The following is a 54,948-nucleotide window of genomic DNA, read 5'->3' on the forward strand; positions in this document are numbered from 1 at the left end:
CAGCATCCAGATAGACTTGAGATAATACCTAGTTAAGCTTTCTCGTCCGTCCGTCCACCTTATCTTTTTGCCTTTAATCTACAGATCGCAAATTTGATGAAATTTGATACCCTCATGAATGACAATATTAAGCGAAGTTGTGTACGACATTTAGTGTTGGGTCGTGGTCCGCTATAGTGTTTTCACTTGTACGCCGGTTCGGAAAATTTTTTTTACGTTTTTTAGATGGCTTCCTAGTCTCTATGTATATTTCAATCTGACCTCGTATTGCACTAACGGTGCGCTGGTCTTAAGGAGCGAAATGCTTAGTCGTTTGCAATGCAAACTCAACGACTGTTAGGAATGGGGAGCTAGCTACATTCCTTATATCCTATTTTTGATTTCGCACAATTCAAGAATAAGTGCCACATTTAAGCAGTGTACATCGACAATTTATGCACACAACCACGAGCGTGCGGCTGTCCGTACGCACACAAACACCCATATATATACATACATACATACATACGCTAAGATCAGTTACTTTAATTTTCATTTCACTAGGTTATGTTTTGTAGTTTTGCAAACCGAGTAACGAATGTATAATGATTTTAACGATACTCCCCCATGTACTTATGTACATACAACACAAAATAATAATAATGTTTGTAATTTCGTTTGATGTACGTATAATAAAACCGATTAATAAATGTTGTTAGAAATTTTGCCGTATAACAAAAAACAAAGAAACCAAAAAAAAAAACACCAAAAACACATACAAAAAAATTCCCACCCTAGCCCTATTTAGATCTTTTCAAGAAATACCCATAACAGTCATAGATAATTTGTTACCCTTAAATATCGAACATATAAAATATAAATACATATATACCTTTACATGCATACATACTTACATACATACGTATAAATATTACTTAGAATGAAAAAACAAAAAATATTAAATAAAAAAAAAAAAAAAAATTAATAAATAAAAAATAAAGTCCTGTCAAGTCATTTAAAATAAAAATTTTTAGTAGTCTCGTTAAATAAATTTTCAGTTAATTTATTTTATTTGTTGTGGTATAAATACATAGTCATAGTTATAGTCATTCATTTTAATAACTAATTTTGGTAGTGTGTACATGTAAAAGTGCATATTTAGTGAATTTTTATAAAACAATTTTTAATTTTCTTTACGCTTTATACCTATCACCAATAGCCCATAGCGAAGAGAAAAATCGACTCATTTTGTTCTCTCTCTCTCTCTCTGTCTCTCTTTCTCATTAAAGAAAGATCAATCGCTATTATAAAGTGCATAGTAGTTCACAAGTAATGGATTAATTGAGTAATATTGAATCGCTTTAGCCAAGTCCGTTCACTTGTCCTTTTCCTAACTAATTTCCTATTTTTAAAGAAAAACAAAACATGGCCCGTTTATTTTAAAAAAAGGGGTGAATCATCTGTCAGCAAATATGTCTGAGCGTAACAAAAATTGAAGGCGATCCTTGCCTAACATTGCTTGCGAGTATATCCGGTATAACAAGAAAAAGGGAACACTGAAAACACTCCTCACTGAGCTCATCTTCAATAACATGATTTCCTTACCGACTACATGGCATAAACTGAATCAACCAAAAAGGCAGTAGTATACCGCAAGCAACCTTGTTTACCTTTCGCAATCAATCTTTTATGTCATAAAAAAATGTGAACCAAATGTCTGCACCTAACGTATAAACGATTCGCGCTAAAATTAAACTCGAAAAAGGCGTTTCCCATTATTTAATCGGCGGCTTTTATACGTTCAAACAAAAAAAATTTTTCTTCTCGACCATAACCTCAAAAGAAGCGAACCAATATTGAGCTCACCTTGAAAGAGATTTTGGCAGGAGCGCGAAACAATTTAAGCCTAACGTTTTCTAGAAAGAGATTCGAACCTGTTCTATTACTTAATGTTAGACTTTAGTCAAAAAGAAAAACTTTCTCAAACATAACCTCAAAAGAAGCGAACTAGAATTGAGCCCATTTAGAAAGAAGGAAAAATAACCTCAAGCTCACCTCGAAAGAGATTCCCCATTATTTAATGGGAGGCTTTAATATGCTGAACCAAAAAAAAAACAAACTTGATTTTAGAACATAACCCCAAAAAACCTGAAATTGCACTCGATAGAGATTCGGCAACGGCTCCACAGATTTTAATTCTAACGTCTTCCACTATTTAATAGGAGACTTCAAAAAGTGAACTCATTTTAAACGAAGAGCAAAACGAATGTTCCATCGTAAGCTCAACCGAAGTGAACTAAATTTGGCACAAGATTCTACAGTAGGGATAGAGATTTCAAGTGTAAACTTTTTCATTATAAATTGAAAGGTTTCAAAAAGTTTACTCAATAAAAGAATACTTAAAACAAATGTTCGATCATAACCTCAAAATCAGACAAAATCAGCCTAAATTATGCTTATTTCTAAGGTGATCCTACAGTGGAAATAGTTTTTAAATCTAAGTAAAATATTCATAAGCATTTGCTTTAAAAATTATGTTCAAACGATTCTTCAATCCGTCGTTTACGCTTACGCGTTAACGAAAGAATGAAACCGATCAACTGCAATGGTGATGGGTATACAAAATTCGTTAAGCTTTGTTTTTTAATCGCTTCTGTTTTCATAATTTTCTTTTAATTTTTCCTAATAGACAGTAGTGGTAATGGCTGCACTTGATTAGTAAATCAAAATATTGTACAATGTTTTGATTATGTTTTATAAAATTCTTTAAAAAATTTTCATAAAATACCCGAATCAACAATTAATTAATAAAGAATGTATAGAGGATTTGAAGTAAACGGTGAGTACGTAAAACATAAAAGTGATGATCTGCATATATATATACATGTAACAAAAAACTATTTGATGATAGTTTAATCATACACTAAAAACCAAACAAATGAAAAGGGGGCCAAGGCCGATGATTAGATACCCTACAGTATTTCGCTAAAACATGAAAAGTTATACATTATTTTTGTGTGAATGCTTACTTTTCATGAAAGCGCTCACGTTGGTGGATACTCAGATATCAACGTGGTCTAGAAGGGCTTGCTTTCATGGGAGCTCCTATATACGGGAATTATAGCTCTATGCAATCCAAATTCATTGCGGTTGACACACTAAAGATAAATTTTCATATCGTTTCCTCTCTTCCCTTTGATTTGAGATTTATGTAAACATAACATCTATCGAGAAGCATTTCTGTGCCTCTTCCGCACACATTTGGAGAATCCAATAAAGTCTCTGCTCATCCTTCTACGGCGAGTAAACAAATTCCAATTCTTTGAGAACTAGCTCTACATGAGAAGCATTTAGAAACTAACGACAATGCGAAGAACCTGAGTGAAGATCATACAGATAATACTAGGCAATGAGATGCAGACTGCCAAGTCTAACAAAACAATAATAACTGGTGCAGAAAAGCGCTTCTTTTGGTTGGCGGGCAAGTCAAGAAGAACGTCGTGCACCAGATAATAACGATGATGATTGGCTCAATTTTTCACCATAGTACCAGATAAGTGATTTGGCAAATTATAAATTATGAGAAGATTCTTTTAAAGAAAATAAAAAAAGTAATTATTCTTGAGTATTTTAATTATGGTACATGTAAACCCAAAGGCAGTACTAAGGCTCTGGCTAAGTGACTTGTTATACCTGAACGTAGAATTTTAAGGTGCACTTAACTTAGCTATTAACTTATTTTTATAACAAATTTTTTTTTGTACTTACATCCTTATGTTTCTTTACATTGTCTGGAGCAAACAACAGGCTTTTAGGTTTTTCCAAAAATCCCGCTCCTGGCCCTGCAATTTAAAAAAGCACAGTTCAGAAAAACATTTTAGAAATTGATGCAAATTATATTCAGCTATAGCTGAATTGTCTCTTTTACTCAGTAAAACGAATTCCTTGTAAACTAAATAAAAATATCTTACTATTGCTGTTAAAGGAAACTTCAACAGCTATGCAGCTTAGGGAAATCAATTAATAACAACAATAAGAGAGTGAAGGCATTATAGTCTGCTACGGTCTGCCACTTTACTCCATATAACTATTCACATAACGGAGAAATGCTCGAAAAAGAGGCCCGGTCCGTCCGTCAGCCCACTAAATTCAATCATAAATGGACGGACAAGCTTCGAGATCACTTTCTGAATCGATTGGTAAAAAATACCTCAAGTCGTTGTATATGTTGTATACGTTCGTCCAAGCGGATACTACAAATAGTTTACTAGTTTTAAATACAACAATGGGAAGAAATTTGGTGTAAGCAAAGCTCGATAGAAACCCAAAATTAAAATCATTTTATATATAGTCTTACGATATCTTCTTTTTTTCTAACCCGATATGCTCTAAGGGCAAGTCCCCATACACATGTGGTCATGTTGGTGGTAATGGGGAGTTATACAGATAGAGAGTGCAGATATAATTCGAATAAACGTAAAGGCTTATGGTTGTTTGCCAATTATTTTAAAGTTAAGAAATTGTCGGAAAAGAATTGTCGGAGAAAAAATGCTCTCCATTAATATAATAATTTTGAAAGGTTATAATGGAATTGTTGGCTGATTTTGCATAAGGAATGCTGTTATGCCTTCTTCCTCTCCCTCTCTCTCTCTCTTCATCGTTACCTCTCTCTCTCTCTGTTACTTTCTCTTCTCACTTATCTCTCCCTCGTTCTCTATTTCTTTATCTATCCCCCTCCACCATTGCCTCTTTCTCCATCAACTTTCTTCTTCTCTCTACTTCACCGTCTCTCACTCTCTATCTATCTTTATCTTCCTCTCTCTCTCCATATATCTCCCTCTTTCTCTCTCTCCCTATCTTTCTCCCTTTTCCTTTCTCTCTATATCCTCCTCCTTCTCTCTGTACTACTCTGTGTCTCTCTTTCTATCTATCTCTATCCCCCTTCCCACGTTGTATCACATTTCTATAAAGCGACATGCAAGTAGATTACATAGTTATCAAAAACAGCAATTCTTTCAATTTTTCTTTTTTTTCTGTTTGTAAAGAAATTCTTCTAACTTTTTCTTTACCAAACCCATATATATATGTTGCCTAACGTATTAGGTTCACTGAGTGTGGGATTACTAAAGAATATGTTTTGCTATATATTTACGGATTTTTTATGGATGGCGGCGAGAGACTGTGACACGTGAAATGCTAAAATAAACGTTTTCAAGGAATTGATATAAAACTCTAGTGTACTTACTGAAACTTGATTTCGGTTGTGACCGCATCATTGGCTAAAAATTGATAAAAAGAAGTTTAGTTTATTTGTTAATAAAATTAATTTAAAAAAAAATGCTGTTTTCTGTTTAATACCTTAACAACAGTTCGCGTTTGGCGCAATAAAAAAGAGCCTTCTTTGTTGTTAAACCGGACAAGAGCGAAGCGAAAAGCCATGTTCACTAAAGAAACATAATTTAATTAAAATGAAAATTGAAAAAATAAAATATATAAGTTTCAATAATCATGTTATAGAAGAATAACTGATCGAACAATTTAAGAGAAGACCGTAGAATTTCATTATAACAACATTATAGTGGCCATCATATCAGCCATCAGCCTGTAGTTATTCATATAACGACTAAGCAGTTACAGGAAGGGTTCGTGTCCTTCGGCCAAAACGTGTACAGAGTTTCATTAAATTATCTAGCTCAGCTAATCGAGGAAATGACTTCACGAAATGGGTTTTGATCGTTATTGACAAACGTCAAATCCATTACAACTTTGCCATTCAACAAACAATTCGGAAAGAAAAGCTTTCCACATAATGTTTATGGCATTTTCTAACCAAAACGAACAGTTCCTTTGTAAACAAGTTGGCATTCGTCACAAAGATTATAATTTTACCGGTCGATATAAGTAATTTTCAAGCTATAATAAGATTCTCTTCAAAATTAGCCAATGAGTTTTTCAGTTTCCTTCTCTGTTAGCAGCTTTTTCCTTAAAATTAATCTAATGGCGTGGTTTGCAATAAAAAGAAGAGCTAATGTTTTGAGTAAAATCTTGATTAGCCTGATTCCAAATACAATTCTAACGAAACGATCTACAAACTTGTTGGGGGATATGATCGATTTAATTCCAAGCAATGGGTTCACAATCGACGATGCGTGTTATTATTGAACTATTGATCAATAGAAATAGAACTCCTAAATATTGAATTATTGACAAGCACAAGCTTTTATTGAGTGACTCTACCCACAATCAGGTCACTTAAAGTTTTCATGCTAGTTAGCACATGCGCTTGTAGAATTTATTGAAATATCTCAGGCAATGTACAAATTTCTTATTGAAATTTAAATATCTCGTGCAATGTGCAATTTTCTTAATGAAATTTAAATATCTCATGCAATGTGCAAATTTCTTATTGAAATTTAAATATCCCATCCAATATACAAATTTCGACAACGTGAAGTTATCAACATTGATAAACACCACTACAAGCTAATAAATATTGAATGGTTGACAAGCACAAGCTAATATTGAGCGACTGTATTCACACTTAGGTCATTTAAATTTTTATTCTGCAAAAGTTCAGAAGTGCTTAAGATTGAAGTTTAAATATCCCATGCAATATACAAACTACGGCAATCTGACAAACAAACAAACTGACAAAAGTTACCAATATTGATAAACACCATTACTGTTTATTGCAGATTGATAGGACTTATTTCCAAAACAAAAAAAATGTGGAAAAGTTTTACTCTCATTTTTTTTTGATAGCTAACACAGCGTTTTATTTATTACTTAGCAAAGGCGACAACCTTACAGAATAGAAAATTCATTGCTTTACGGTATAGGAAAAAATTCTCGTAAATATGATTGCCGTTATATATTAGGGATAAAATTACGTGCGTTCTTTAAAGGTCATTAATAAAAGGTAAGAAAAAAATTGATTTTTCACTAAGAAATACAAACATGTTGATGGCTGTGAGATGATGCCTCCAAAAATAAGATCGTTACCAAATTCTCATAAATTTTGCTCGAACAGTTTTCTTCATAAGCGATGATACGTTTTTTTTTGAATTTCTCAGTGCGTTTTTCACTTTTTTTAGACATCTGGCCATTTCGCTTACCTAGAAATTTAGACGATAGTCTTGAATTTTAGTTATTTTGTACAAATAAAAAAATTTATATACACAATTGATTTTTATTTTTACGACTAGATTTTACAATAATTTCTTATAATTGTGTCAAATATATCATCTATCGAAATGTATACTTGGTTTTCATTGAAAAATAGATTTAAAGCAAAATATCGGAAAACAGGTGAAAAACCCATAATCGCATCCGTAATACCACAATTAGAAGAAAAAAAACAACAGGCAGTGACAATTGGGAAAAAATGAATTAACGGCTATTCACACTTATATAGCTTGTATCGAAACCGATTGCTTAATCTATCCACCAATCCACCATCCTACCTTCGTATTAGAGTTTATAAAAATTTTCCCCTTTTCATCGAAGATTTTTCTATATAAGGGTAGAGACATTATGAAGAGGGGACTTTGTATTAGCAGTAAGCATTACGAAAGGTAAACCAATTAGACTACTTTCGTATTTGAATATATATCTTCGAGGGTCTACGATATTATCCTGTATATGAAATAAGAGACGCCTTGAAGAAGAGACTTGTTTTAATAATAGATATACCTAGATCTAGAGAGCAATGCGGAGAGTAAACCAATCAGACTACCTTCGTATTAGAATTTATAAAAATCTTTAAATTTTGTTCCTAAGTCTCTGTACGGGGTTAGAGACGTTTGGAATATGAGCCTACGTCTAGGGAGTCTAGAGAGCATTGCGGACGGCAAAGCAATCAGAATTTATATCTTCGAGGGTCTTTGATATTGAGCTCTATATGAAAGGAGAGATGTCTTGAATGACAGACTTTATATTAACAGTAAGTATACCTAGCTCTAGAGAGCATTACGGGGAGTAACCCTATCAGACTAATTTCTTCGAAGGTGTACGATATTGACCACTATATGAAGTAAGAGACGCCTTAAATAAACATACATAGGTGTAGGGGAATAAAGCAATTAATTTTTAGGATTTAAAAAAATCTTTCAAATTTCTTCAAAGCTCTGCGAAATTAATCCTTTTATGGGCGTTGTATTAATAGTAAATATATATTGGATCTGGAGAACATTGTACTGATGTAGTATAAATTACGCCGGGCACACGATCTCATTTCTGTCATCGCCTGTGATCTAATAGAAGAGAAAAAATGTGGATTTTTTTTAATCATAATTTGCAGAAAAGTTGGCAGAAAGTTATCCTCATCTGCTGATGTAATTTTTTTGCGCCTCAGGCCTTGATTGTCGGTATCGAGTGAACAAGATAGCTGGTGACTACGAATTCCTTGTAACGAGTAGATAGTTTAAGGTATGCGTTTTTCTTATTACCGGATGAACGGTATTTCCTCATTGTAAAAGAACGTTCGGACAACATATTCAACTTACTCAGTAAGTTTCTAAGAAAGCGTCTCTCAACTCTCCTAACTGGTCTCAAGACCAAATGTCCAAAGTTTCCGAACTAGAAGCTTGTTACTAAGAGAAAGAGATTACGGTTCAGGGCATTTCAGAATAAAAAAAGAAAGTTTTGATCATTTTTTTAATTAATTTATTTACGGCAAATAATTTTATTCATTAATCAAATACAAAGAGAAATCATTACATTGCTATGTGTATTTAGGTAGAGGTCTACAGCTGAAGAGAATCTGAAAAGATTTTTCTTTGTTTATGCTCGCATTTAGAATTTTACACAAAAGGGAAACTTTTTTTTGCGAATATAAGGTTTTTTTTTTTTTTGTTTTGAATATACACACAAACATGCACACACACGCACACATATATGTATATTTATATATGCGTATATATAAAGATAATTAAAATAAATGAATTCTAAAGTTTTAGTTTAGAATATTGATCGATCAATGAATCTGAATGAATCTCTCTTAGGTATGTATAGCTTAATATAAAACCATTTTTAAAAAGGAAGCTGACTCTTTCTTCCTTTCGTTTCTTTCTTGCTTTATTCATTTATTTATTTTTTTTTTTATCTCTTTAAACAGTTCTTCTTTGCAAGGATTCCAATAAATCTTTATTGGTTTTCTTTACATAATTCTCTTAGCGTCTACATAGCAGAATTTATCTCGGTAGAGAGCATATTTCACAAGAGGTTAGCTCGCTGCTGTTAATGAATGTACAATGATTGCAAGTCCAGGTCTCAGCTTCATTGTCTGATGTCTCCAAAGGAGCGGGTGCAGTTCCCCCGCCGGCAGCAGGACGCGCTTGAAATGAAGCAGGGGCAGTAACGCCTACATCAGCGGAGCTAACACCAACGGAAGGATAACTTGTCGTACCGCTGAAAAATGTTAAGAAACTTTAGATTTTCGATAAGTAATGGTGATTGAAGCGATTAAACTATTTGATCCCTTAAGATATTTTATGTATCTCGCTAAACTCCAAAGACAGTTAAGCAAATATACGGGGTGTGTTCAAAAAAAAAAGGTTGACCCGGGAAAGTCTTTATTTATTCATTAAAATTTCTTTTGTTTCCTTCAAACTGATCGCCCTTAGATATAATACAGTTCTGTCAGCCCTTTCTCGAGTCCTCTGATGTGGACTTCCCAGCATGGCCTTGAACTTTTTTAGCAGTCTTTATTAATCGTGGCAAAAATACGTTTTTTCATGGGGGCCAAGGTCGCAAGGGGGTTAAGTCCCGTAAACACGGTGATTGAGGCATGAGATTACGGTGTTGTTGTGATGGCTCTTTTGGTCAAACTATAGCAATTTCGGAACAAGCTTCATTTCGTCAGGCTTCATGCTCAAAGTATAGAAAAAAATTTGCCTGGCAACTTCTCTAATACTGATTCCAGGATCCTCCATAACAATTCCGTTCGCTACTTCAACGGATCCATCGGTGGGCTGTCCAAGAGAAAAAAGCGAAGGGTTTGCATCCCATGAAGTTTTGAAAAAATCACCTTCTTTTTGAACGCAGCTCGTGTGTTTGTCTAGAGTACATGTAAAGAACCAGGAATCGATTTGTGGTCCTCAGCATCGAATAAATTCGAATGTAATTCGAATACACTACGAAAGATTTTTCATTCAAAAGTAAGAAGAAGATGTACTTCCTCGGTAACCACAAACTCTCTACTCTTTACATCTAATTGATAATCCACAGCTGTCATCAAGTTTACTTAGTATCAAAAATCCTTAACCGATCCCAGATAGATACATTTATGCCTTTTACTAAAATTTATAAACATTTTTCCAAATCGTACAGACAGACATTTTGAATAAAATTTATTTTTAATTATGTTGCGTCAAACTTTCTAAGCCTGTTTGTCTATATATCAGATAGAATCAATTAGTTTAATTAGTTCACTAAACTTATAATAGAATGCTTACCCACTACCACTTGAACTGGCTTGTATTAAGGATTCCAGCACTTTCCATACTTCTTCCTTTTTGAAATTGTAAGCCATACTAGAATTTTTAGTGTGTACCGCTTCTAATAATGGCTTAATATGCTGACGCATGGGCAACATATCCATTCTGTATAAATATACAAGTAAATGAAAGTCGGACATCGCCTGTAAGTATTCATCGTTCTCCCATTGCGATAGATACGTGCTTAGGGCATTAAAATCTTGCAGATGACCGTCCAAATAACGATTCTCCACTGGAAATGGTTGACGTCTATCGTATTGAGTAAACGTGAATTGCTGTTGTAGGGGCGTTGTAGCGGGCACATCGACAAGTAGATATTCAACCGGCAATGGTCGAGCCATACGTTGCACTTCGTTACCGTATTGATCTTTTTCCTAGCATTTACAAATTTTTAAAATATGAAAATAAAAAGAAAACAAAAAAAATTTTTTTAATAAAAAAATTGCTGAAACAGTCGAGTGGCAAGTGTTATTATTATTATGGCGGAATGGTAAGTTGGAAAATGTTGTTCAAAAAGAAAAAAAAAAAAATAACTACACTAATTAGCTTAATATCTCGCTTTTTGTGTTCCGATCTCGATCACATTCAAAGGCGGTCCTTACACGTCGATGCATTAAATTTCATCAAAAAATCTCAAAAGTTACGACCTGCAGGTTGAACACATGAAACCAACATAGATAGACGGACAGACAAATTTAGGTCGGCTCAGAAAATGATTTTATGTATTATAAGCAAATTTTATAATTGATAACCGAATATTCGATTAACTCTATGACTTCACCGATTATCTGCCAGTTTTATCCATCTATATACAGACGTATTCTTCTTAAGATTCGCTCATGGAAATCCATTTTAAAAGTAGGCACACAATACAAGCTATAAGTACGCATTTGAAAATCGAAATTCGATCGGAAATTCGCAGCTTTCGGGGCGCTGCAAGATCTCAACCTACTTAAACGCTTGTAGTTAGAAGGTCTTTGAAGCCCGATTTTTTTTGGCATTTTTTTATTTTTATATCTTAAATCACTTGGGGTGCAAAGATACAGAAGAATTTGTGATAGACCCAACTTCTATTGCACCCATCGATTCAGAATCACTTTCTGAGTAAAGCCCGTCTGTCAGTCCATCCGTGTATTTTCTTGTGAAATTTTGTAGATGGGCCCAAGGACGAACAATATTGAAAATGTTTGGTATCGAATCCCTTTTCGAAACACTTCCCATAACACTTCCCATAAAATGCATTGTTTTGAAACGCTGAAGGTCAGAAAGAAGAAGAAGTAAAAGAGGGAAGGCAGCCGCCGGTAGCGGGTCTGTGTGCTCAATCGGTTCACTTCAATATGAAAGCGGATGCCATAGCATTTACGTCCGTGATAAGAGAAGTAGTAGTAGTAGTAGTATAGTAGGGTGTTCAAGGTTGGGTCGTGACCCACGACAATCTTCTTTTTCGTACTTTAAAACAAAAAAGAAAGAAATACTACATCACCTCTGCTCCCATGCACACTAGGTACGCGAACATTCACAATCACACCAACATTTACCATGAACTATGATCAACCACACGCTATAAATAATATTAAATTTTAGTTATGATGGCGAAGATATTGTAAAAAATTTACGATATTTCCAAGCTGCTAATCATACGACATTTTCAAGTTCTTTAAGATGAGTCTTCGTGTTCCGTCCTTTTCAACGTTAAAAGGTAAGTAAACAAGTGAAAGCGTAATTCAGCCTTGCATTACTCATTCACGTACTCACCTACTCACTGACTTAACACTTCTTTTCTAAACTTATAAATGGCAAGGTTAAATTCTTTAACAAATCTGTTCTAAGGTCACATTATATAGAAGAAAAAAAAAAAAAAAAACATTTCGCGAAGTAAAAGGACATCACAAATCTCTTAATGTTTAGCATCAAAATTTATTGCTCTCTTAAGATTTTTAAAAAAATGAAAATATACTCAGTTGAACTAGTGACCTGATTTTCGAAACTTTGACTTGAAGCTTTTTAAACTAAAAGAGAGGTAGATAGATAGAGAGCGCGAGAGAGAGAGAGAGATATGAAAAGACAAAGAGCAAGCATGAGAGAGAGAGAGAAACTCCCACATATATATATGTGTGGAGGCAGTTCAAAAAGTATTTATATACAAATGTATATGCGATTTAATTAAGTTTTCTTTATAAGCTTTTACAACCTGTTTGCACGTAATAGGTGGTGGTAGAGAGCAAGAAGCAGCTAACAGTTATATACGAAGAAGACCATGAAATTGCCTTTTTTACAAGGTTACCTTGTAGTCCTAGTAGCAGTTGATTGTTCAACTCAGCGTCGCAATATCACATCTTGCCCGCCCTTCTTCCCCCCCTCCCCACCGCCCCACCAGCCACCATCCATCTTCCATCGAAGTAGAGTTTTTAAGGTCAACATTTTTTTTCTTAATTAACCACGAAATGAAAAAAGAAAAAATGACAAAATTTATTAAAGTAACAAAGTATTTACTACTGTTATGTTGTGTGTTTGTTCTCTATTACTTTTGTTTCTTTCTCATTTGATAATCTTTTTCAAGGTTATTAGGTCAAAATGTTAAAAATAAAAACCTCTTCTCTCCTTAAGATTTGTGTTTTTTTCTAGTTAGTTATTTAGTTAATCATGCAGTCTCTCATGCATTTACACCACATAAGTGGAAAAGTTGAAAATTTTAATTTAAGTAAATAAATAAAACTTGAATATTAAACACACGATCTTTGCTGCCAGTCAGTGAGCGGGCAAGGAGGAAGGAGATGATGAAGTAACTTTAAAGTTTGATGCTTAGTAATAAACGATTTAAGGATAGTCTTCAAGGAACCTAATATATGTCTATTCGGTTAAGCTATTATTGTTGTTGTAACCATAACCTAAGAATGAGGAATGCATTCATTTGGTTAAAACGCTTTCAACGCCCAGAGGGAAGAGTTAGAGGCTCCACAATGCATATATATTCTTGATTAACATCAAATTTTAAATCGATTTAAGCACGTCCGTCTGTCCGTCCTCCCTCTGATGAAGCTATCGACTTAAAATTTAGCAGAAACATTGACAGTTCTTGCACGCAGGATGCTAATGAAAATGGGCAAAATCGGTCCACGGACACGCCCACAGCACTAGGTAAACTGAGATCGCCTCCATTTTTCAAAGGGAATGAAAAATTCTTTTTTTTGCTCATTACTGATAGACTATAGCAGATAAACGTAGCATTTGTACAAAAATGGAAAACATTGACCACGCCCACCCAATATCGGAATGTATCAAAATTTAATATTTTTTCGATACTTTTCGATAGGCAAAGGTGGTGTGTGCAGTTCTCAAGTGCGGTCGAGTTTCCAATAAACCTGATAGGCTTAGATGTGCTGGTGCTTTAAGACTGAGAATTTATCTTCAAAATTTCCATAGCAGTAGCATATTTTCTTCAGCATATGGCATTATTTCAGTTTCCAGCATGTTTTAATGTTTCTTCTGAGATGTGCCGGGTCAATAAATCCTTACAAGAAAGGCAGCTCCGCAGGATAAGAATTCCTCGGGTTACGCGTCCAAGAGATATCTCATAAGTGATTGGTCATAGTTAAAAAAAAAAAAAAACAAAGAAAAAAGTTTCATAAACACCTCCCTCCGTCTATCGATGCGAACTCCTTGATAAAAAGGATTCAGAGAGATGGAGATTAAAAGATAAAAAATTAAAGTGAATAAGAGCCGCTTACGGAAGTTAAGCTAGATTTTGGTATCTAATCAGATAAACGGAATTTGAAAGCCCCCACATATATTATTCCTATTGCTTGCTGGAAAGTTACCCATAGGAACTTAAAGTGATTTCATGGAATTAAAATTCCAACCCTTCACATGGCCCATTAGCAGCTCTGATACATGTAAGCAATTTTCTTATGCTTAATACAGTTATCGAAGTGTACCGTATAAGGGAAGTAAATTCAATTCAAGAACGTACTGAATACAAAATCAAACTTAGATATCGTTACCGAGCATTTAATCATCTTCTACTTTTTTTTTCTTTTCATCAGTCTCGTGACATGAACATTTTTTTTTAATATCTTGCCTGTCAAAACTTGTGTAACGTAAACGCACACACATCTATATGTGTGTATCTACGTACGTACATATATGCATGCTTGTACGTATGTATACATGTGTGTAAAATGATGAAGAACGTAGTCATAAACCCATCCATAACGATTTGCAGGCAATCGCATGAATATGGATAAAATACATCACCACCACTACGAAGCAATCAGCCAGCAATCGACTGCAAAGACGGTGGATGACAAATTTGTTTAGCGCCATTGAAGGAATTGTTGATACAAAAATTTCAAGGCTCGAAAGGAAATAAGCATTTGAATGAAAGAAAAATTGAATAATTTCATAAATTAAATAAAACAAACATAACTAACATCCGCATAACCCTTAGCATAGTAGACAGCATCGATCGCAATCTAAATATTAAAAGTGAAAGTAAATCAATTTTCTGGTGAGAAAATTGAAAATGAAAATTTCATAAATAAATTTCATAATGTGACGCAGATTCGCTTTTAAAAACGAAAGCAAATTAATGTTTGACTAGAAGGGACAGACAAAGAGTAACATGAAATATTTCCGAAAGCTTTTCCGGTAGGAAAAAAAGTCTAAATAGTTATGCGATTCCATTTAATTTAGTTATTTATATAACGACTGTTTTCAAAATAATGCCTTATATATAAGGTGTTCGGAAAAGTTCTCCAATCTGAATCATTTTGAAAGTGGTTCGTTCTTTCGTCAAAAGGCGTCATTGTATCCAGCTTCATTAAAATATCTTAAGAATTGCTATCTTTGGGTTGAAGAAATGAGAACAAGATATACAAGACGGACAGACAAGCTTAGATTGATTCGAACAGTGGGCCGTGTGATCTATCTCAAATCTACACAAACTTAGTATACCCTTGTGTGTGTGTGTGTGTGTGTGTGTGTGTGTGCGCCAAATCTCATTAAAATATTTCGAAAATTTCAAGGTGTAGGTTGAATACAACTTGCCAGACAGACGGACAAACAAGTTTAGATCGATTCAAAAGTAACTATCTCAAGTCCTTCTAGGTGTTGCATACATCCATGCAAACTTAATATACACTTGTTCGGTAAGTGATGTAGGATATAAGAATCTGAATGAAACTTTTTATCAATTGAAGCGTTGCAGGTTCCGCTTCCGAGTAAAGTTATGGAATTTAGATATGGCTCCCTTGAACTTATGGTCATATCTGGCATAAGCTTGGTAATGCTTTAAGAATTACAAGTTAACGCAAGTTTACACATATTTCTATGTTCGATCGTCCGGATCTACATCCGGTAATCCAAAAAATATTCGAGCTTCTTTTACGATATAAGGTAGATAAGATGTCCCCAAGTGTTACTGCCGTGAAAGCTTAACTCCTCGAAATTGAGCGAGAAAATGTCACTCTTTAGCCCGGGGATGATCAGTCCCTGAGTGCCAGAAGGCAAAATGAATGTTTTCCATTTCTCTACTATTGCACAAGGCAAGCGTCGTGGTGCAATGCAAAACCTCCATCGAGGAGATGCTCTGCACGGTGTTTGAGCCAAATGCATCCGTCACGAAACTCACGAAAAGGCCACTACCGCTATCAGGCTGAAGCAGCAGTATGCATCAAGGGTCTCCTTGCACTTGTGTTGCCAGAAAGGAAAAAAAAGAAAAAACTTCTAACCGTGAGGGTGATCGATGTCTAAGCAGACTTACTTGTCTACCTATACGACCAAAACGCTAGGATTCGTTCGTTAGGTAGAAAAAGTTAAGTAATATTCGAGTAGTATGCCCTTAGTGCGCCTACGGATTCCTTCGAAACTTATTGCTATGCTCTCAGTTTCAAAGAGTTTATAAGCGTTTTTTAATGACCCTGTATAACCATGCATGTATATGTATATGTGTGTCATTCTGCCATGTAGTTTCCATACAAAAGTATATATTGACCAAATTTTTGATTATTTGAATATCATTCAAAGAACACAATTTTCTTTTGTATTCCAAGGACAAATTGTGGTTTTTTTTTTTTGATTACATTTCTCCCTCATATATATTTATTACTATTTTTCGTTTCAATCTATTTTATTTACCATTTGGTTTAGCCAAAGTAAAGAAATTGAATAGCCATAGGACAAGTTAGTAGTTACTTTTTCTTGATATTGAGTTAAAAAAAAAAAAAAATTATTATTAAGAAGACGATGTGGAGGAAAGGACTGCTGATATGAAAAGAACTTCCATTTTCTGTTTTCATTATTGTTCGAGCTCGAATTTCTTCTTCTTCATTTGTTTCGTTCTATTAGGGACCGAATGCATTCAACGTGCGCAGATATGCAAACTTCCGAACTCCGAACTCCGAACTTTTTCTTTTCGACAATCATGCACATAATGTTACAGATATATAGAGTTGTCTAAAACGTCTAAAAGGTGTTCAAATCCTCGGCTACATGTGGCTTGCAATTTTGCCAGCAAGTCTAAGTGCCGAAGAGTCTTGCTGGACTATGTCATTCTCATATATTTTAAAGAGGGCTATAATAATATGACACGTCATACTTATGTAATGAAATTTTTCTGATTTCAAATCTTCGTAGTATCCTGTCTATAAATATTAGATGAAGTCATAAATAACATTCGATATAGTTAGGTAGAATCTATTGTTTGTATTTACCAACTGAAACAAACGAGTTTTTGTTTTCAAATATATAGACGAGGATTCAATTAGTCTTCCGCCAACTGTTTTATGAAGTGCAAGTTACATGTTCAGCTGTCCTTCTTAACCTCTGAAAGGGAGAGTCAAAAACTGCATAATCGACTTGTGATGCCTTGAGAATTCAAACAAGGCATTAGCGCTAAGGCGACAGCTGAAAAAATATGCAGCGAATAGGGTGAAAAAGTGATAACTGGTCGAGCAGTCAGTCTGTAAATTTCCATTCTGCAGATATGATCTTAAAAGACGAAGAACGCAGGACGGTATTTTCTTCCGACTTTGACGACAACTTTTTAAAGGCGATATTGACGCGAAATCCACGCCAACCAACAAGAGGTATAGCAAAAAGGTTTGGTGCGTCACAATCAACTTTTAAATGTCTGCCGAAAAACTGGAGCTACTTATGACTCAGTAAGTGATGTGGGATAAGTAGCGATAGTGGAGAATAATACCATAAATCTCGTTAAGCAGAAACTAAAGAAGTATTTTGAAGGGACCCAATCGGGTTCATTTAGAATTTGTAGCTAAGTGCTCATATTAAAAGCAAATATTCCAGGAAAGTGCGAAGAAGCGCAATGAAAACCTTCCAATAATCTTTAGGGTATGATTTAACATAACATATAGCTCAATAAAATTGTGGGATATATATATTTATATAATATTTTGTTTAGATGTTGGTACGATCTGAAAGTCATCTGGATTCATCAATAGTCATCATACGTTTGTGTATATGTCATTGTATGAGCTTATTGGATGATGTGTTATATATGTGTCTTTGGGGGCCATTTCAAAGGACAGCTATTTGGATGGATATGAGGTTTTTAGCAAGAAACAATCTGACAACGTGAGCAAGTTAACTTAACACCTTAAGCAATTCAAATGCATATTCCCTTAAGGGATTTTCACACACACACACACACACACAAGCAGGTTTTACAAGCCGAACCAGAAAACCGCATACATTGTGTACACGATTCTTTAATGGTGCATGTAACATGAATTTGGTTTCGAACCGATATCTGTGTTTCCACACATTGCGCCACCTAGAGTACAAAGTATACTAAGTTTATATGATTGTAATATAACATCCAAAAGGATTCAAGGTAGACCTATTTCTGATATAGAGTATCTTAAAATTCTGCGGAGATAGGTAATGCCCCGAAGGACTTAATATAGGCCCACCGTCAATTCAGAATCATATTCCGAATCGGTTTAAGCTTCTCTGTTCCTCTGTCCACCTGATTTATTTTCTTGTAGGGGATATTGTGTTTGATGATGTATTTTCGTTCGAAGACGAACTGCACTGAAAATGGATTGAATGGAATCGCTTTTGCCTTGGACCTCTTTAGATACAAAAACCATATTTTCGCAAATTCATTATGTAAAAGAAAAGGGAAATTTCTAAAATTCTTCGTTAAGCAAGATCGCTAAGCAATAATATTTCGGCAAATTATTTTTGTAATCCCCCCCACCATTCCTACGAATTTGGGTTGGGAGTCGATTGCCTCTCTTCCACCCTATGAGAATAGGTTGCTTCTGTTATCCTTACCGTTACTGGAGAAACGTAGATTTGTTGTTCTTGGGGTACAATTGATTCGCCCGCATTACTTTATGAGATAGGCTTTAATGTCCCTAACCGCTTCTCTAGGCACTTTATCTTGATAAAGCTTAGTTAATGCAAATATAATTACGAACTGTTTAACCCGCTCAGAGTTGTTTGCAAGAACCTAAACGATGTCTATCACTTATTCTCATTAACGGACTCTTTAAAGTCTATGTCGTACTTGAACTAACTTTTAACCTTGAAAAGTTATTATAAGTCGAAGGTTAATTGTTGTTAACTATTATCGGTTGCCAGGCTTATGCATGTTTGCGATGGCTTAGGGGTTCACTTGCAATTTGTTCCTGTACCGGTTGTGGGCGTGGCTCTATGCTAGTTGTGTACATGCTTTTTTTCTTCTTCTTATTTGTTTTATTGTACTTATACTAAGTTTTAATATTAATTAATTTAAGATTTACTTTAAGAGTCAATTAAACTCGACTGCCATGTTGTTCTAGTTGAGTTTCTTGTATAAGTGGAATAAATAAATAAATAAAAACTAAACCATCACAGGTCTAATATTCTATGTGTCATGTTTCGTATTGGTCCATAACGACAGTTTGACATACATATTAACTGTTTTAAATTTGCACCGTATAGTTCTGCTTTATGGGCTCCATCATCTCACGCAAGTTTTTTCATGCAAAGTAAATCTTTACACGCCGAAGACGCCTAAGAAAAAAAAAAAAAAAAAAATTGTTAAATTTGGTGTCACGTCAGTTCGTGTTTTGTCTGTCTATTTCTTATTTATATTTATAGATATGTTTATTAATTTATTCTGAGCGAATCGCTGCCTCTGTCAACCTTTATCTGCAGATTCCGATCAGAATTGCATGTCCTTAGCCATTGGATAGTCACAGTCGGACGTTTAGCAGCAGATAACTCTTATTAGAATGATTTAGAACCTCACGTCAGTCGAGCACATTTATACTTATGCATAATCTCTCGCATATATTGCTGAGGGACTTGTAAAAGAGGTTTTCCTCTGTAAAAATTAGTAAAAATCAAACGATTTTGATAGTTAAGATTGTCTTCACTGCTCTAGTGTTTCAATCCAATCAATTCATATTCATGCATATTCATCTTGTTCGGTGCTTTTTAACTATACAAATATTATCGGATTTAATACTTTTTAGACTTCTTATTATTATATGCAGTCCTAATGATTTGATTGATTCCATTCATATTCATATGCACTCACGTTGTGCACGTTGTTTATTAACCTCATAAATATTATATTATTGGGCGTAATACTTTTTAGACTAGACTTCAATTGATTCCATTCATATTCACATGCACTCACGTTGTTCGGTGCTTATTGGCATTATTAATATTATTAAGCTAAATATTTAGCTTCGAGTTTAGTTCGAGTATTTTTTATATACCGCCCTAGTGATTCAATTTAATCAATTCATATTCACACACAGTCATATTGCACGTTGCTCATTAACGTTATTAATATTTTTGGGATCAATACTTTTTAGACTGCCTATTAGATATACACACTTTACGTGATAACTAGTACCCAAAACCTTAACAGCGAATCTTCCTTCACCTACGTTATGTGTTAATTTCACACCCGAGGGTATATTTAGAAAAAAAGAAAAAAAAAACACACAAATGCCAAAATAACCGTACAACTAGACGTATACGAAATTATTTTACGTATACACATTGTATTTGATACAATATATGCCAGCACAACATATGTATGCATGCATACGAAAATTTAATGGTATTTGAGGCGCATTGACATTGACTCTGAAAATATCAGCAGATATATTTAAGGTACAGAAAGTACAAAAGACAAGCGGAGAGGTGAGATGCTGAGAGGAAATTAAAATGGAATAAAAAAAATAAAAAAAAACACAGTAAGTACGCAAAGATAAGACCTTGTACTTGTTGGAAGAGACTATAACACACGATGACATTGACAGTAAGTAAAGCTTTTATGGTTAATGTTATTGTCGTTGTTGTTGTTATTGTTTTTTTTTTTTTTGTTTTGTATTATAGCTGTTGATATTATTATTTTGGGAAACTTGACCTGCTTTTTATTTTTTTTTTTCTTATTTTTTTTTTGCTTTTTGTTTTTCTCTTTGAATTAACCAGAGTCATGAAGAGAGCGAAAGAAAGAAAGAGAGAGCAAGAGAAGAGCTTTCTTGCGGATTATCTCCGTATTTCTCTTGCATGCTTGCTTTCTATCATTTATAGATTTAGTGAATATATATAGATATATATAGATATATAATATAACATATGTGTGTATATATGTTATATATATATACGCTCTTCGTACGAAAATTGTACGAAAAATAAATTAGAAGCAATTGCTAAGCAGCAGAAAACATTTTGAAACGAGTTGCCCAACCGTACGGATATACTAGTCCGGGGACAAAATGTTAGGAAAAGAAAATTTTTCTCCTTTTTTTCTTTTCTGTTTTTTTTAATGTAAATTTTAAAAAAGTAAAATAAAACAGATAAAAACCTCCCCCCCCCAAAAAAAAAACAAATATAATAAAATAAAGTTCTTGTTTTTATCGTATAAAAAATAATTTTAAAATATTACGAAATAAAAATATAAGTGATTTTATTTAAAACAAAAAAAAAAAAAACTACGCACTTTACAGTTAATGTTTTGAAAGAACTAAAAATTTATAGTAAAAAAAAAAAATAAATAAATAAATAAAAAAAAAAAATTTTTATTTCTTTTTTCTTTTTTTTTTGGAAGAACAGAAAAATCTATATATGAAGAGAATGTATGTAAACATATGTTACGAATAAAAAGAAAAAAAATGTGAAATTAGAAAAAAAGGAAAAAGTAAAAGTACAAGAGAGCAACAACAAAGACGGTTAGACAAACACAAAGTAAAGTTAAGTAGATGTCGCGAAATGTTGAAATAAATAAATAAATAAAAAAAAAAATTTTAAGAAAAAAAAGTTCCTAAAAGCTATTAATGATAATGATGATGATGATAATGACGAAAAAAAGAGCAGAGCAGCAATAACGATACATTAATAATATAACCTATGCTCGCATATATAAAAACTCGATTAACTGTTGCTTTTTTCCCTCTTATGATGTTAGCGAACAGCAGCAATCAAACGTCGATAGTGTTAATAATGCATAAGTAAATATGTGCGTTTAACGTCAACACATATTACTTTTTACACATGTGTATGTTTACATCTACACATCGTAAACCTTATCTCAAAGTAAAATTAATTCCCAAAAACAAAAGCTCATTTTGTTGTGAGCGCAATCGTTTTAACTTAAGCCCAACGATTAGTTTAATGTGCGTCTTTATAAGAAATCATTAGACAAAAACAACAACAAAAAAAAAAAAAAGAAAAGAAAAACTACTTCAAGTGTTTTAACTTTAACTCGTATAATAGTTAATGACTCCTTTCTTCTTTTTTTTTTTTTCTTCTATAAACATATGTATATATGTATATATGCACATACAGCATATGCGTATGTTTACATTGGTAGTGTCGTTTAACCCAACATTTTCACTTATAATATACACAGTAAAATTTTGTTAAAATTTTAATATTCAATATAAGTTGTGTGCGTGTATCGCTCTCCTTTTCACCTTCTCTCTCTGTATTTGTTTATTTTTGAAGTCTCTCTTAATTTTAATGAATGGTCTTCAACTGTGATATAATGTGCGTATCGATTTACTTAAAACAATAGCAACAACAAAAACCGAAAATAAATATAAACAACAAAAACCTAAAAGAAGGCTACAGAAACGGTAGGTGTTTCCTGTGTTTGGATGATAATTGCAAATTGAAAGGTTATAAATTAATTAATTAAAAAAAATACAAATATAATTAACTGAGACCCTTTCTCTTTTTTCTAATTTCGCTGTTTGCCTTTTCTACTCCTTATTTTTTTCCTTTCAGCACTCTTGCCTCTCTTATTTTAACGTCTGCTTCCTCGCCTTCTATTTATTTATTTTTTTTATTACCCATCATTCCCATGACTGTACCTTCTCTTTCTTTCTTTTACCTTCATTTCGCTATTTCGCTATTTCGCTATGCATTTCCTGCCTTTTCTTTTTCTTTGTTTCCTTTTTCCTGTCCTTCCTTTCTTCTCCTTTTCTGACATTAATTCATTCCTTTCCCTTTTTTGGCTTTTTCTTGTCTTTCCTTTTATTTTGTTTTTAACAATAATTCCCTTTTCTTTTTTATCTTTTTCTACGCTCCCTTTTCCTTTCAATTCGCCTCCTGACGTAAACTTCTTTCGCTTTCTTATTTTTTCTATGCTTCGCTTCTTTCTTCTTCTTTATTTCCATCCCAATGTTCTGAGCTTCCTTTTCTTTCCCCTTCCTTCATTACGTTTTTCCTTTTTCCAGTTTTTTCTTTGCTTTGCTTCCATCCCATCCGACGAAATGGTCGAAGGTAACTTAATGGTCGTGGGTTCGATTCTCAAATGCGGTAAAGTTTTTAATAAAAGCTATAGCCTTAGATGTTAATCTAGGCTTTAAGCCTTTAGTCTTCGAAATTATTTCTCTTATTTAGCTTCCTTTCCCTCTTTAGGTATCTCTCTGCTTCCCTTTCTTATATCTCATTGTTTTCGCCCTTCTTTTCTTCTATTGTTTCTATCATTCACCTAAGTTGCTTCTCTGCATTGCTTTGTCTTCCCTTTATTCAAATTATCATTCTTAATGCTTTCCTTTTTTATCTTTCTCTTTACTTGGTTTTTGTTTTTATCTTCTTCTCCTTTTCTTACCTTTCTTCTGCGTCTCTTTTTTCAGATTTTTTTCCTTTAGGTTCTTTACCTTTCTTTTATTTCCCATACTTTCTTACGTTTTTCTTTGTTTCTTTTTCCGTTGGCCTTTCGTTTCTTTCCTTCTTTTAATTTTGTCATTTTCTCTATTATTCATTTCTGGTTTTTAGTCTCTTTGCATTTCACTTTTTTTTTCATTTTGTTTTCATTCCTTTCTTGACTTTTCTTTTCTTTGCTTCTGTTTTTTTCTTTTCATATCTTGTGCTTTCTTTAGCTCCTTCATTCTTTTTTCTTAGTTCTCCCCATTTTTTATATTTTCTTTCTTCATTTTTTGTTTTATCTTCTTTCTTTTCTTGTGCTTTCATTTTTTCCTCATCCTATCCTTTTTTTTACTTTTCTTGTTTCGTCTTTCTACCTTAGGTTCAGTTTTTTGCTTTCCTTTTTCCGAAGAATCTTTTCTTCCGATAAGCTGTTGACTCGTTATCTAAGGTTAAAGGGACGTTTTAAACGATATTTTTTGCCGGTGAATTACCCAAGCGTTGCCTCAGGGCTAAAATCCCTTTCAAAGAGCCTTTTCTTCTGACAAAATTGCCGACGCAGTACCTGTGGACTAAAACCACCCGTAAAAGCCCTTTAGTCCCGATAAATTGCTGACGCACTATCTGTGTGCGTTCAAACAAACAATCCTTCCTTTTGATAAATTGCTGACGAACTGCCTCTAGACTAAAAATCCCTTTAGAGGTCTTGTATTTCTAATAAAAAATTTGATGTCTGAACTAGAACCCCCTTTGAAAGACCTATATTTCGGAAACCTTGCTGATGCTCTTCCAGAGGAGTAAAATTTCTTGCAAACTAGCTTTTCTTCTGATAAATTGCTTACGCACCACCTCTGCACTAGAAATTCCTTTAAAGCCCTTTTATTTCCGATTAAAAGTTGAAACACGGCCTGAGGGCTAAAATATCTTTTAAAAAGACTTTGCTTCTGATAACTTGCTGACGCATCGCCTGGGTACTAAAATCCGTTTAAAAGCCTTCTACTTGTTGGGGCACTGCCTGAGAGTGCAAATCTCTTTTAAAAAACCTTTGCTTCCGATCGATTGCTCATGCATTACCTGAAAACGCAAACCTCTTTCAAAAGATTTTCAATTGTGAAAATTTTACTGACCCAAGAAGAAGAAAATTAGGCAAACATGAAGCCTGCTAAGTCCCTTTATTAACTAAGACTAACAGTTCTTATAGAATATTTTTAATCAAATATTTGAAACGATAGCCTGCTATTCTCTAAAATAGCTGGACTTTCTTTTCCTTAAAAGCTTTCTATTAAAAAAGAGAAGAAAAGATTTAATTCGCATTTTATTGAATTATTATTAGACCGAGTGTTCAAGTGGATAATTCTTGAAATAATTACTTATTTACTTTTGCACCTTTTTGATGCCTGTGCACAAGTGCACACTTTTTTACGTTCGCATGCAGCAACAACAATAAAATTATGACCATTAGCAGGATTTAAAAATAGTTGAAAATCATTTACGTTGTGTAAAGTGTGTTAAACAAGAAAGAGAATGAAAGACCAAAGGACTCTCTCGGTTAAGCAGAATTTCCCTAAGAGTTGTGACCGAAAGGTGGAAAAAAATTAAAAAATGCCTCAAAAAAATATATAGTCACAGAGTACAGAGTAGTAACACAAATATTTCAATTCACTTACTTTTTTATCCGTTTACATACATATATATATATATATTATTTATTTAATTTAAGAAAAAAAAAAAAAAAAAAGAGAAAAAAAATGTTTTGTTAAATATTTATTCAACGATATTATTGTGGGTCTTTCTTTTCACTCGACTGATCTGCTTACGTAGGCAAGCAATGCTTAGAATGCGAAAAGACCTTTAACAATTACGTTTAGCGCTTAATTCCGCTTTAAAGAACATCTTAAGCATTTTTCTTATTTTGTCACTATTTTAACATTGCTTAGCCAGAGCTTGCAAGTGTAAATGACAGTTAGTCAGTTAGTTGTTTTCGCTCATTCATCATTTCAATTCGTTTATATATAATATATATGTATGTAATATATATATATATATATATATATATATATATATATATATATATGTATGCACGTACGTACGTATGTATGTAGGTTGGAAACAGCGTTACCTAAAATGCGCACGATGACCCTTTAAAGCTGTTTCTTGAGATTGCCTATAATAGCATGCTATTCCCCGACACCAGATAAATTTCGCATAGTCTTTGCTACTTATGAGTCCCAATCATATAGAAAAAAAAAAAAAACAGATTAAGGATGACTGACTGTAAACTCTGGCTCTAGAAAATTATTCAGTGGTTGGCTCATTGTGCTTGCGTTTGTTATTTACACACTCGGAAAAACATTACTGGCACTCACTCGTAAAACTGTTGTTGACCTTGAGCAAATCTTTCGCTATTATTTACTTGATATCAACTGCAATTTTAAAATTTTTTCACATTTTCATACAGTTTTTTTTTCTTTTTTGTTTTTATCTCCTCTTCTAGATTAATTTTTTTTTTTTTTTTTTTTTTTTTTTGTTAGCAAAGCGAGCAAGCAAGCAAACAAGTACAGTATGTGACCGACCCATCACAATTGTTAATTAAATTTATTTTTATACACTTAACTAGATTTTTCAAGAAAATATGCTTCTGGAATCATTCTACCCTTTACATATGTATATATGTATTTTTGGTTAGGGTAAGACAATTGGTTAAGTTAGCCATGTCTGTCCGTCTGTTCCTTTATTGATGATAAGTTTAACTAGGTTCTCAGCAGATATTAATTCAAGTTAATCTGAAATCTGATACAAACAGTCGAGAATGCCATTTAAAACTTCAGTATATGTATAGCTCTGAAAAATTGCACCCTTAGGGTGCGTAAAACTTCTTGCTTATTTTTAGCTTTTTTAAACTATAAACTCTTAACTGTTAGGTTTTAAAAATTTTAACCGTAAATAAAACTAACATTAACTAGCATCAAATTAGGTCATAAGTTAGGTTAGGCTAGGTTAGGTTGGTTTGGCACAGTCCTTACGCTAGTTTTGCCCACATTTAAATTGTTAGAAACATTAAAAATAAATAAGGGTAAGAAAAAAATTTAATGGGGTTGACATTAACAACATTTGCATCGCCTGCTTCTGGTCAAACGTAGAGTGTAATACCGCAGAACGTAATAAGCGGTCAGGAGTGTCCATAAGTTAGATGGGGACTCCCGACCGCATGTCGCGGAAGGCTCAAAAGCTTAAGGATGGCGAGACTGTTTCTCCGTCCTTGAATATTCTTGAATGGGCGTATAATATGAGCCCTATTTTGCTTATATGTGGGCATCTTCAGACCAAATGTTGTACGAATATAGAAGAGATTGGAGAAACTATTGTAAGATACACTCAGTTTGTTGTTTCGCATCTCAGCTCTTAGATCGGATATTAGTCGGTCTGGCAAAAAGTGGTCTTAATCTGCAACCTCGCGGTATTTTGCAAAGGTTACAACCTGTCGACGCTATATCAATCATAAGCCTTTTTCCTCGCATAACCCCAATAACTACATCGTTTTTCGAACGTAAGTAAGTCCGTTTTCTCCCCGTTGTCTGCAAAGACTGCATTTTTCCCCCTAGGACATCAATCTTTTCCTTCTTCAAGGTAGACCAGATTTCTTAGATAATAAAGGCAGTCCACCCATGGTAACAACGACTCCTTTGATAGCCGATTGTATGATAGTTAGCCGTAAGAAGAACTAGGAGTGTGAAATTAAAGCAGGAAAGCACTGAATCGTACGTGTTTACGGCGCAAAGTCACAGAGTCGTTCATTGAAGTATTATTGTTAAGATTTGTTAATATTAAAGCCGCCGCACATTTCCTGCATTGTTTCCGTTATACTATGTTCTCTTAATATTCGCAAGAAAAGAAAAAGGGTATGCATTAAATATGATCCTGGAGAGGTAAGAATGTCTACCATATTATTAGTATATAGTCTCTAAATCTAATTAAGAAAGAAGGTCATTGAAAAGATATCTGTCAAATTTGAAACCGAAAAAGCTTTTTCTCAAGTAGATTAACTACTGACGGGTACATCCAATATTTCGTTTAAAAAACGCATTTCAAAGTATTTCGAACGGTATGCTAGCTGCTTGAAAGTATGCTTCTTTTCTTTATAAGAAGAAATATTTTGTTTAAAAATAATTGCAGTCTGTGGATATACTACAAATTTATATAAAATACATATGTATATTAAGAATAAATACAATACAATATGTTTGGACGGGTTTCGCTTTTACTATTCTGCAAATATTCCTCGGCCGATTTGCCTAATTTTCGAGCTCGACTCTGTGAAAGCAAGGGGAACAATTTTCGAACTCTCTTAACTACCTAACGTACTTAGACTGGTATCTTTCTGCTATCTTTAATGAAATACAGAAGGACAAAGGATTTCTTTACAAAAAGACAGAAGGACGGATTAAGGCAATAAGCTTGAAAATAAAGCTTATAAGATTTTTCTCGTTTGTTATAACTTGAAAGCAATGTTTCTATAAACTTAAAAATGTTTTCTTCACAGTTTTAATTCTTTTGAAAATCTTGCTTGCGTTTAATTTCTATTAAATTGCTTTTCCTTTCTTTATGTTTACTGATCGATTTCAAGCTCTTGGAATACATTTCTATTAAAAAATATGTCGTATGATTCTGTTATTAACTTGAAAAATTTTTCATACCCATCATGTTGTGAAATGCATCCGGTAACAACATAATAATATTTTCTCTAAAGAGGAAACAATAAATTACAAAACGAATGCACGTGCGAATAAAGTGTAAGAAAAAAAACCCACAAGTTACTTTTATATTGAATGATGACCAATATGAGTTACAAGTTAAAAAGAAGAAAAAGGAAAAACAAGAAGAAGAAGAAAACAAGAAGCATTTTTATGAGTTCTAAGGATTATGGGTAAAAAACATATTTATACCTTTTAAAGGTCTTCTGATTTGATTGCCTTCGAAAGCGACAGGAAGAGCAAAAGCAAAACAACAACAAAAAAGGGTTGGTTTCGTTTTTTTTCTGTGAGGACAGTAGTAGATAGCGTATAATCAAGTTAATATCCAACCTTCTTGCACCGCCACGTACAAGTTTAATGCTTGAAGCAATGCTAAATTCTCTCTCTCTCTCTCTTTGGAACTTCGTACGCACAAAACCACCTAACGAGTTGAATATAAGCATACCTGTACAGTGTTCAATGCTTTCACTGTTAACACTCGCAAACAACTTTACTCATTTCTATCGCATAAACCCCCAACTATTAAGCGTTCATATACAATCTTAATAACTTTCAGTATAGCTACATAGAGCAATAAAAACTTGCCTATTATCTGCCAGTACTATGTACGTAAGGCCACATGCATTTATAGGGAATTTTTCTCAAGTCCTGCTAAGTCTGTTGCTAACAAATATATCGCAATTTCGAAAATGATGAAACATTAAATTAGTTTACTCTCATTGAAGGCAACGAATGATGCATTTGACCGTCAATCTGCCTGTCGTGATGGATTTAAATGAAGTCTTTGCTTGCACTTTTTGTTTTTATACATATGTATACATTTGAAAAAGCTTTACGTACGTTTGCATTCACTTATGCAAAATATTTATATACATCTACGATTTCAATTAATGTGCAGTTGCAATAAATACACGAATTGACGATAGACAGCATTTTGAATATGCAAACAGGTGTCCTGCTATCAGATGATTACAAGCGGTCTAGCGATCAGGTTTATAGTGCAACATTTTTGGCGGTTTGTTTATTTATTTTTTCTTTTTAATCGGCCTAATTAAACGACGAATTAATTTAAAGTGATGTAAACAAATTAAAATAGAAAATAAAAAACCGGAATTAAGTTGAAAAAGAAAAATGTGTTAAAAATATTATTTAAAAGAGCAATTAATCATAAATTAAAAAATAAATAAATAAAAAAAAAAAAAAATCATAAAATTCTGGCTTTTAAAGACTAGTGACATTATATATATATATATAGATTTTCTTTTTTTTTATTTTCCAAATACAAGGCGAAAAATGCTTGGACAAAAGCTAACAACAAATACACTTTTTTTAATTATCATCTTTATACGTTAAAATATGAAATAATTGACAATTTTAAAATAATACATAATTGGCTCCTAAAAGCTAGCAACAGTAAACGGGAAACATGGATATTCAGATCCAAAGGGAGCTTTCTTTCTACTTGAAAACAAAATTTCCTTTTTTCTTATTTAAATGAAACGAAATAAGTGCATCTTGACCGGGCCGAGCGAATAACGATGGTTATCTTAAGGTTTCAGATGATACTAGAAATCTTAATGTAACAGCTGCTATTAGATGTTCCGTGAGATTCGTCAGTCTTTTCAGCTATCGTGGACTTAGCACATTCATAGAAAGTTCAAGTTTATTGTAACCATTATCCAAGAAGGAGCATATACTAATTTAATCATTCCAGTTATAAGGATCATGTAAGATACCTCACGTTAGAGCACAAACCTTTCGTGACTTATCCGTCCGTACATCCTTCCGATAATGGAAGACTCTGAAGATCACAAAATTGGAAAAAAAACTGAAAGCAGAGCTAACATTTGCCCTTGCAGTAGTTGTCAATGCCCCGTAACTAGTAAGAAACGAATATAAGCGGAATTTCATATATTTGGAGTTAGGTTTTATAATTCTGTCTATTTAATTGCCATATAGTCAAATACTTAAGAAAGATGATAATCAAATCTCGGCTTGAACTCCTATCGCGATAGACTATACTTTAATTGCAATTAGTGTGCAGTCATAGCTGCAATGAGTGCCCGGCCGATAAAGTCGTAGCATAAAGATCTAGCGACCGCTCTCTAGATCTCCCAACCGACCACCATTACGATGTACATAAATACAAACATACGTACATATATATATATGCATATACATATGGTAGTATATATATATATATTTATATACACACATAAAGATGCATGCATGTGTATGTATGCGTGTTAATGTACCTGTGTACTTAAGCATATGCTTGCACTCATCGCTTACACCTTCATCTAATCCCTTTAAATATCTATGGCAATTAATTTTAATGAAATCCTCCACCCATAAGTAGGCTACAAAGAATCAATTTAATTAGCTCTAAAAAATATACCACTATTAGAATTATTAAATTCTTAGTCAAGTGTGCTTGAAACTGAAATAAAAAACGAAAGCCAAAAAATGCAATAAGGTATAAACTAATTTCAAATAAAATAAAACTAAATTTGAAAACAATATTTGCTCTTAATAAAATATGAATTTTTGATTTTAAGCATAATTGAATTAAACCGTTTTGTTTTTTTAAACGTAAATCGTTTTCGTTAAGTGTTTTGTGCACAAGAAATAATAGTATAATGAAATTGTCAACAACTAATGAGTGGTTGCATAGAAATGCAATTGAAATGCTTTTAGGCGTAGAATTTATTGACGAATATGTAAGCAAATAGAAGTATGAAAGTGTTAATAAATGAATAGGATTCGATTAAAGTGAGAAAGCTAAACTCGCCTATAGGCAAGGCTTGAATAACCACTAAATCATGTTTTATTTTTCTTTCCACAGTTTCTCTTATTCAGTGTCATATCAAAATTTACTTTATTAATATTTAGATAGCTTTGATTAATAAATGTTAATTTGAAATTTATTAAATAATTCAATTGCAACTACAATGGTATCAAAACTTTGTCGACAACCTTCTGAAGGCATTTCTTAAGAAAAAAAAAAACAAGAAAAAACATTATACCGGGACACGCTCCACCATCAAATATCTTGCACCACCTCGCTTAATATAGTTATTCATATAACAGCAACGAGCTGTATGGGATGGGGTCGAAAGAACAGTCCGGTTCTTCCTTGGATCAAACCATTGTGGCCTATACGTTGAAAACTAAAAGACAAACAGACCTATAGACAAGCTTAGATCGATTTAATAATGAAAGATATGGTCGCTCAAGTCCTATATCCGTACAAAGTTAATACAGGCTTGTACTACAACTGGTGTGAGGTATAAAAGTTGAATTTATTCTTCTACTTTTCACTGCTAAGAATTATATAAACAATAGTCCCTTACTAAGCGAGAATTACGTAATTTTAATTAACAAAAAAAGTTAATCGGACATTACGCTCAATGCATAGACAATGTAATCCCTTTGTATACTTTCTCACAGTAAATAATTTTACAATAAATAAGAAAAGGATAATCATGACTTTACCAACATTCCAATAATATTTTCCCTTAACGTTGTTAAAGTGCTTCCTGTGTTCACAAATAATATGCGAATGAATAACTTTTCTTTTTTTTTCAATAATTTCATTTTAAGTTTAAAACACACACTGATAAATACTTTTAAACTCGCTTTAGATAAGCTGCTGTGTGTGGAATAATTGCAATTTTTCTGCTTTATTGAAATATTTTAGTCTGCAGCGAACGTTTAAACATCCAATAAGTTATAAGAAACAAAAATAAATAAAAAATATAAAAAAAAAAAAAAGAAAAACAAAAAACTTTCTATAACAGATGGAATATCTTTTTCCATAAAATCGAATAAATTATGGGGAAATATTATTTTTAATATTGCAAATAAACGCGAGAAAAGATTAACATTTAAAAGGATGTTCGAGTTTTAAAATCGCTCATTACCGTTCTGTGAACAGTTGCAACATAACGGAATTTTAGGCTTTTATCACTTTCGAATTCTGCAGCAGACTTTTGAGTGCTAATTAAAAACTTTTTCTTGTTTAAACATAACAAAGTTAAGCAATGATATTAAAATTTAAATACCAAGAATTATTTCAAACATTTACTAAAGTATACTTTTGGGATTTAATAATAATCTAATTCATTACTAATCAACTCATTAGAAGCATTTTATTTTTAAATCTTAAGCTAAAGCAAAGTATACTTTGAGGATTTAATTTTATACAAATTCATTAGCCGACTTTTCAATGCCTTAGAAATCCTATTTCTTTTTTAAGGACTAAAGGTTTTTTTTTTTTAAAGAAATAGTTTTAAGATAAAAAGTTACAGTTTTAAGAAAATAATGAAATTATTTTAAATTCATTTCAATATGTTATTGCTTTTTATTTCTCGTTACATAAGATGGACTTGACTGTTTCTCCCGAATTGGAAGATTTAATCAAATGCAGTAGCTGTAACTTGCCATTTAACGATAATGATGCCGTGCCAAAAATATTCGATTGTCGTCATTATTTTTGCCTCAAATGTGTCAATTCAGTATTATGTGAAAATCGTAACGAAAAAGTTGGTAACGGAGCTAGTGGTAACAGCGGTTGCATAAGCAACGCTACCGATGTAGCATTCTGTATACACTGTTGGAAGCGTACAGAATTTCGTGGTGGTACAAAATCACTCGGCGAACAATTGCCTACACATAAAGCGATTTTGTATTTAATTAAACATTTCCATGGTTTAACATTGAATCCTTATCTAAACGGTAAATGCTTAAGCAATGGTTTTGTGGGAGAAAATAATTCAAGTTTAAGTAATGTAAAGAACGCGAATGAAATTGTAAATGGTAATTGCGATAAGACACGTTCAGATTCATTGGCTTCAACTAATTCTATTGGCGTAAATCTTAACACTGACAGTAGTACAACAACTAATTTAGTTAGCAATGGCAACAATAATCAAATGAACGGCTTTGAACGTAAGACTCCAGCAGAGAATTGTTTAATTCATGCGATGCCTAATACGTTGTGGTGCAATTCATGCAATGAAGTGTTATGTCGTGGCTGCGCAGCCGGCGAAGAGCATCGCAGTCATGTTGTCAAAAATCAAATCGAGGCTAAAGAATTTATTCAGGGTGAAATTGCTCAAGAGCTAAAGTATATACAAAAATCTATGGATGATGTTCAACATTTAATGACAAAGCAACGCAATTTTTTAGTCAAGATATTGGAATGTTGTTCGGCATTGAAAACTCATATCGAAACGGAATTAGTTAATCAACGATTAGCTTTAGAGATGGTCGAGCTAAGGGATATATTGGGTAAATTTCAATTGTGCTTAGAAATGTTAGATCAGCAAACGCCAAAAGAAGCTTTAGATTTGTATGCTTCGGTGCAAGGTGAAAAATTACGTTTGACTTTGAAGCAAAGAGAAGTGTTCCTACAATGTAAATTAAATGAAGTAATGCGTTCGTGTAGCTATCTCTTCGATTATGATGTCCTTAAGCAAATACTAATGCAATTGCATAACTGCGGTGGCGGTCATATGATGGGTGAAGTTTTCGGTAAAAGTAACCAACAACAGGAACCGAACGGTTTATTATTGTTAACCAACTATTGTGTGGCTCAACTCTATACGCGACAAATAATGATTAGAAAACAACAAATGCAAATACAACAGCAACACCGCCAACAACAGTTGCAATTCCCTTCCAAGACTTTGGCAGCAATTCAACAAAATTCCTCATCGAATTTGCCTAATACGCTGTTACAAACGATGATCTCAAATGTAAATATGCCACCGGGTCTAAATGGCCACATCAATAGTAATACTAACAATAATAATAATAATAATAATAATAATAATAATAATAATAGCAACGGCAACAACAGTAATAACAAGAATTTATTAAATCGACACTTAAATCAAACCACCAGCTACGCTCAGGCTTTATTACAAAATCACAGTACAAATCATCATCATCTTCATCATCAGCAATCACAACAACAACAACAACAACAGCAGCAACAACAACAACTGCAACCATCACAACATGCCTCTGCGCAACATACACAAATATTTGGTCAACAAAAGTCATACGCTGATGTTACTTTAAACAAACAACAGGCCAATAAAGGTTATCCCGATTTAATAACACCGGCCACAAACTCTACAGTATCCACTACTTTGAATTTATTAAGTCATTCTTCGACAACAACAACAACAACTACCAACAACAATAATTATTTTTATGCTACAACAGCTGCCAATAACGATTTAAACGGCTTAGCTTTGTCATTAAATCAATTGCAACAGCAACAACAACAGCAGCAGCAGCAGCAGCAACAGCAGCAACAACAACAACAACATCAAGCGACTTCATTGCTTAGCAATCCGAATCTACATATTTATCCCGTTTATTATTTTAATATCGAAATAAATAGTCAGGCAGCCGGTCGCATACTTATCGAAGTACGCAGCGACGTGGCCCCGAAAATGGCTAAAAATTTTAATGCTCTCGTTAACCATGAGCTGGGCTATGGCTATAAAGGCTGCCATATATTTCAATGCTGGGAAAATGAAAGTATTATTACTGGCGATTTTGAGCACAACAATGGTCGGGGAGGTCGTTCCGTATACGATGAAGGTTACTTTATGCCTGACGATACAAAAATTTTGGCAGTACGCGGCGCTGTTGGAATGCGTAGAAGTCAGCGACGTCATGATAATTTAGGTTTAGTCGGTTCACAATTTCGAATTATTTTACGGGAAATGCGTTGTTTTACGGGCATATTTGCTTTCGTCGTTGACGGCCTCGATTTGGTGGATAAAATTTCTCAAACCGGTGACACGTCGGGAAAACCGAAAAGTAACGTTATTGTAGTTAGTTGCGGTAAATATCAATTGAATTAAGAATGAAAAAAAAAAAAAAAAAAAAAAAAAAAAAAAAAAAAACTATATATAATATTACGTATTATCAACTATCAGAATCGAAATTATTTCTCTCTCTTCCTCCTATTCTTGACTTTCGAGATCTATTAATATGTTAATCCAGTAGTGATTACTTCAACAGCGCTGAAGTAATCTAAAGAAGGTTTTCGGTGTATATTTTATTGCAGATCGATTCTCTCTCGATCCTATCAAAGAGCGAACTGCTTGTGAGCTAAGCGACCTGAATGCCTTGTAATATTTCCCTGCAAAGCCTTTGGGAAAATCATACATTCCCTAGAGTCCAATTTATATATAGACCAAGTCGGTTGAGTTGGAAAGGTTCAGTTGCCTTTCCTATCAATTCCATATGGCATACGAAAAATGTTGCCTTTAACACAAACCTTTGATCCATATCTAAATCCTTTCTTTTCTAATTTTTAATGCAGCCGCTTAAGCTGCTACATAGCGCGTCTTACTTTATTCCCGCAATTTCACTTAGATAAACGAATTATGATAAAAATAATAAAAATACATTTCACTATTTTGCAATGAACCCTTTTCAAGAATAGTTCCCATTTTAAAAGAGATGAATTAGATGCGGGCAGTGTGTGTCCTTTGAAAAACTTAATTTGAAAAAATTTGTTGATACAGTCGGGCCAGGCTGGCCGTTAAACACTCTACACCACAACCCTTTACTATAGCAACCAATTCAAAATCACTCTTCGAATTTTCGCTGTCTGTCTTGCTTTTTTGTGCTCACAGTTCGTAATATTTGACATGTTTTGATGAAAGTTCGTACATCGATATGCTTTGCCACAAGGACGAATACTATTGAAAATAATTCGGGTCAGACCACTTTTTCAAATACTTCACCTAAAACACCTTATTTTGAAAACCATATTCAGCGTAACGGCTTAGGATATTTCACCATGGGCCAAATATATATTTTGCTATGTTTATCATCACTTATTAAAAATATAAACCTTTTTCTCATACAAAAGCTTGCTTCTCACCACAACCCTCGTATGAGGTGGGCTACGAAAATGGACCTATTGACCTAAATTTGACTTAGTTGATTTTTACGTCAAAGTACTGTCTTGTTCCCAACTATCACAGTGAAATACGAACCATTATATCATTTGTCATCTAACGATATATATACGATTCGTTGGAACAGTTATGTAGGAAGTGGATTTGAAACATTGGCCCATCCAAAATTTTCACTTCAAGTTATTAACCAGCGATTTTCGTCGAGATATATTCAACATTTTTTTTTGATAACATTCTACCAAAGGGGTTCGATAAGAAAAGTGGTCGCAAGAATAGTCCGATCCAATCCATTTTCAATAGCATTCGTCCCTGTGGCAACACATGTCGGTGTGCGAAATTTCGTCAATATATCGCAACCATTGCGACATGTACGTTGAACACAAGACGGACGGATGGATAGACAAACCATTTGTTATTGCTATATTTTCGTTTCAAAGCAAAACGTTAGGAAATCCTATATATAATTTATGCTAGACTATCCCTCCTCTGCATCACCTGACATTCCAGAATTAATTGGCTTAACTCTCTTGTAATGGTTTGCCTATGGTATGGAAGAAGTGTCATTAGTACAGGGAGAAAAAAAAACCAAACTCTCGTTTACCTTTGCTACGAAAATGTCGGCGTTTGACTGCGCTATCTCTAATACAAAAAATAAATTGGTTGGATTACTTTAGCTTTGAGTTGAGAGCAAAATCTTCTTCTTTTTTTATATTTTTAATAGCAGGCATCTAAAGTCAAAGTGCGAGAGATATTAAACCACCCAATGTTTCTAGAAGTCTAGGGCCGATCTTTAGGTAAACGTACTGAAAGCAAGGTTATAGTAGGAAAGTCCAACTTTATAGTCAGTATTTTTAACAATGAGCTTAGGCGAATATAAACGACCATCTAATAATTTTATTTTTAATCTATCAAGACTTAACTAAACACCTCAATGAACTTCGAACGATTTTCGAATAGAAATAATCTTTTTTTTTTATTCTTTCAGACAAGCATTTTTGTTCCACCCTCTCTATATATAATATATAACAATTTTATATATTTCTTGATATATTGAATTTAAAATTAAATTGTTATTCTTTACTGTTAGTTAGTTAATTAGAAATTATCATCTTCTCCTGCCTATTCGGGCAGAGTTGCATTTTCATTAAACGTTTACTGAAAAATACTGCTAAAGCTAATGTTTTTTGATAAGATTAGGTTATTAAGGGAAACGTTTTCACCGCATTACTGGTAAACCCAGCGATAAAGTGATTTTAAAGGCCATTGAAAAAAATGAATAAATAAATAAACAAACGATAAAAAGAAACTTTTTTTGTAAAAAAAAAAAAAAAAATCTACGCACTCTACTTAGTTAGAAAACGTTTAACTTTAAAAAAATATACTTTCTACTCGGCACAGAACTTTAAAACAAAAAGAACAGAAATAAAAAAACCAGATGTAATGATGTATAAAAAAACCCATTTCTTTTCAAAGGGGATCAAACCAAGGCCAAAAGAAATTATTTATAACATGAAATGAAATTTTAATTTTTTTTATTATCAAGGCTTCAAGAAAAGGTCCACCAAATTTAATATAGAATGAAATGAAAAAAAAAAAAATCTCTTCCTCTCTAAAACAAAAAAAAAAGTATTTATAAATAATAATAATAATCATAAACAGACAACAAAATGTGTTTAGGGAATTTGTGAAATATATAAAAAATATTACTAAAAATAAATAAATAAATTATTAATCATATAGAGTAAATGTACAAAATATGAAAAGAAAAAAATAAATTGATTTTTTCTTAAAAAAAAATATTTAAAAATATTTGTATAACTGTAAGAAAACATTCTCATCTATAGTTATTACTAAACGATAAAATATAAATAATAATAATAATAAATATTTAGAAAACCAACCTATATATATATATATACATATATATACAATGGTTATAAATGCGCTACAGATATACCTGACAAAGATGAGAGAGAAAATTATTGGAAAATTTAACAAAAAAACAAAAACAAAAAAATATTGAAAACATATTTTCTTAACTTTCTCCACATATCCTTAAGAAGTTGCGTGATTTCATTATTTTCTTTATATCATATACATCGCAAAGCCTTCGCTAGAGTTTAATTGTTCGAAACATTAGAAATATAGAAAAATGAAACAAAAAAAAAAACAAAAAAAAAAATTGAACTAAAATTTGAAATTTGTAAAATTAAGAAAATTTTATGTCATTGCCAAGAAATGTTTTAAAATAAATAAATAAAATTAAATTTGCTTTAGCTGTTGCATTAAAATTTAAAAATCAAATATGTTAAAATTGTTAAAAATTGATTTGCAAGAAAGAATTTTGCGAAAAAAAAATTATATTACAAGTTAAACCACATATTTATAAAACACTAACTAACTGATGAATTAATAAATTATTAAAATTGAATTAATATTATGCAAAGAAAAACAAAAAAAAAAAATCAGAAATGAAAAGAATATATAAAAAAAAACTTATCATCGAAATAAGTTCAATTCAAAAATTTGTTTTCAGCATTTTTTGGCTGATTTATCAAATTGAACACATACCAAGGAACGAATACACACACATCTCAGTGACTGTCTTTGAACCTAAAGTCTTATTACAAACATATTTTCTTTTCAGTTTATAAGTTAAAGTTAATAAGTTTCCTGATGCCCTGAATGCAACACTGCCTGGGGCAGTATCTTGCAGTAAAGAAAAAAATCAATTACTGTATTTTTCGGACTCTAAGACGCACATCAAATTCATAGTACGAAAAATACGGTACTATAAAGATTTTTCTCCGAGTAAAAGTCAAATTTATACATCCATGATTCTGAATATAATAAATTATAGTGAACTCGATCTAGAATCCAACAGATTAGTGAATCGAAAAACTTTCAAATTTATGGTCTAAATTAATCAGGACCGAGAATGTAAGCACCCATTAACATTAGGATGTCAGCATGGAATGCAAAAAGTCTACTGAAATTGTTAAATCTATCAAGCATGTAAGGAGGATGGAAAGCTTAAATTGCTTTGAGAATTTAATGGGAAGACGGCCATAGCTAATACGACAAAAATTTTCACCGACCTTATCGATTGACATGTCTAAATAGATCTAATGTTTCATACACTAATGATCCTGGGGATTGCCCAGGACATGGCCAAATTGAGCCACTGTTTCACCCTTGGATTGGGGTTTACCTTAATCGATCGCGAATATTACAAGTCAACTTATATATCAGAGTTCATCTTGAATGTCACGCATCCATAAATACGTCAACATTATTCTAGAATGGCACGCCATTATTAATCGAATCAGTTGACGGACATGAGTTTCACATACCGAGTAACATGATTTAATCGAGAATCTTACTTACAGGCGGCTATTATCAAATCAATCGTGCATCTTACGGGCTTGACCTTGATTTATTTGGCCCAAAACTTCACGCTTCGGCTGTGATATAGCGTAATTGAACGTAAAATTACGAATATTTCAAACACTAAGACACAACACATGTATAAGTCAATAAAGTACACCATCGAGCGGCGGACGTACCAAATTCAATTCGGAAATGCGCGCACTGGCAAATGCATGCGTAAGTCAATAAAGTATTTAATGGATCGACGGACATACCAAGTTTGATTCAGAATTTCGCGCGCACTGACTAGCATTTATGAATGGGCAAAGTGTCTGATGGGCTAAAGGATATACCAAACTCAATTCAGAATTTCACGTACCTGTAAATGTGTGTACAAGTAAATAAAGTATATCGTGAACTGGCGGACACACTAAGTTTGACTCGGAATTTCGCACGTACTGAATAACATTTATGAATCGGTAAAGTATCTCATGGACGCACTGGCCAATATATGCAAAATTAAATAAAGTATCTCATGGACTAAGGGACAAACCAAATTCTACTCGGAATTCTTAATGAATTTTCACTATACCTGAACACTAAAACTATATGAAAATTTTACATTTTACCTTAAAACATGATTAATTGATGTAATAAACGATAATAACTATAAGTCATTAATTTTCTTTTTACTTTTTTTTTTATGATTAATTTTATCTCTAAGTGGTTATAAAGTGTATTTTAGTCGCATGAATTTTTTAAATGAAATAATAATAACAATAATGCTTTTTCATTAATGGGCCTTGAAACATTGATTTGAGCAATATTTTTCGTTTTTTTTTTTCTATTGTGGTTTGCTTAAGCATATGCTTGAAAAGAGAATTTTTAATAAAAAAATAGATAAATAAAAACAATAACCATTCATATAATCCGCTCCATAGCTTTAAAAAAGACAAAAACACATACGAAACATAAACGAATACAATAAAAGTAAAAAAAAAGAATAAATAAATAAATAAATAAATAATAATAATAATTAAATTAAGAGCAAAAAAAATTTTACATAAAAAACAATATATAAAATGAGAAAAAAAATTTTTTTTTTAAAAAGCAGATAAAAACATATTTTTGGAAAAATATATAAATTTTGAAAACTAACTACATGACAGGAAACAGGTTAGAATTATCAGAAAACAAGTAACATATGGACACAAATAAAGTAAAGTACTAACCACTGAAGAAGAAAATAGAATTTAGAGCAAAAAAAAACAAAAAAAAAAAAAAAAACGAACAAAACAAAATATAATGGAAACATCCGGATAAAACAATAAACCGGATTTGGTTTTTATACACTATTGAGAAACAAAAAGAAAATCCAAAGAAACAAGGAAAACAACAAACGCATTACGGATTACAGCGATGAATCTTCTAATAACTTGGAGGAAGAACTAGGCTCTGACAACAAGGCAAGCAAACAAATAAACAAACAACAAATATAAAATACAATAAGTAATATGAGATTTTAAAACGAAAATTTTAAAAGAATTATTATAAAGCCAAAGAAAAACTCTACCGAACTATATAGATTTAAATGTATATGTATGTGTGTAATAATGTATGTATATAAATGTCTAATAATCCATTAAACGTTTAAATGTGGTAGAAAATATTACAACAACAAAGAAACAAACAAAGTTAACCAATATATGTATCTTTGAAAACTTATGAACAAAAATAAACCGGTTATCGGCTCAAGACGAATTTTTTAAGAGCCACACACTGGATATATAAAATAATTTATTCAATTTTTTTGTTTTTTTCATTTTTTATTTTTAATAAAACTAAGCACAAATGGAAGGTCTACTACGTTGGACAAAATTCGTCACCTCCAGACTTTGCTTTCTGGAACTGTTTAAAAGCTTTTTTTTATTTTTTTTTTTTTATTAAAATCACTCTTAATGTAAAGAGTTCGCAAGTCGCTTGTAGAGATTTTATGATCAGTCTGAAAAATTACTTTATTTCTCATCTTACATGCAAGTGAGCATTTCCTTACCCCCACCGATTTTCCCATATGGCTATCAATAATATGCTCGTCACCATGATAATAACGAGTTTAAATTGACGCCAGTGTAGGTATACGTAAAGTTGCCGTAGTCGAAATCTGTCTAATTACCGAAAACCATTTTATATAATTCGCAAGTTTTCTTATCTTTCTTTTGCTTCAGTTTTTAGAGACTTCCTTCTAGAAGGAGATGCTGCAATACTGATTTCTTGATCTGTCCTTACTCTGTTAATAAGCGATTACACGGAGAGACATGCAAATATTGTACCCGTGTATCGAATTACAGACAAATACTAGGCATAGGCATATGAAAAAATTTCAGGCTGATTATGGGCAAAGCACGTTATCAACAACATCTGACGCAAATGCTTCTTAAAAGTTCCAATGTTTTTAGTATGTTCAAGGTAAAAATTTGTATAGACAATAATAATTCGCCACTTTAGTTGTACTTTATTACATATGTGTTGTAGTAAAGCACAGAAGCAGCAGCATTTTGTTTGGTGATGTACGAAGTAAAATATATGTATACATATATATATAATATATATATATATATATTTTCGCAGTCAGCTGAATTATTTCCATTTATTTCCACTTTGCTACATATGTAGCGTAGTAAAAGGACAAAGTGCTCGGGTCTATTGCGCATTAAGCTTCGTCTGACAGGCGGGCATCCTACCCACTAGACGATACGATTGCCGTACAAATGACGATAATCATAAATTAAAGGAAGCAAAGTTGGCTTCGAAAGAAACTTCTCCATATTCTGGTCCCTTGTGATATTAGTCAATATTATTAGCTTATATAAAAAAATCTCTGCGGATTTTTCCGCGGGACACTGTTAATGCCTATATATATATGTATATATGGGGTAACACCCACCTGATTGTCTTAAACGCACATGTGCTTAAATTTCAGTTGACATATTTTGGTGAAGATGACTTTCTAATTCTTTGCTTCTGATTTGATTTGAAATTGGGTGAAATATCCGAAGAAATACGCAATGTAACGCTCTTTCACTATAAAAAAAATGAGACATGCCGAAGTGTTCGGTGAGAATGTTGTGAATGAACGAAGGACCCAAAAGTGATTTGCTTTATTCCGTTCCGGAAATTTCGATATTAAAGATGCACATCAGTCTGGTCTAAGAAGACGAAATTTTGCATCTGGTGGAACAAGACCGGCAAATTAGTTGTCAGGAATAGGTGAAGCACTAAATATCAACCACATGACCGTTTATAATCTTTTGAAAGAAGCAGAAAGAAACCGCGAAGACTTTTTATATGGCTCATTATTAAGGTCATCTAGTTTGTCTACCTGAGAATATCACTATGAACGAACGAATATCACGTATTTATTGAGATTGAGTACAGTAATTTTTCGGTCTGTAAAACGCAGCGGACGATAAAACTTCAAATTTTTAATATGATTTTTAGAAACATATATTTAAATGTTATTTTGCGATCAAAATTTTTCGAGTGAAAAGCAAAAGATCATTGAACAAAGTTTCGAGTATTTTTAGTTCTTGACGCTTCAGGTGTGACCTTCAAAATGTTGATTGCAAAGCAATTATTTTGTATGACATACTCCAATGTATGCAAATTCGCGATTTTTAAGTTACTTAGAAGAGGCCTCTTAAAAATCGCGAATTACTTAGAAGAAGCGATGCTAGCCCAGAAAGTATGTCGCAAGATCTGTATAAAACGCAGAATAGATTATTTATGAAAAAACGTAATTGCTTATCCCGATCTTAATAGATTACACAACTTTCTCTCAAAGAGGAGTCTTTTAAGAACGTATCCTATCTATCTATCTAACCCTTACATTCTCTATACCAAAATCATTTATGTTATGATTATAGCTTAAAGCTGCATGAAGCGAGTAATCCTTTAAAAAGTTTCTAATTTTAGACAATCTTCTCCATCTTCGCGTACTCCCGACTTAACAAATAACTATAGAGAATGCAAGAGACATAGTGTTACGATTTGTTATATTTCAAAACTGATTTGAAATTTGTGCAGAGCAAGAATGACTCATAAGCAGCAGATGGCTTTAAAAGATTGCATTTCCTTCTTGCAAATCCTTCTCTTCATACTTTCCTATATAATTGACCCGGCCGAACGGTTAAAACGTTAACATCATTTTATTATGATTGGACCAAAAGATCAAGACAGTAAGAGCATTGCATCCTACACGACTTGTGGCACAAGGGCATATTAAGTTTGCATGGCTGTATGCAACACGCAGAAAAACTTCAAATAGACCCATCTGTTATTATACCGATCGATTCAAAACCGATTTTTGCATTGATCTAAGCTCATCCGTCGATCTGTCCGTCTGTTAGCTCCCTATAGGCCGCAATTTTTGAGATATTATGATGATGTTTCGACCCAAGCACGAACGCTATTTAAAATGATTCAGATCGCACTACTTTTTCGACCACTTCTCATACAGCTTCTTGCTTTGAAAGGCCGATATATGATTAATTATAGGATGATGTACGGGATTTAATGATGCACCTTGCCCCCCTACAGCGTTCTTATTTCTTTTTGTTATGTTTTTTTGAAATCGGACTAGATCGTGATCATTTTAGTTATGCTTTTTTTTGGGGGTGGAAATTGTTTTCAAATCTTTATTTATCGAATAGAGTATTAAGAGGCTTCGTTTTTTTTTTTTTTGATTGTTTCCTTACGGATGATGGTGATTATGCTGTAATTTATCTTTAAAAGTACAATTGTAACATAATTTTTATATTATTATAGGATAAAAATCTATTTTATATTAAAAAAAGGAACGTTATTCTTTAGAGTAAAAAAGTTGTTTAAATAAATATATATATATTGGAAATAATTCGAAAAACTCATAATACGTTGAGTGAGAATTCAATTAATTAAAATTTCAAAATAAAATAAACAAAACTAAAATATTAAACGTGAACAAGTGATTTTTTTTTTTTTTATTCCCCTTATATATATATATATATATAAGAAATGTGTCTTGACATTATTAGCGGTCATTTGGTTAATCAAAAAAAAAAAAGAAACAAAAAAAAATAGAACATTAAACAGAAAATTGTGTTCAAAAGCTAAATGTGGAAGAAAAATGCAAAACTTTAACTGCCACAAAACTCAATGCTATACGAGAGTTCTTCTTCAGGCCGCTAATGACAAAATTTGAAAAAGAAATTTTATTCCCTTTATCGTAAAGTCTTTAAGAACAGCAACAACAACAAAAAGAAACTAATTGCAAAATCATTTGAAAAACGTTTTAGATTAATGTACTCAAAAAAAAAAAAAAAAAAAAACAACTCAAATATTAGTTCTCGATAATAAATTAGATAAAAGCGTTTAATCGAACTTTAGAAAGCGGTATATAACAAAAAAAATTAAAAATAAACAAATAATTACTCTTTTTTTCTCTCCGATAATAAATTAATATTAGAAAGTTAATAGACATTGAGAGAATTGAACTAAAAAAGGCTTGTGATGAGTTTTTATTTGAAAAACAAAAAAAAAAACAAAAATTAAAAAAGAAGAAGAGTAAAGAAAAAGTAAAAACATATCTAGAAAGTCAAAAATCTATTTAAAGATAAAATGATTTGAAAACGGATTTGAACACATAATATTGAAAATATGACGACATCCTTTGCTTATTACATATTTCTAATTAGGTTTATAGAGATTTATACTCTCGTGATTGTTATTAAATCAATTGCAATAACAATGCTATTCTTCAAGTCATTTTCTCATTTCCCTTCTGAAAATCCACCAACTAGTTGTATGTAATATAAACTAGCCATCATTCACTAGTCATTTTTTTCTTTTTTAATTATAATAGAATATTAGTAGACAGATGAGTTTGGATAAACTTAGAGCGCAAAGATGTTTCGTACAAAGATTTTAATAAGAAAATGAAATTAAGTGGAGGTAATAATAATAAGAGAAAAAAAATCTCCTCATTTCTAGTATTGATTATAAGTGAATATGAATTCATATTCATATAAAAATATATGTATATATAGAAAGACTAAATTTTCCTAACCTAACATAAAAATAAATAAAAAAAAAAAAATTTAACAAAAAGTCTGTAAACTATTTGTTTATCATTCAGAAAACGAAAAGAAAATGTAAAATAAACTGTAATATAAACAATAAAATAATTTAATCTAATCTATGTTTGATGGATTTTATGAAAATGTGAAAATAAAAACTTATAAATGTAAAAAACCTAATTAAACAGAAAGTAAGAAATGTTTTATTTTACATAAGATCCATCATTGATTTTATATTCTCTTTATCATCCATTCTCACCAATTTTTTGTTAATAAGTTTGTATTTATCACTTACCTTATAATAAACATCCGGTACGTATTGTTTATCAGATGATTCACGTATATAACCCAATTCGGGTGCATCTTTTGTGGGCACTAAACAATTATCTCGTACCAATGCCATACATTGGGCCGAAACAGCATAACCTTCCATATGCACTTGTTTTTTTTTATCACCTGAAATATTTAATTAAGTTTTCAAAAAAAAAAAAAAAAATAGATATATATCTACAAACACTAATGTGTACGGACCACCATTAAATACCCTACACTACAGAACAGTTATCCATACATTTTTATACAGGAAGTGGTCCAGTCCAAATAACTTTCAATAGCGTTCGTCCTTGGACCAAAACATGTAGGTACAACAAATATCTCAAATAGTGCGATCTGCAGGTTAAACATAAAAAACGGGACAGACAGACGGACAGACAAACTTGTCGGTGTAATAAAAAGTGATTCCATCTCAAGTTCACTTGGTTGTTGCAAGGATACACACAAACTTAATATATCCCTTGTACCATAAGTAGTGTGGGGTATTAAAAAAACAAGGAAAAATTAAAAAACATTTTACCCGTAACGCAAACTGTAACGAATTTCGAGCCAAAAGAACCGTTCGAAGAGTATTTGCAAGAATTTGGATGACGATTTTGTAATTCACCAGCCGTTATACATTCTTGAGCAGTTAGAAAATGAGTCTCAATACCACGCAATTGTTTAACCGTACCAGCTGCTGGATCGTCGGTTATTAAATCAGTAAATATCCAGCCAACCTAAGGAAAGGAAACAGTATGAGATTAAAATAGAATACCAGTTTTTTTTGTAGAAGTAAAAGAAGTTATTGAACTAATTAAGGAAGAAAAGCAAAATGAACTATTACAGTGATCTAGAAAAAGTTTATATATATCTGCACAAAATTAGTATTTTGTTAACATTTAAATTAAAAATCCCGTCTTTCAAGCAGTCCTCAGTATTTCATATTCAATAACACGATGCATTTAACACGTAAGGGTTCGTAGGGGTATAATATATATATGTACATATATGTATTTTGTACCCATCACTGTTATCCTAAAAATGACAAAATAAAAAACTCAATTTGCGTGCTCTATAGCATCGAGTGGGCGCGGCTGTTTTTTTGGGTTTTCAAAATAAAAGTTTTTGTCGCATAGGCGTGCAGGCGTTTTGGACGTGTCCTTGGAAACATTTAAGTAACATCCTTATGTATTTCCAACTTTGTAGGCAATATCTTCATTTTCACTAACGGGAGAAAGCTTACCGCAAGAACTACAGACAGACAAATGGATAGACGAACAAACGGACATGCATTCCAAAGTTGAAACGAAGTCATAGAGTTTGGGAAGGTATACAATGCAAAACAACAGTGTCGTACACCGGGAAAGAATTTTAGATTTAATTTATGAAACGCACTACTTTTGCGGCAGAAAGGATTCAAAGATAGTTTTCGTTGACCTTTAATCGAAAATAATTTTAGAATGAGATCCAAGCACTACAAAAAAAAAAAATAACATTTCGAACCAAAGGAAAAGTAAAGAATAGTCTATAGCAGCGTTATTTAAATGGATCTTTTTTGCTATATTTTGTGTACCTTTCTTAAACCCAAAACTTTCGCGACTTCTTCCACATCATTTATTGCCTCATCGTCCAAAAACTTTATCGAATCTCGTGTAGTTTCCTGTGGCGGCTCATAAATAGCTGCTACCTTCGCCCGTATACCCAAGGGGACATCTGTATTCATTTCATAAGTACCGTAAAGAAAACCCATACGCTGATGACCGGTAGTGCGCCAATAATTCAAAAATCGTTCTACTATATTTGTATTCTCAAACATAACGTTATCCACATGACGGTAAACTTGACGATTTAACGTAATGGCCGACGGTTGACATTTGGAACATATACCCTTAGGCCAAGGTAAGTGATCACGACAGCCAGTTTTAATGCGACAATTGATATCATCGAACACCATATACTTGCCACGATCAATACCCGAAGTTTGCTTTCGTATGTACGAGTGAAATGATAAATGTTTAATTTTATGCTCTTTCAGATATGATTCATCGTATGGTTCCATGGGCGAACAATGAACACAGCAACCATTGGAAGCATGATGGCATCTAGTGATAACAAAAGAAAACTTTTCGATTTTTTTTTTTCTCTATCTTTATAAATTTAGCGAACTTGCAATTTAGTATCTCGACCGCGTTTAATTAAACCGTCTTCTTTAGCCAAAAGTTGGTCGACTTCATCTTCTATAACAACATTGGTTTTACTAAAATTGTCCGCTAACGAACCAGAAAAGTTTTCAAAATTATCTATGCTAGCAGTACTGGTGCGCTAAAAGTATAAATACAATTATGAATTTCTAATTTCTTTTTACATAGCTATTCTTACTTACGCGAGCAGAACCACTGGCTATTTGCTTTAAATATATCAAGTCGCCATGCTTAAGCGCGCTACCGATTTGTTGCGACGAATTGGCATAAAGCTGTAAATAAAGTTATTGATTAAAAGCAAGTTCATTTTTTTTTTGGCAAAGGCATTAGAAATATCAGTCAAGTGCCGATTATTTCCACAACGATCTTTGGCCAAACAATAAATAATTTCTTATAACAGGACGAAGGGGTCTAAACAATATCGCAATTGTGAGTTGACTGTGACTTAATTCAATCTGTCAAATTACTAGCCTTCATATTGACTTGAGCTAAGCTTTGGCTTTTGACTTATCGGATAAATAAGTAGATGAATTGGGATAAATCCTTTTAAAACGAAACTAATTTTTAAAACTGCAATTATGTTCATTCTAAGCAAAGAATTAACCAGATAACGGTTTATGGCGAGTATATACGCCATGATGCGCCCGTCCGCGCATGACTGATTTCCTCAACAAATTTTATCATTAAGAATGCGTATCTGCCATAAATAATTAATTAATTACGTGGGTAAAACGAACTAAAACTTAAAAAATCTATCGCAGGCGGCTATGCTCCTAGCCTCTCAGTTTAAGCATTTTTATAAACCCTGCCACTTCCTTTGTCCGACATTGTAAAGTGCCCGTCAAAAACATGGTCGGGTTAATTGGTTTAATTAAGTGATATAACTATTGCTTAAGGGGGTAGATCACTGTAGCAGAGGTCAGAACAATTTTAAAATTTGAGGAGAGATTATTAAGCATGCTATTAAGAAAAAAAAAGTTGCTTGGACAATGGCTACATTGCAGTTAATCCCTTGAAGCATTTTGGGCTTTGCAGCAAGCAGCGCTACCCGGGAATACCGAAAATGCTAAGAAGAGTTTACTAACGGCTGAGGAAACCGCCACTAATGTATTTTATTTCTCCTTGATTTTAGCTAAAATTTAGATCATTTAGATCATTAATTGTAGTTATGGGTTGATAAGGATTACTTCATTATTTGTTTACCTCATTTGAAAAATTTCTCTCTTTAAATAAACCAAAGCCATCAATTTTGAGGACCCTTTGTACGCATTCGTAAAGTTGTTTAAAGCTGGATTTCGGTGAGATCTCAATACGTTTAATGCCTTCCGGTGATTGTATTCGAACTAACTGTAAAGATAAAGAAAAATAATGGAAAATTTATTGATAATCGAAAGACATTACAGGAGTAAATTTGAGACATGAAATATATGTTTATTCAGAATTTCTCCCTGCTTACGTAACCCTAAAAGCCATTCCATCAAAATAGTTGTATAAGTTGCTAAGCAAGTATAATATATAAATAACCAGAGTCAATTGCGTTTTCTTTCTTTGTTAAGTTACTGTTGCTTTAAAATTACATTCAGCGAGCCTTGAAAGGCATACAAAGCTTTATTATTCATTACAAACCCACAAAGCGGACCTATGTAGGCCAAGTTTGGTAAAATTAATTTGTATGTCCACGGATTCTTATCAAAGAGCATTCAAAGTTAAGGCTTTTTACCATATGAAGATTCAGTTTCCATAAAATTCGTTATATGGCAAAAAACTGCCGAAACCGATCCAACTTTTTTGCACCACTTTAGAATGCCGAAATCCTATTACTAAGCGATGTTGATCGCGAAATTCTAAAAATTACAATATTTTTTCTTACAACAACTTATCACAATAAGTCGTCATATGGAGAGGGGCCTGTCCGAACAATTTTCAATAGCGATCGTCGTTTGGGTCAAAACATCGAAATACCTCGAAAATTGCGCCCAGTAAATTGACCCCAAACTAACGTGGACAGACGGACAGACAAATTTAGATCAAAACATTATTCTGTATCGATCGGTATAATAAAAAATGGATCTATCTTAATCCTTTCTGGATTTTACAACCATCCGCACAAACTTAATATACCCTACACCACCTATGGTGGAATCAATTCTATATCTCAAAGATATCGGTATTTTATATCAAATTTTCATTATCAAACAGATTTTCCCATGCGTCAAGAATGAACGTATACTTTGTAAAGAAGCTAAGTATGTACAGTTTATGAAACTATCTTTAAGCAGTTTCTTAGGACATAACAAAGCCAATGAAGATGGTCTTGTAAATATCCGAAACAAGTACAAACGCAAATATGGATTAACGCGAATTTTCCACACTCATCACTTACTTTGCAAGTGAGTGTGAGTATACAGAACGCACACATTGTAAACCCAAGAGCATCAAGTTTTAATTTGGTTGCCGCATCAGTGTAGCATTCCAAAAGTAAAGGGTAAGTATATGGTTCACCGGACACAATCAAATTGATTGGTAAACTTACGCTATTTCAAGTTTTTATTATTTATTTTCTAAATGTGTGTTTTCTAAATGGAAAAACAAGTTCAGCACATCCACACATTCAACCTGAAAAAGCTACAAAGAAGTATCGTTTTTGAAAAGTTGATAAAGCGAACAAAGATCAATGCTTACTAAGCCCTTCGGCTAAAAGATTTACATAATTCTTATTAAATATGGGCGTGTTTGCAACGATTTAAAAAAAAAAGGAAAACAACTCAGTAGTCATTCAGGTCATATGTCTACGAATGCGGTGATGGTCAATAAGAAAAAAGTAGGAACCGAATGGTCTGATGCGACCATAGCCATCGGTGAGTGTTACGCCTACACCTTTATGCGCTTTTTACATTTTTTAATACGTTCTTGTTTTTCCAGCGCATGGTCTGGGTATCAATGTAAATCCGTAATCTGAAACAATGTTATAAAATTGCTTTTTCTCCTTTAAACCTGAGCAGCAAGACTTTATAAGTCACTAGGCGCTTCTTTGTGCTTGAGTTCCTTGACTCGACAACCTCGTTTTATTGAAAGAAAAATGACATTAACGACATTTCTTAGAACTATTGCTCCGATATCCAAGCAGTTGGAGTTAAGTGTGCCGCAGTAGATTGCGTGGAATTAATAGTGTTAATTCTCCTTGGACTATTTGATGAAAGATCACATACTGGTGAGCTATTCTTAGACGACGAAAACGGGGGAGTGTTACTACCCGTGGTTGCGATTAAATTGAAGTCTTTCTTCCAACTTAAACATCATTTTTTAATATGTACATTTTTCTTGTTTGATATAAGATTGCTTTAGTTATGTATAACAATATTCCATACAATGGTCATATGGTTTACAAATATATTTTAAAATACACTTTTATGTAATTTATTATAGCCTCATTAATAATTAGAAAAATTGCAAATCACTTTCGCATACTGCGCTCACTTTCTGATATATGACTCTTTCCAAAGTTGGCTTAGGGACGCTCTAAAAGTAATACTTTATGCATAAAAGTAAATGATTATGACTTGAGGTTCAAGCTCAGCTAATGTTCTTAATTTTAGTCGAAGAGATTGACAACAAAAAAAAAGAGAAACCAAGCTCATAATGCCAGAGAATTTGTGATTTTAATTTCGAGCAGACGGACATGCACACGTGGTTAAGTCGAGTAGTCTACTCTCTTTGTCACTATATTTATATGAGATCTCCAAAGCCTGTTTCCTTGCGTAAAAGTAGATATAAAGAAATTCAATTTCTATATGTCATCAGGAAAAGGGGCTTGTAAGTGAGATCAGAGAAATAGCAACAAACTTAGCTTCTTCGTTCGGATATAGTCTCCCGACTATTACTTTAAAAAAGCTTCGCACTATTGATAAGTTGAAGGGTATTGATCTAACTTACGACTTTTAATCACATATTATCGAAGACCCGGACCATCCCTAACCATCTGACCCCTTCGGTTCTAATTTTTCAAACAGAAAAAGAACTCTAAACACGTACTTTTACTTGACGCGTGCAATTGTAGCAGACGCAATGCGCATTTTCATTTTGCCGGCTGCTGTGAATTTAAAGAGGAAAACATATTAAGTAAATTTTTCATTTGCCTGAAAGGCCGGTTGCTTTAATTTTCATTTTTTCTTCTTTTTTCTTCCATTTTTACGATAATACCACACCAACAAACTTAAAAACTTACAAAATTTGAAGTTGATTTCGACATGTCTGCCGTGTGTATTTGTTAGATCACGGCAGCGACGAAATTTATTTTATTTTTTTTAATAGAAAACGCGTTTGAAACTGTTGCACAATTCCCTCTTGGTCACTATAACTCCTTCATATATATGTTTAGAGTTTTGCCGTTTAAATAATTTATATTTTTTCTTTTGATGTCTATCGAATTTTCTATTTAAAAAATGCAAAATAATTAAAAATTGAAACCAATGACAACAGTTTAACACTAGAAAAAAATCGCCAATTCATTAAAATGTCATAACAAAGTGTGATAACAGGGATGTTTAAATGAAAATATGTTTTCATTTATATAAGAATGCTTGTTAACACAATACGTTTTCTATTAAAGTTAGATAACAGCAAATAACAGATGGCGCTTTCATAATTTCAATTGCAATTCGAAATAAAAGTGCAACCCAGTTTATACATTTAGAGATTTAAATATTGAAATTTTGTGGCACATTTTCATGAATAAATAATTATATAATATATATCAAAATACAAGGTCTCTAGCTAAAGAGAAATGTAAAAATAAATAAAGATTTCAGCTTTCGAATGAAGTTTCCCATAAATAATTTAGATTTAACAGAGTTTTTCATTGGACACTTGTGCGTGAACACTGAAAATCTATAAACGACCTGAAGGTATTAATGGCAATCTTTAAGTCATTGTAAAGCTTTTAGCTCCTGTGGATCGGAAGAACACATATCTATTATTTCCTTCCTGATTGGAAGAGGAGAGATATACTGCAGACTTTATGCTATTTTCTTATAGGAGAAATTCTTGTGATGATTGTTATTAACAGTAAGATGATCAGATGTCTCTTTTTTAGAGAGTACTGTATCCTGCAAGTTATTTCACACGAAGGTGTTTTGCCGCAAAAAGTCTGAAGCCTGAAGTACTCGTATAAGCAATGCGCATAAAACCTGGTAAAGTAAATTTAATTTTCTTCTTTGTCTTTCAAATAAATTATAGTTAGACAGGACTCGTCATTAAGTATATACCACTTCGTTTAGTATAGTTGTTCAAACAAGGACTAGACAAAATTATACGTTACATGGGCAGAGATCGAAAAAGTGCTTCGATTGTAAGTATTTTTTATAGCTTTCATTGTTGGGCCAAAATCCAGTTGGTGTAACAAATTTCATGTAATTAACTCAAAAATTACTTGCAGATGTAAGATGAAAATGCAAGACGGACAAGCGGACGGACGGACAGACAAAGTTAGGTCTAGTCAGAATTTGTCTTTGCGGTATAATGGGAAGTGAATAAATTCTTCAGAATGTTGCATACATTCGAACGAAGGTAATACACTTTTGTACTTGCGAATCTAAGTAAACGTTTATTCATGGTGTGCCTTACGATGAGTTATCTAATAAATGAAATTTCCCAACTCTTCTTCTATTTTATATTTCTCATTTAATTAATATTTCTTTACTTATTATATCATTTTATTACTTGACTTTAACTTTTGCACGCAATTTCCTAAACAAAAATCTAATTGATCATAATTTATAGCCAGCAAGTCTTTGGAAGGTAGAAGAAGCATAGCGCTTAGTTAAGTAATAACATTCATTTAATCCAAAAGAAAATTTGACACAAAATTGCTATCAATTCGATTAGTTGTTTTAGGTAGAAAATATGCTTTAAATTTTTATTATTAAAAAATAAGGTAAATATATAATTTAAATATTTGTTTTTTTTTGCATTTAGCCAAAAAGTAGACTTTGCATGAAACATTAATCAAAGAAGTAGTCGTCGTTATTCCATTAGGAAATATAATATTTTTTTTTCTTTGAAATTCAAAACGAAGAAAATAATAATTTTTAAATAGTTTTTAAAAAATATTATTCTAATAATTGTTCTTCGTATTTTTTTTCTTTTTTTTGAAAATTTAATTTCATTCAAATTTTATTCTTCGGGAAAAAACTTGCGCATGCTCTGTCATAGAGTGGACATAAATTTCTTTTAGTCAATTTTGTTGTTAGTTTTCTTGTTTTTTTTTTTTGTAAAAAGAGAGAGTTAATTTCTATTGAATTCACCCCTTTTTCTCACCTCTCTAATTATTCAGCTTTTATGCATGAGGCGAACGTGTATTGGTGTGATACGAGAATTGCGGAAACCATTCTTTCGCAAAAAAAGAAAAAAAAAACAAAAAAAACAAGAAAAAATAAACAAAAATATTTCTTATCACGAGTTTAACTAACACATGTGCCTCTTACAACAACCAAGTCTTTGTCGGCCATTATCGATATCAATTCGCATAAACTTGAGACTAAAAAGATATGTTGTCTGATTACCGCACAACATCTTTCTTTCAGTCTGCATCGGTTGCAAATCCTAAACGGTCGCTTAAAGCGGAAATAAAAATTGACAAAAACCCAAAAACCAAA

General features: G+C 32.6%; 2 protein-coding genes across 2 annotated transcripts; one reads left to right on the plus strand and one right to left on the minus strand.

The window, feature by feature from the left end:
* Positions 1–9,139: 9,139 nt before the first annotated feature.
* Positions 9,140–52,776, minus strand: LOC119638470 (nuclear protein localization protein 4 homolog). Its single transcript, XM_038035273.1, has 9 exons — positions 52,521–52,776; positions 49,499–49,642; positions 48,478–48,567; positions 48,265–48,416; positions 47,668–48,196; positions 46,633–46,831; positions 46,075–46,235; positions 10,434–10,849; positions 9,140–9,387 (listed from the first exon to the last, which is right to left on the minus strand). Exons 1-9 carry the CDS (start codon positions 52,542–52,544, stop codon positions 9,171–9,173), a joined length of 1,932 nt encoding a protein of 643 aa, XP_037891201.1. The 5' UTR covers positions 52,545–52,776; the 3' UTR covers positions 9,140–9,170.
* On the plus strand, positions 21,577–37,923 carry LOC119638467. The gene is made up of 2 exons (XM_038035263.1): positions 21,577–22,579; positions 32,728–37,923. The coding sequence occupies exon 2, from the start codon at positions 32,728–32,730 to the stop codon at positions 35,227–35,229; it is 2,502 nt and encodes an 833-aa protein (XP_037891191.1). The 5' UTR covers positions 21,577–22,579; the 3' UTR covers positions 35,230–37,923.
* Positions 52,777–54,948: the final 2,172 nt, after the last annotated feature.

The sequence above is a fragment of the Glossina fuscipes genome, unplaced genomic scaffold (assembly GCF_014805625.2).
Source record: "Glossina fuscipes isolate IAEA_lab_2018 unplaced genomic scaffold, Yale_Gfus_2 90, whole genome shotgun sequence".
In the NCBI taxonomy this organism is placed as follows: domain Eukaryota; kingdom Metazoa; phylum Arthropoda; class Insecta; order Diptera; family Glossinidae; genus Glossina; species Glossina fuscipes.

Bases quoted from the DNA above. Each gene is read 5' to 3' on its own strand.
- LOC119638470 (XM_038035273.1), bottom strand. From the start codon at position 52,544: ATGTCGAAATCAACTTCAAATTTT. The intron at 48,197-48,264 runs GCAAGTTCGCTA...TGTTATCACTAG, and splicing joins CGCGGTCGAGATACTAAATT to ATGCCATCATGCTTCCAATG. The intron at 10,850-46,074 runs GTAAGTGATAAA...TGTAAATGCTAG, and splicing joins TACCGGATGTTTATTATAAG to GAAAAAGATCAATACGGTAA.
- LOC119638467 (XM_038035263.1), top strand. From the start codon at position 32,728: ATGGACTTGACTGTTTCTCCCGAATTGGAAGATTTAATCAAATGCAGT.